General features: G+C 35.4%; 1 protein-coding gene and 1 long non-coding RNA gene across 2 annotated transcripts in view; both read left to right on the top strand.

The window, feature by feature from the left end:
* The window catches only part of LOC128089480 (uncharacterized), a 25,693-nt gene extending 6,732 nt beyond the window's left edge, over positions 1-18,961 (top strand). The window contains exon 3 of the long non-coding RNA XR_008210525.1: positions 18,815-18,961. This is a non-coding gene — a long non-coding RNA (uncharacterized LOC128089480). The remainder of the gene's footprint in view (positions 1-18,814) is intronic.
* An 11,278-nt stretch (positions 18,962-30,239) lies between these two features.
* Positions 30,240-47,328, top strand: LOC128078570 (protein eyes shut homolog). The gene is made up of 5 exons (XM_052679317.1): positions 30,240-30,243; positions 30,522-30,661; positions 39,032-39,198; positions 46,211-46,464; positions 47,294-47,328. The coding sequence occupies exons 1-5, from the start codon at positions 30,240-30,242 to the stop codon at positions 47,326-47,328; spliced, it is 600 nt and encodes a 199-aa protein (XP_052535277.1).
* The last annotated feature ends 24,761 nt before the right edge of the window (positions 47,329-72,089 follow it).

The raw sequence follows: 72,089 nt of genomic DNA, 5'->3' as shown, positions 1-72,089 counted from the left end.
ATGGCCAGGAAACGCCCAAGGATCTGCCCCTCTGTACTGTGGATAGTGGATGCAAAAAGCAAAACACTAAAAGCAGTTCCACTTCCCTGAAATAAGGAGATTCAAGAAAAGAGTATGCTTATTTAAAGGTGTTTGTATCTGACAGTTAACTTATCTATATGATAGGAATATGAGATTCAAAACAAAAAATACAATCTTTAGTTCTTTTCAGATATTTGCATCTTATATCTGCTTTTGTCAAGCAGCAGTAAAAAAATACAGTATAGAAATTAAAATACAAAAGTAATACAATTAGTCATTGATTACAATATGTGCAACTTACACTGTAATCAAAATTCATTTTAATCAAGAACAAAAGGGAAAAAAAAAGTTTTAGGAAAGAAGACAAAACAAACATAAAAAAATATCACTCCGCACCCCTCATATGCCTAAAAAAATGTAAGAAAGAAGTAAAATAGGTGTTTGGAAGTAAATGGTTTCATATTATAAAAATAAAATGCATCCGTGTAAGGATGGGATACTCCCTTAGCAGATACTTGATTAGGTTTTACAATGGAAGCAAATGAGCTGACATAGCAAAGGCTGGATTATTTTGTTTAGACTCTACTGCTTACAGTTCTGAGTGATATGGTATAGAATCAGAGAATCATTCAATTTGGAAAAGATCCATAAAATCTGCAAGTCCAGTTATCATCTAAAATTACCAAATCCATTACTAAATCATGTCCCTAAGTGCCACATCCACATGTATCTTAAATACCCTCAGGGGTGGCAACTCTGTCACATCTGTAAGAGGACTTGACAGAGAACTGACAAAAGAATTTAAAAAAAATCAACCTGTTGAATTGTAATTTCTACAATTTCTAGAAATTTCCTCTAATTTATACATGGATTTTGGATTTGAAATTCTTCTCCAGCTTAGTTTCAATGGTAGCAATCAGAAATGAAACAGTAAAGTTGTATTTTTCAAAATTATGGTTTTATTGGCACAAATCCTTTGTTACAAATTATCATTAATTATGAGTAATTGTAACACAAATAACTATTCTACTTACATTTATTACATTCATTTCATTTATTACGTTCATTGTTTACATAAGTTTTTAAAATTACTTCTAACTCTATTAAGAAATATGTCTGACTAATGCATGTTAACTTTACAATGTATGTTAACTCCTGTAACACTTAGTTACAGGAAGAATTTATTGATGATGCCATGGTGTAAGATAAAAGAACTGTTACTTCTTAGGAAACTGATCTCCCCATAATTCACGTTCTCAAATTCTTATACATTTAATTCTCATATTTCATAATTTGGAGCACTGTTGTAGTAATAAAAAAAAGAAAAAACTAATTATTTCTGTTGTTTTCCATCACCCTGAGAGCCAAAGTAATAAAGTATACATTGATATAGGATTTATCAATAGAAAAATAGTGTGTAAATCCATAATTAATTGTGGTTAACATAGCTTAATGAAAACAGATCACATCAGACATAACTCACTTATTGAGAAAACCACATGGACAGAGATGGAGAAATATTTTTTGCTGCAATTCTCTCATTAAGCAAAATAAATCAGTTAATGGAGCTCAGTTTTAAGGAAAAAAAGAAATCTACCTCTTTATCATGCTTTAATGGATATAGGCAAATAAAAATATTGATGCAGAGAAGACGTCTTGCTTCCAGATAATCAAATGCTTTGCATTTTGTAGCTCTCCTCCCTCCTGAGAAGAAACACGTAATTCTACAGTTTATATTGCTGGATGTACATGTTATGGCCAGCTTCCAAGAGGACTGTAACAGTAGATTTCTTTTATAGATGAATTTTTTTTTTTTTTTCAGAATTAGAAAAAAGATATGCACTGAGATTTTAAATAACCAAATGCTCAGTAAAATCTTGTATTATCATCTTAAAGTCTTGAAAATCTTTGAAGCAGTTGTTGACATTTTAAAATGTTACTTATTATAGAATCACCAAGGTTGGAAAATACTTAGATCATTCAGTCCAACTGTCCGCCTATCACCAGTTGTTCTCACTAAACAATGTCCCTGAAAACAATGTCTGAAGCTTCCTTGAACACGTCCAGGGTCGATGACTCCACCACCTCCGTGGACATTCCAGTGTCTGACTGGAAAAGTAGTATTTCCTACATCCAGCCTGAATCTCTCCTGGCACAACTTGAGGCCATTCCACCTACTCCTATCATTAGTTGCACAAGAGAAGAGGCCAACACCCAGCTCACTATAACATCCCTTCAGGTAGTTAAAGAGAGCAGTAAGTCTCCTCCCCTGAGCCTCCTCTTCTTCAGACTGAACAATCCCAGCTCCCTCTTAAGACCTGACCAGTGCTGAGCATAGATGGACAATTACTTCCCTTCTTCTGCTAGCAACACCATTTCTGATACAAGCCAGGATATCATTGGCCTACTTGGCCACCTAGGAGTAGTACTGCTGGCTTATGTTCAACCAAGCATCGACCAATAACAGCAGTTCTATTTCCTCTCCTTAAATATTTGTAAATCATATTAAATTATCTAAAATGGAATGGATTGCCAAATAGAACAATAATTGTAAATTGGGAATTATTGTCTCCTGCTAATTTTCTAAAGGACTAGTGATTGTAATACCTTGTTCATCTCACTGTATCTTCCTCTTGGAGAGTCAGAACTCAGGTGAGACCATGGGACCAGGAAGTACAGACCCGCAGTGCACTGTGCCTCTATACCCAACAGCTTACCACATGGTGTCATGATATGGAATACTGATAAAGTCATGACCATATAGTAGAAAATACGAATTTCCTTTGAGATATGCAGAGAATGATTGTATCATTAGTATGCAAATCTGATCAGCGTTTCTATGCTACTTAGAAAAAGGAGGTGTTCTAAAAGAGGTAAATACAATGCTGCCTGCTTAGGAAAAACTACCAGTGTCTGTTTCCTGATGCTCAGTGACAAGACAACTTTGAGCTCCTGTTAGATATTTGACATGAGATCTCAATACACTATTGATGGAGAGCAGGACAATCCATGTCATCAAAGACAGAAGCACTTCTGTGTGAACAGTATTCTGCAACTCTCAGTAGAAGGCATATCGTTGGGCAGTTGTACAATGAAAATTGTTTTGATGAAGCTGAAAAATGGAAAACTCCTTAAGAATGAGCTTTGTAGTATACGGGTATTTTAAAATATATTCTTAAAAGTATGTGGAGATTCACAAAATTTAACTAGTCCATGGGCCATCAGTTTTCCTTAGGGAAAAAAAAAAAAACCAACAAAGAAACAGCTATATTTAAAATATTTAATTCTATGTACCAAAAGATGTTGAAGCCATACTAGCATGGAAATGCTAACTGGTTTTGCATTCAATTCTGTGCAGCTGTTTTTTGCATGCACCACTGACTACACCAAAAGCATTTTCAAAAATTGTTGTGTATAAAATACAATGTAATGCAGTTTGTCAGTGATTTTTAGTTAAATCAGGAAGGCCAGGTCACAGCTGTCCTGTCTTAGTAAGTACAGCAAACATCAAATTTCATGAGGATAAATTACTGTGGTATCCAAAACCCAGAATTCCTATGGAAAACTATGGGCTGGAGAACCCACTCTGAATGGCTTCTAATAGGTGGGCAGAAGATTCATTCCACTGATATTAAAATGTTGGAACAAAAATTATATTTGTCAGAACTGCCATGAATAGTATCAACATTAAAAAATCACTTCATTTGGAGACTCCAGGAGATCAAAGATAGCTAGTTTCTAAAACGTGGAAAGGAAGATTTGCATCTTTCTTTGGTTTGAGAAATTTGAATCTCATTTGAACACATCATGTTAGCAGGTCAGAATTAAAACATTTGAAAGTAGAAATTTTCCGCTTTCAGAAAATCTTTCTATGGAAAATTCCACCACTACTTACTACTGATTTGTAGTTACTAAAAGAAATCAGCTACTGAATTTCTTCTGCTTTTGTCATGGTTTTACGATTTTTGGTTATCGGTCACATCATAACATCATGCAGTGGGAATTAAAGAGTTAACGCTGCAGCTCCAGTCTCAGAAGCAGAGAGTGAAATATGGATCTCAGAAGACTTGATTATTCTGTTTTCATTTTCTGGTTGGTGGGAAAGACAAAACTGACTGTGAGTCACAAGATGGTCTCTCTTTTGTCTGCCTTGGCTCTGTGCATTTGCTGGCTGTCTCTCCTACACAATTAGAGTAAGGCCTTCAGTTTACATACACTCCCCCTCTCATTTAGTTGATTTATTAGCTTCAATTCTGATTATATTGTATTATATTGTGTATCTCACATTCTGCTATCATATTTAGTAAATTAGTTTTCTCCCTTAGCTTGCTGATGCTGTTTTGTTTTTAAAACCATATCCATCCCTTTTCTCAATTCCCCTTTTTCCAGGGCATGGGTCCATGGGTCTCTCTGCCTCATTAGTTACAGGACTTGATTGAATCAGGCCATGACAGCTTTTCAGCTGCAGTTTTGAATTCACTTTTTAAAATCTATACAATCTGTGATTACCTGAAGATAACCTAATATAATTTTATTTTTATTATTTTATAGCTATATATATCCTGTGGAGTAGAGGAGGCTCAGGGGAGACCTCGTTGTACTCTACAACTTCCTGAAGGGAGGTTGTGATGAGGAGGGGTTTGGCCTCTTCTCCCAGGCAATAAACAGGACCAGAGGAAACAGCCACAAGTTGCACCAGGGGAGGTTTAGATTAGATAGAAGGAAAAACTCAGAGAGTGATCAGGCACTGGAATGGGCTGCCCTGGAAGGTGGTGGAGTCACCATCCCTGACAGTGTTCAAGAGGCGTTTGGTTGACAAGCTATGAGGTAAGGTTTAGTGGCTTGTGGTAGTAATGGTAGTGGGAGATGATCTTGTAGGTCCTTTCCAACCTTATGATTCTATGATTTTTCTTTGATATCCATTACATAGGTAAAAATTTAATTAATTCTATCCTCTGATTCAGAAGCTCTACCCTAAACACCTCTACCTGCTTTCTCCAAATTAGAGGAGAAAGGCCACTATTTTAAGGGAAAAAAATAAATAAATGTAGGCTTGACTGAAGTCTCACTTTAAAAATGACAGATTCTGAAAGTGTAAACAAATTGTGAACATAGATTTATTCAATGGAACTAATGGAACTATTCTTTTGTTTATTTTGACAGTAACTTTTTTCTTAAAAAAAATCTAAAAAAATTTTGTCAACAGAAATACATTTTAACAGAGATTTCTATACTTGTGGTCAGTTCTATTTTTTATTAAATTTATTTTATGAATGAAAACTCATCAATTTGTAGTTAATGGTATTTTCTCGTTGCTTTTAATCTATGTAATGTAAATCTATGGCAATTTGTAAGGTTCTGTTATCTTTATCTTTTTGTGAGGGTGGAAAAAAGCAGCATTCAAATAAGGTATCACTCAGGGAACATGCAACTTTCATATAAGTACCAAGGTGAAATCCAGCTACCTTCGTAAAGTAACTCAGATCTTTGCTTAAGATCTACTCTTTTGTTTCTTTTTCTCTAATCACTACTACTGAAGTTAAATAAATAAATATTGAAACTAAGGTTAGTAAGGATATCAGAGATTAAGCTAAATTATTCTAAATGATGAGGATAACAGAAGGGTCCATTATCAAATTACACAAACCTGGAAAAACTAGCAGTTTCTAGAACATGATGGTAGAAGGTTGAGGATTTGAAGACTGTAAGCTTGCAAACATGGCAGTGTTTCCTCTCTGCAGAGAGACAAAAGATGGTGTTCTTTGGTTTCAAACAGTGAATCGCATAGCATTTACAGAATCAAATGGGTAATTACAACTTCCTGTAGAAATGAATCTGTGGGAGAGGGTGCAGCCCTACAGCATTTGTAAGCAGGACATTTCAAACAGCAAGATATTTTTTCCTATTTCTTTTTGGTCGCACATGTTATGGAGGGTATAAATGCAGATTAAAAATGCATTCCACTTCTTGCACTGTGTAAAAAGAACTCATTCACAACTTTTTTTTTTCTGAACTGCTACTTACCATGTTAAAAGCAACAATCTATCAACTTACACAATTAATGTAAGCCTACATTGCCAATTTGCCATCATTCTCCCATCATCCTGACAAGCCACTGATTCATGGAAGCTTATTGATTACTGATAACAAAAGGACCCAAAACTGAATCTAAAAGATGAAGTCAAAACAATTCCAGAGCAAGGGTGATTTCCATTTGCATGTACTACATCTGAGTCAAGGACTGAGCTAATCATACATACTGCCTCAATAGCAAGGCTGTGTTGGCAAGCAAATAAATAGTAGAGCAGCATTAAAGGAGACAAGGATCTTCACAATCATTGTGGGGTTTTCAAATGCACCTGATATGGGTGATTCAAAGCAAATATTTACATTATCTTTGAGAAGCTGTACTAATACCAAAATATGAAATTTAATGTGGGGATCATTGCCAATGGATGTCTTGGTGCTTTTCAAAATAGCAATAGTAACTGTTGCTGATTCCTGCCTTCTGTTCATACAGAGCAGTGGAGACAAACTGTGGTGTAAAAGCAGAGCAAAATCAAAAAGGAGTGGTGTTTCTAAATTCTATTTGTATCTTGCAGCAGATATTTTCTGTAAATATCCAGCATACGCCTGGGAAGTACTGACTGATAAAAGCTTGTATGTATTAACCAGATCAAAAGCCACCTAATTATATACCAACATGCATACCATTAAGAGAATCACTCTACAGTCACTTAGTTTTTGCTTTCTTTCGGATATGTATTTAATAGATGGACTATGTCAAATACAATGCTCTATAATCCACTGTAAGAGGACAGAAAAAAACAGCAAAATAGAAAAGGTCAGTATCTAAAATCTTGTCCTGAAGATAGCTCTATGGCTGTTCATATAATACACTTTTGATCCCTTTTCTCACAACTGTCTATCAAAGCTTTAGTTGTTATGCTTGGGGTTTTATGGTGGACTTGAGATATTTCAGTAACAGAATGTGTACCAAGTGGCTATGTGGTTGAAAAAGTGCAAATGAATTGTGAATACAAATGAATAATCGGAAACACCAGAGGTCACATACTGTAGTTTAGATTAAAAAATCAAATGTGTGCTGTCCAAGATTCATCATGTTCACTATTAAAGCAGAAGAGGCTTACATACTAACATAAAGAACTGCCTTTATTGAAGGCAGTTATATAAGTTCTTTTATAGGGATGGGGGAAGACGGAAGGAGTATGGAACCTCTCACTTGTTCCCACCTAGGCCCCTTCCGAATACTGATAAGCTGTATGCTTTCACCAGAACATGAGCAGAAATTACAATCAAGCAGACAAAGCTGTAAGTCTCATTCATAACCAGGCGTGTTTTGCTCTTGTGGGTACAGAATTTGAGCCATCAGCCAGCTGCTAGGCTGGGAGTCAGTAAGCTTGCTTCTTTACAGAAGATTGGCAAGCAGCGCCAAGCCTGCAGGCAATATGTTAAACCTCGAACCAGCCTGAACAAATTTTGCACTCTGCTGCTACAATTTCCTCTTTTCCACTTTGTAAACTATTCTCTAAGGAGTCACTATCAGTCCTAATGCACTTTGACAATAGTTTATAAGTCCAGTAGAATTTGTAACCCAGAATCTTCCAACTTGATGTACATCAGTCAGTCTGCTTAGATTTCGTAGCCCTAAGAAGCCCACAGTCATACTCTTAGAAAATCCATTTGTATTTACTGCTTGAGAGGGAGAGGAAAACAAGTTCTAGACAGCATACTCAAAATGAGAAGGAAGTGTAGCTGATAGAAGCATTCCCTTGTTCAACATAGGTAGTTCTGAAAGAAAGGGGGAGGGGAATGGGGGGGAGGGAAGGGGAAGGTGGGGGAGAAGGGGAAGGTACATGAGGCGGGAGAGGGGTGGGAAGGGAAAGGTAAGAGGTGAGGTGGAGGGGGGGAAGAGGAAGGTGTGGGGGAGGGGAAGGTATGGGGGGGGGAGGAAAACGTGGGGGGGGGGAGCTAGGGGGTAGGGGGAGGAGAAGGTAGGGGGGGAAGGGGAGAAGGGGAGGGAGAGGGGGAGAGGGATGTAGCAGAGAGGGAGAGGGGGAGGGGAAGGAGAATGAGAAAGGGAGAGGAAGGGGGAGGGAGAGGGAAGGAGGATAGCCAATGTCACTCCAGTCTTCCAAAAGGGCAAGAAGGAAGATCCAGGTAATAACAGGCCATTCAGCCTCACCTCTGTCCCTGGAAAGGTGATGGAACAGCTTGTACTGGATGCCATCTCCAGACAACTGGAAGAAAAGGAAGTTATCAGGAGTAGTCAGCATGGATTCACGAAGGGGAGGTCATTCTTGTGGAGTCTCCTTCTCTGGAGGTCTTGCCTTGCCTTGCCTTGCCTTCCCTTCACAAAATCACAGAATTGTAGGGGTTGCAAGGGACCTCCAGAGATCATCGAGTCCAACCTCCCAGCCAAAGCAGGTTCCCTACACCAGGTCGCACAAGTAGGTGTCCTGGCGGGTCTTAAAGTCCTCTTCACTATATCAATCAGCATTTATTTTCTGAGAATAATAAAAAAAAAGCCTTAAGGAAACAAACATTTAATATGTTTGGCATACTATATATTAAAGCAGTTGGTTGGAGTGATAAAATTGTTATGAATATTTATAACAGTTCTGCTAGCTATGTTAGAAGCAATCAAAATTGGCACTGAAAAGCCTACTGCTCTCAGATGTAATTTTTATACTTATGTACAACATATAAAATAGATTACTGTCATTTTCCTTTTAAAAAAAATCTAGTGTCTCTCCTACTGTTTTGTCCCCATGGACTATCTGAGCAATGTAGTTCTGTCTCTGTGAAGCCACTTTGCCACTGTCATTAATTCTACTGATGTCGCTCTTGTATTTGTCCTTCCAGCTGACTGTTCAAAAAGCAGCATTTCAAAGTCAGATATTTCCATTTGGGGCTAGTATTGCACAAGTTAATTAGCCAATTTCCTTCCACACAGTAGTAGTAATTCTACAGAGGAGGTCACATAAATTTTAATGCACCCTGTACAGTTTTTGTGCTTCTTTAGTATTTAATTGGAACTTTATCAAAACAACTTTTTCCTGCTTTTCTATTGAAATAAACAGGATCAAAGAACCCTAAGTGTTTTTCATACACTCTATTAACTATCTCTGAACATTACAGAAGCTAATGAACAGTGGAATTATTCATGTAATGAACTAAATATTCTGCTTTACAAGTGTTAATTTAGAAGAGAAATATTAAAGCTCTGATAATGCAATTTAAACAAAGGTAAAGATACAATGTGTCTTAATTATAATACAGTGCATCTTAATTGATACAATATAATGGCATATAGTTACGTATAAATGTGTAATAAAATATACTGGAGATAACCCATAAGAGTGTTGTGTTTCATTCTTGAACAAACCTTCTACAAGAAATTGGTGGAGACATTTTAACCCAGTGTCAGCAAAGCAAACAAAAGCATAAGACAGAAAACAAAAAGAGGACTAAATTACTCAAAATCAGTAAATATTACAATAGAAGAGATAGTACATGATAACTATGAAATGTTGTTAATAACATTAATAAGAAGTTGACTAAAACCTATACCAGTGTAGAAGGCATTGTGCTACTCTGCAATTATGTTATTTTGTTTGTTTTTTTTTCATTAATGAATTTTGTTTTTTATTTCCTATAGTGGAGCCAGAATTGATGCACATAGAAGTTGAATATGTTGTATACTAAGTAACCACAATGTTAATAGCCAGTGCTCTTTCAAAAAAACATTTATTACATAATCTTTCAATGATTTAAGTCCTATATATTAAAAATACATAAAATTTCATATTAAAAATACACATATATAAAAAATTACATTAAAAGTATTGTACTGCCTAATATAGCAATTGGGCAGTTCAAGCATTAAAGTGAAAAGGTTAATTTTACCAGGTATAAAGAAGTTCTACCGATAAAGGTAAATTTTATTTTCAATAGATAAGATTTTTAGCATCAGTGTGTATCAATACATGAGCTGATATAAATGATGTTTCAACTGGATATAGGAGAAATGCTTACACATTACAGTTAGATAAGAAATGGAGCTGCTTGGTCGGAGATGTTATGCAAACTCCAAACTGGAAGTGTTCGAGAGTCAGCTGAATAATGTTCTGAGCACCTGAGCAACCTGGTCTGATCTTGTAGTTAACCACTCTTTCAGCAGAGACCTCTTGAATTCCCTTCCCACCTGACAGACTAAAAGATTGTGTAGAATATACTAACAACTTAAAAGGTGATCTGTTAAAAATAAATAAATAAAAAGTTACAGATGACATGCAATTGCATGCAATTGTAATTGTTTTCATTGAAATAATGATATTATTAAAGAAATTAATTTGCTTTTCACATAACATAATGTTCATTTGAAAAATATTCGTGTGATTCCTAAGTATTATTTTTCCATTTCCCTTGTCTGTCTATTTATTTCTTAAATCTTCAAAGCCTGAGCCAGGCAATTGTCAGCTCATAAGAGCTGTACTAGGACTGGAATGTATAGCTTACACAAGCTACATAGATTACTCAACAATTCCCAATAGTCCACTAGTGATTGTAAGGAACACATGATGGTATATATAGCAATGTAAATTGTAAAGCATATTGATTGTGTTTCAGTGTCAACTAGTTTAAGCTAATAGTTAAACCTTTAAAAATACGAGGATTTTTTTCTGTAGCTACACTTTCATTGTTAGGAGGCAATCATAAATATGCTATGCTATATGAGATTATGAGAGCATTTGTACTTGCCAATGTAAATAAATTACAATCATAATATTAAACTCTTAACACAGTGATAGGTTGTAACTAGAATTCCCTTTTTTATTTGGATAATTTGGCTGAATATAATTTAAATTACTAGGCAGCTGTGCAAAATTAAAAATTAAGTTTTTAATCTGGAAATTTCTGATTTATGAATTTCCTGTTCCATTACTGAAACTGGTAAGTTCACCAGACTTTTCATAATTTAACAGAATCATTAAAAGCCTCCACAAAACCTTCATTTTAAGGAACAAGTGAATCAACTATCCCCAAAACAGAACTAACAGATAGAATGAAAGCAGATCTACTGTTTTGTTTTTTGTTTTTTTTTTTTAATGTTGGTTTCATGAGTAAACCAAAACAACAGTTAGAATATTTTTCCCAGTGAAAAATAAACATGTTGATTTTCTAAGTAAAAAAAAAAAAAAAAAAAAAAAAAAAAAAGATGAATGAAATATCTTTAGCTAATAGGAATTAAACTGGTATCAAAGAGGAGAAAAGGGTCATAATAGTAGTTGTGGGGGAACTGTTACATCATAGCTTGAACTCATGATTGAGAACCTGATAAGGGGAAGGTGTCTAGCCCAGGAAGCACAGGTACAGAGAATTTACCTGTCTTCCCACATGATTGAAGGGGTGGACCCTAGGTCCACCCACCCTTCACTCATTTACGGGCCATCCTCAGAAGAGAGAATGTCTTTTGGGTAAAGGCTACTTTCTGAGAGGAATGGTCTACAGCTAGAGACCCTCATCACCAGTTTGTTGATTCAGCTTTTGTCCTGTGTATGACTATTGGTATTCATCATGGTACCTTGCCTGGTATTGTAAAGAACTTGCCAGTAGTAGTTCCACTGTTGCAAGGTGAGTATACTGGGTTCACACTGTCTGGAAACTAAATTGATGCAGTAATTATTCCAGCTGTGATTATTTACAAGTAAGCTCAAGTTAAGAACAAAGAAAGAATGTGGCCCATGAACTCATAAGAAATATGGGAAGAAATGAGTCTGCTTTCAAATCGTGGCAGAACCTGGTTGAGTCTTTCATAATCTGTATTTCTTTTGACCTCTTGTGTCTTAACTGATCTGGAATATTAGTACTTTTGGAATAAAAGAAAGATGGGGCCTGGGATTTAATACTTCTTTGAATAACTGGTAACCTAGGAAATAGACTGAATTTTACTACTGTATTATACTTAAATTTACAAATTTACAAGTAAAATTTCAACTTTTGTTAATAACGTAAGCTAAATTTTCACTGTAAGTAAGGTAAGAAGGATCCATATCAGTTGAATATGTATTCACTCTACTATGTATTCATGAGGCACTATCTGAATTACTACTTGGGACCTCCAGCATAGGAAGGATGTGGAGTTGTTGGACCAGGTGCAGAGAAGGGCCAAAAAGGGAAGGTGCTGAAGCACTTCCCTCAACATTTCTTCATAAGAGAGCTGGATTTGTTCTCTCACAGAAGCCTCTGAGGAGACATCATTGTAACCTTAAGAGGAACTTACAAGTAGGATGGGGACTGACTCTTTACATGGTCTGAGAATAGTAGGACAACAGGTAATGGCTTTAAACTAAATAAAAGGCTTATTTACACTAGACACTAGGAAGAATCTCTTTACTCAGAGGCCAGAGAGATGCTGGAACAAGTTTCTCAGAGAAGTTGTGGATGCTCCATCCCTGAAGGCATTCAAGGCCAGTGTGAATGGGACCTTGGGCTGTGAGATCTGGTGGCTGGTAACCCTGCCCATGGCAGGGAGTATGAGCTAGGTTATCTTTAATGACAGTGATTAATAGCAGCAGGAGGGATGAGTTTCCCCTGCCACTTGTAATTTACATTTTTATAACAAAGCAGATTGTTGGACTGTGACACTTTTTCACTACAAATGAAAGCAGTTTGCTCAGCCTTGCATATTGCATGGGAAAGTATACATTTAATAATATGGAACTGACAGCTTTGTGTAACTACTGAAATGTTTTTTTTCCCATATCTCATGAAGTACTTCAGAGAGCAAACTAGCTGAGTTTGGACTTTAATATTTTTCTAATCTGTTAAAAGCAAGCATGTGCTCAACCTTGAACTACTTTTCAGGGATTCAGAAATTCCCCAAACATTTTCTGTGCTGTCTTCTTCATTCCCCATGTAATGAGAAGCTGGCCTCTTGAGATAAAGAGGATGACCTATAGAAAGATTCCTTAAAAATTCACCCACCATCTCACCACTGTGTATTTCTGAGGTGCTTAATTTACAACAAAATTCTTTAACCAGCTTGTTAATGCCAGTTAGATCAGATACCTATTCTCCACAAATCTTAAGGTGCTCTCAACAGCTGTTTCCAAAACTGCACAGTGAGTTTCTAGCATGCACAACTACTTGGATGTTATTTTTCCTCCCTCAGAATCTTTTTTTCTTCCTCTGCTACCTCAGAAGACACTCAAAAATTGCACATTCTTAATTTCCCTTTCTCACATACAATTAAGTATTAATAAAATGTCTTTATTTTATAAATCTGATGATTTTATGGACAATGCAAAAATCAAGTTTCTCCACTTTTTTCTAAACAAGATGTGGATGGAAGAATTTTACTTGATCTGAAGCCAGAGGAATATTTGCTATCATAAGAATAGTATTTTCTGCTGTACTCCTTGTCCACTTGAAAAATTGGAGAAACCTCTAATTCAATTAATTAATTGATGTTATGCCCTTTTGTCTGCTCAGATCTGGAATAACTTCATTTGAATTCAGAGATTCCCATGAATGAGTGTATCATATTAGAAATTATGCATTTCAACCCTTAGTATCACTGGAAAATGAATGAGTAGCAAAAACATTGACTCATTATAGAGGGGATAGATCTCTCCTATAATTTTTATTGTTGTGAAATGCTAAACTTCATTGGAGTAGTTAGCTTTGCTTACTTTTTTTAATCTATTGCTTTGTAGCTGTATGTGCATATTCATTACATGTCATAAGTGGATGCTTATAACAAAAAATCTGGACCTTCCAATGAGATGAATGAGATATTCCCACGGTGAGAAAGGAAGAGGAAAATATTCTTGTGCTAGAGCAAATCTGTTGAAGGGGCTCTGACTCTCCTAGAAGAAGTTAGAATAAATACTATGAAAAGATAGATGAGAACTCACTGAAAACTGACTTCTGCATGAACTGCATTGCCTAAATGTGAAATAAAATGCCTTTTGGACTATGTATGCCAAAACATCTGAGGAGTTATGAGCAGGAATTACAATGAATGCAGCAAGCAGGATGCTGTACTAGCAGAAAGCTGACGCATATTTGTGGGTCTCTTACACAGACCTGGGATCAAACAAGTAATGGAGATGCTTAGCAGCCATCAAGAATTAATACTGCAATAAAGCCTCTTGTCATAGAATCTTAGAATGGCCTGGGTTGAAAAGGACCCCTGTTTCAACCCCTGTGCTATGTTCAGGGTTGCCAACCACTAGACCAGGCTGCCCAAAGCCACCCCTAGCCTGGCCTTGAATGCCTCCAGGAATTGGGGTATCTTATACCATTAAAAGGATGTAGGAAACTTCTATTTATGTATGCTGACAACTTGGATATCTTTCTACTTAGATAAAGAGAAACCAAACAAAATAATCTTCACTGAATCCTTGCTGTCTGTGAATAGGGAGAAGAAATCAGATCTTCTTACCCCAGAACCATTTGAAATAGAATTTGTACCCTTGGAATTCAGGGAGAAAGCTTCCAAAACTCTAATACCAAGGGATTTGTTGAGTGGGATGCCCAAGATGCAACTCATACTGTTTTAAACAGCATGTTAGAGTAAAATTTATAAGAACGTGGAAGCTAACTTTAAAACCTTCCTGGGTTTTTTCCTCTGTTTTTTCTTTTCATCAGAATATTTTGCAAAACAATTCCACTGCCTAAAATGACAGGTATGCTAAGTCGCAATGAGTTCCTTTTCTCTTTTTATCTTAAAAAGTTATTCACGTTTATCGTAGGATAATTAGTGTTATGGAGTTTTTAGTCTTCAGCCAGGTCTTGCCTGGCTGAACTTTTTTACAGCTATAGAAATATTCTCTTTATAACTTCTGTACACAGTTTGAAGGCAAATAAATAATAACCGTCTATTTCATTTAAAAAGAAAGATTGGAAGGAAGTGATTAAGGAGATGTCTATGAATAGCTCCCTCAATCCAGTTCACTAATTAGTGAAGTTTGCTAACTATGCATTATTTTTCCATGTTCCTCGCAGTTATCTTCCCATTTTGAGTGACTGAGGAATTAACTTCACATACTGAAAAGATTGCAAGTAGATATTTTTCCTGATAGTTAGATAAAGATTTCTCTTTTCAGAGTAACAATTGTCACGACTGCATTTACATAGAAAATGAGTATTTCTTTCCTGTCACTTGCCAAAATGGTATGTGCTGAGTTGTTTAAATTTCCTCATAAACAAGTAGCTCCATTTCCTTGTGTTGAGAATAACTGTAGGAAAAAGAAAATAAAGAGCAGTATGAAAATGCATATCATTCATACTGTATTTGTGGCATGAATTTGGAAGGGGGGTTGGGGAAGAGAAAAGAAAAATGAGGATATTGGAAAATGGCATAAGTGTATGTAAAACATACAAAAAAATGAAAATATTCATACCTAGCTTGGTGGCTTGATCTATGTTTTGAGTTGGGTTGGAGTTAAAAGCATTTGCTGAAGAAATAGGGAAAAAAAACCCACCTTCTTTAAACTCATCTTACTAAGCAATTGAAACTGACAAAGGGAGGGAAAAAAAATAAAAATTATTATTATATTATACTGTTATATTATTTATGCTGTTAATATATTATATTATACTATTATACTGTCTTACCACAGAAGTACCCGTCTGTTATCAGGGTGATTTCAGTTCAGCTTAAAAATATGGTTTAACATTGCTGGAAAGTACTGGCTTAAGCATCTGTAAGACAAGTCCTTGAGTTATCCTCAACACAATTCAGGTACAACATGGAAACAGTGATTCAGTTTCTGAATATTAATTTCTCTACAGAGTACCTCCAGCAGCAGGAAAAAATAAAAAGGGTAATGTATGCCCACTGTTGAATGAAGTTCCTTTCAACCGGCCAGGTTGAGTTCAAGGTGGGCTTTTGCCTTCTGATTTTCTCTCTACACATCTTAACAACTTCTCTGTACCCTTTCTGAGTCACCTGTCCCTTCTTCCACAGGAGGTAGATTCTCTTTTTCTCCCAGAGCCTCATGAATAGCTCCTATTCATCCAGCTGGTCTTGTTCCCTGCTGGCTCATTTTGTGGTTCAGGGAGACAGCCAGCTCCTGCACCTTTAAGGCTTTCTTTCTTGAAGAGCGACCAGCTGTCTTGGATCCCTTTACTCTCTAAGACTGAATCCCAGGGGACTCCCCCTGCTAGTCTTCTAAAAAATTCAAAGTCTGCCCTTCGGAAGACCGAAGTAGCAGTTTTGCTGTTCCCTGTCGTGACTCCACCAGGAATCGAGAACTCTACCATTTCATGGTGTCACGGAGTTGACCAGATCAATCTACGTTCGTGACAGGGGCGACAGGCCTCTGCCCTCCCCCTTCACCCCAGTGCCACAAAAATGGTAAGGAAGAAAGGGAGGAAAAGAGCAGCGGCAACAATCTATGGAGGAAAAGTTATTTTACTGTAATAACGGAAAACAAGATATCAAAATATAATACAATTTAATTGCAATTGAGATTAATAAATCAGACAAGATGAGAGAGAGAGTTCCCGGGACCGAGTCAAACCTGAAAAGCTTGGAACGGCTAGGAAAGCACCCTCCAAAAAACCTGATAAATTAGAGCAAGGCCTGCTGAAAGCCATAATCATTGTCAAAGTATCGTAGCACATGATGTACGAGGAAAGGCTGAAGGATTTGTTTAGCCTTGAAAACAAACAGCTGAATGAGAGTTATAATTCTCTTCTTCAGTTGCCTTTTGGGTGATGATAAGCAAGATGAAGGAAAACTTTTGTCAGAAGTGCATAGCAATGGAATTTTCACATGTTGCAATGAGGAAAATTCTGAGTAGGTTTTAAGAGGAAATTGTTCACAGTGAGTATAGTTTAGCACTGTTGCAAGCTACCCAGAAACACTGTGGAATTGCCATCCTCAGAGTTCTTCAGAGCTCTTCTCAACAAGACATGATCCTGAGTAACCAGATTAAACTTTTAAGTTGATCCTGCTTTGAGAAAGAGGTTGGACTAAATGACTTCCAAAATTCTATCTCAACCTAAGTTATTCTGGAATTCTAGGGGTTTAAAACATGTTAACATACAAAATAATGTTTTCATAGGTTTATTTGGGGAAGGTTTGTCTACTTAATGACAGAGGTAGATGTGGCAATCAATACAGTTAACTAAAACATTCCACTTCACTTTCTTATATCTATAATATGACAATAGAGTAGTTCAAATGGAACTAAAAAGGGCATGAAGCCCAAATGTAGCCAATCCAAGCTTAAAAAAAAAAAAAAAAAAAAAAAAAAGTTAAAGCATATTAATGATAGCATTATCCAAATGCCTCTTATTTTCCTTCTTCTGGAAATTGTGAAGAACAATAAAGTTACATATTGGCCTCCAATTCTCTAAACTAGGCAGTGTCCTCATCCTCTCCTTATAGAGATATGCCTTCCAGCCATTCTAGTAGCTAAAGAAATTGTTATTCTTTAACACTTGCGGTTAATTTAGTGAAGATGCCTAGAGTCTGTGTAGGTGGCTAAGTTCCTTGGCCGTTACTGGTTTGAGATCAAGGTTATCAGTTTCAGGAGCGTTTTGAGAGAAATCATTACTGAATCAGGCTGTTCACTTCTTTTTAATCCCTCTTTGCTCTTCAGACTTAATGATTTGTGATACTTTGCTCCTTTATGGTGGAGGAAAGGGAGTGGGAGGGGGTGGGGAAGGAGGCAGAGGAAGGGAAGGAGACTTCTTTTAACGTAATTTGCATTAGGGCTTTTTTGTATTTTGCTTGTTATTCTTCTGTATTCATATTCTTTGCATTTTCAATGCCGTTGTCCTTTGGGAGCATTTTGTTACTTGGATGATGTGCAGCTGCACACACCTCTGCCCCTTTGCTGGTCACACTGTGTACATACTAATGCAAAATATATATCTCTCACAGTATTAAAATATCATTATTCTATTGTTTATACTGCTTTATTCTCCTTATATTTGGATTGAAGGGAAGCAAATATTACTTATATACTAATCAAGGCACTTGAAATTTGAAGGTTGCACAGGACAGTTTTCAGAAGCTAATATAATCTGGTATTCCAATAAAATCTTTTCAGTGCTTTTTTTTTTTAGTTGTTTGTTTTATTTTACAGTACAAGCCACTGTCTTCTGCTGTTTTTTAAATGTTGTGTCTTGGTCCTTGAAGGATATTCAAGAAAAAGACTTTTCCAACAGATAATGTTGTTTTCTCTTTTTAAAGACTTCTCTATACTGCTTGCTGTTAGTCACTCTCAATGATCTCCTAGTATGATTATCATATTGCGACATTGTGTTTCCAAATTATTAGGAGTAACAGAAAATTACAACTAACGGCAATTCTTGGAATATTAATTATCTGTTTGTTCTGATGTTCTAACTCCTTATTTTTGTAAATTAAGTTCTTTATCTATATTTATTTGTAAATTAAACCCTCCTCCCCAGAGCCTGCTTTGACTCTCACCTGTTTACCTTAGAAGACTTTCACATTAAATTCTCTTTCTGTGGTTCTATCATTACTGTAAGTAATTCACCTTTTCCATTTTCTCCTACTCATGTGCCTCCTTTTCCTACACTTTTTCAATATGGTAGATGTTGAAACTCTTTTGACATTCCAAAATAATGGAAAATATTTTAAGCTGTATTTTTACTGTATTTTATTGTACTTTTAATCTGTGGTGACAGAGACGACAAACTTCTACGAACACACTGTATTTCCATTTCGTGTTTCAGGTGGTGGTGGTGTTTTTAACTCTAATACTAATTTCTTAATATCTAGTGTCTCTGTGCACCTGGCTGGACTGGAGAATTTTGCCAAGTTGCTGAAAATGCATGTTTAATTTACCCAAACAATTGTTCTAATGGATCTACTTGCATCAATATGAGCCAACTGGGAGAGCAACCTTTGTTTCAATGCTTGTGTCCTCGTGGTTTCACAGGTAAGTATGTATTAGATTAGTAATACCTAATACTTCACTACCTAAGGTAATAAAATCAAATTGTTTAAATGGTAAGAGTATACAGAGGAAGCAGATTACAAACGTACTGAATGCCACTGAAAAAGAACCATAAGCAGTTGTAACTATCAGCCTGCCTTTTCACTTTGACCTTGTTGGTTTTATGGATTACTTTTATTAGTTCTGTATTAGGTTAGTTTTTATTAGCATTTTAACCAAAACTATAGTTTTGTTAATAGCAATGATATTTCACTAGAACACTTCGAGGCTTTTGAGGTAATACTAAGGCTTATCCTGTACAACATAGTTTCTCAAACAGAAGTATTACAATCTATTAAACATAATAATTTAATCTTGCTAAACACAGAGTTATATCTGGGTTCAAATAGAGGGGATTTCAATATTCAGTTGTTGCTGGAGTCACATCTTACTTTCAGGGCAATATTTTTTCCTTCATGGGATTCCACTGTAAGAAGATCTTTACAATTTAGTGAGTCTTACTTTTTTTCCTTTTTTTTTTTTTTTTTTTTTTTTTTTTCTATTAATAAAAAGCAAATAATCCATTATTTTTCTTTAATATTTCTTATTTGTACATGTTTATATCATTTGTGTCTGAGACTGAAAGAAGGAAGGACAATTCAGTGATAATTTGGCAGGACTATGCAATTCTGAATTACACAGCATCTGCAACCACAAGGGCCATTGCAGTTTCACATCTAATTGTTCTTAATTGTGTTTATAAATTATCAACAGTACAGCTGCAGCCTTTCCATTAACATTTATATCATATTTGGAGAAGACTTATCTTAGTGAAAACAAAGTGGTACAGCATTCTCAGCTGTCAAATGCAGCACATTTATTTAAAAAGCAATAAAAGCACTTAATTTTTGTTTTCATACTCTTTATGGGAGTCTTTACAGAAACTTAGTATATGCACCCATATGTGATTTTTAATTACTCTTTTTATCTGTTCATATGTAAAATACACTTTGGATAACTAGAGGGAAAATACATATTTGATTTAAAGGAAAACATGAGAGAATGAAAGGTTATAAAATGTAGTTATTTTAGTGAATAGATAGCAGACTTATTTGATCTTGTTGTAAAGAAAAATAAAATGAACTACAATTATTTTTCTCTGAAAGGAGAAAAAAACATTTTTTATCTACAACAGTCCATGTAAACAATACAGCTTATGACATTGAAACAATCCTTGTCAGCAGTTTGTCAAGTTTTACACAGTAGACCAATAGTCCTTGAAGAAGCTCCCTGTAATTAATTACTAACTTTCTTTCTGTGTAGAGCAATCATATTGGCAGGAATTGATTGGGCATGTTGGATACTTCATTTAGTTAGTAGAAAAATCCTTTAATTAAAGTAATCTTACTACTGCTGAAATGGACTGCACCCCAAGCAAACTTGTAGACAAGAATTTAAAGTACTCTAATACTATACATTTTACTTCTTCAATTTTTTTTTCAGAAGTCTCGTTTAAGTTTGTCCAGAGATTCATCTGCATTTTTCTTTTCAAATTACTAATAATTTGCACAGATTTATTGGAAATAAATATAAACAGATAAGAATGAAATTTGTACTACTGGGCCATGCAAGTGGTTTGAGACTCTCTTCTGTAGAAATAATCACTGACACCATAACTGCTAATGTCCAAAGGAAGATACTGGATGTCAAAGATCCCTCATTTTTCACAATCTAGTCAAGATGGTGCTCACAACAGTGAATAAATCAATGATATGATTTTAAAAAATGGGTTGTATTTGGTTAAATCCACATCTTAAAATCATTCTTTTCTCCTGAATAGAACAAATATATTGAAAGCTTTCAATTGGTAAGAGTCTTTGCATGGTGCTAACACCCAAATCATGCCTCAGAGTTTTTCAAGACAATACACAAACCTATCCAGGAGAGCTCTGAACACTGTTTTTTCCTGAAGTTGTTTAATTTACTGGTATAGATTAACCTATGGGTCTTGAAGATGCCTCTATAGATGAGCAGTGTTTCCTCAGCACAATGAGCAGTTTAAGAATCCAGGATAACTGATGGCCTTACAGTCATCAAAGTCACAGAAGATGTTGGATGTCAGGATCAAGTCCCTGATCTGAAATATCTGTATTCTTTCATTCATTCAAGGAATTGCCCTTTAAAATATGTGGGTAAGGTCTCTATGTTAATATTAGTAAAAGACTTATAATAGTCTCAAATCTTCAAACAGATAAAAAGAACTATAACACTTCTTCCACAGTTCTACACTAAAGGTGAGATGGTTTGAAAAAAAAAAAAAAAAAAAGATAGTATAATGGAGGATCCAACTTTACAAGAGTGTAACTGGAATTGCACTAAGGGGTATGTCTCAGAAACAAAAGCTGTCATTTCAATCTTTGTTCAATATGCTTCAAGTGTTCTCACTGATGTCACCTTTAAAAGAGAAATTGTTAGCGCACACAGATTCCAAAGACTGATCTTTGGAATTAAGACTGCAAATTGACATAATGAAATAAAAGGAAACACAAGTATAAGAACTCATTTAGAATAACTCTAATTTTCTTAATGAGAAGAAAAGCAAAACAGATCACTGCTTTGAAGAGAGTTCAGTTTTCTGTTTAAGAAAATTTGGTTGTAACTGTTGGGAACAAAAATAATTCAGGTAATGCAATCTCTTTAATGAATGTCTAGAAATGTTTCCTCCCGTTTAAAATTCCTTTTAGAATAGGGTACAGGTAAATAACATTAGTAATGTGAAAGACAAACAGTTTTAAGCTACAGTTTGGATTTTTACGAAGATCTTGTACCTTAGAAGATAGTAAGCTGAATTATGAGAAAACACTGAAACATTAGTGTTACCACTCATCAAAAAGACAAAACAGTCCAAAAATAAGAGGATGATGTTAAACTGGGCTGTCATACTTTGAGGCAGATGAACACTAGAAAACCTGGAGCGGTTAGTCACACAGAATGGCCTGGGTTGGAAGGGACCTCAAGGATCATAAATCTCCAAACCCCCTGCCACAGGCAGGACCACCAACCTCCCCATTTAATACTAGACCAGGCTGCCCAGGGCCCCATCCAATCTGGCCCTGAACACCTACAGGGATGGGGCATCCACAACCTCTCTGGGCAGCCTGTTCCAGCACCTCACCACTCTCTCTGGAAAGAACTTCCTCCTGACATCCAACCTAATTCTCCCCTCCCTCAAATTAAAACCATTTCCCCTTGTCCTGCTGTTATCTACTCTTTCAAAGAGTTGATTTCCTTCCTGTTTATAGGCTCCTTTTAGGTATTGAAAGGCTACAATGAGGTCACCCTGCAGCCTTCTTTTCCCCAGGCTGAACAAGCCCAGCTCCCTCAGCCTGTCTTTGTCCCAGCTGTTCCAGTCCCCTGAACATCTTTGAATTTCTCCTCTGGACCCTCTCCAACAGCTCTCTGTTTTTTTTGTACTGGGGGTTCCAGACCTGGACACAGTACTCCAGATGGGGCCTCACAAAGGCAGAGTAGAGGGGGAAATCACGTCCCTGTCCCTGCTGGTCACCCTCTTCTGATGGAGTCCAGAATACCATTTGCTTTTTGAGCTGCAAGAGCACACTGCTGATTCACGTTAAACTTTTCATCTGTCAAGACCCCCAAATCGTTCTCTGCAGGGCTGCTCTCAAGGATCACTCCTTCCAGTCTATATGGATGCCTAGGATTCCTCCAGCCCAAGTGCAAAACTTTGCACTTTGCATTGTTGAACCTCATCAGGTTCACTCAGGCCCACCTTTCTAGCCTGTTGAGGTCCCTCTGAATGGCATCCTTTCCTTCCACTGTGTCAACCATACCACTCAGCTTGGTGCCATCAGCAAACTTGCTGAGGGTGCACTCCATTGCATCGTTGATGTCGTTGATAAAGATGTACCATACTTGTGAAAACTCCAGGCAGATTGTGACCGAAAGCAGATAAAGTCAACTTCTTCCTCAGATTTTTGATTTCTGAAAGAAATATTGAGCCTACTGAATTATTTTTTTTGATGGAAACACTTTTTCCTCCTCTTGCTTTGTCATGCAGCAATTACATTAAAAAAATTGATAAATGGTCTGATATTTCAACATAAAATGCAGTATCAGTATTTAAGTTCTGGCTGCTTTTTAAGTGGAATAAATCACTCCCAAAGCACGATGATGCTTATGAATATGTTTGTATTTTGTAGTGATACAGTTTCTTTTCATTTCAGTGTACAGTGAATATATTTGGTCGTTATGAACAAGAAATAATTTTGACAGTATTCTTGTTCATTGTTGGTTATATATTACATGCTTAACTTAAAGGTGCTGTAGTTCGTAGAAAAGCACATCAACATCTATGGGTTTTTAATTATACATTAGAATAAAATGTGCTATTGAAAAATCATGCCCTTAAACTTGACATTCAAATTACTCTAGCTGGTACATCTGCTCATGAACTTCATGTATTACTTTTTTCTTAGGTGGTTGCAAAACAAACTACTTCTACCACTACTCTTTCTTTTGGCATCCTATCAACCTGCCCTTTCTCATTTTCTTAAGGCACAAAACTCCTAAATTTATTCTCAGGGAATGCGCAGTGCTCTGACAGATATAAATCCAGAAGAGATTGGCAAGGTAAAGAAACTCAGCAATGTATATTCTTTCCTTGTTTACTCCTTTGGAGTAAGACTTAAAAGTAAATTTAAAAAAAAAAAAAAAAATCTGGATCTCTTCTCCAGGGATAGTTTCATCAGTCTTTCAAGAAGAACAGCAGTGTACTATTCATTCTTATTACGCAGCATAAAAGTCTGCTGTAAGTGACAAGGGAAACTAGGAGATTGCAGCTTATTTTCAACATCCAGGAAGACAGCTGGGAGAGAGACAGTATGCTTTCAAATAGCTATACAACACCCCAAAATCACCAAAAACAGGTGGGAAGTCTGCCATTTTGTGAATTCCATCTAAAACTCTTCAGAACAAATTGTTTGAAGTGCTTTTAAATGCTGTTGCTGTTTAAGAGCCACAGTTTTGTTTTTGTTTTTGTTTTGGCTTTTCAGCTGAGCCTGTGTTGATTAGCTTCTCCAGTATAGCAGTTCAAATCTTACCCAGGTAAAGAATTATTGACAGCTATAAAATCACCTGATGGCCTTAAAACAAGAAAAGATGTATACTGTAGAAGTAAATATAAAACATTTAGAAAATGTACTAGAGAACTGAACAACACTATCACATGGCCTTAGTGACAAGTTTGCTTACACAACTGATCTTTGTAACTCTATTTTATTTATTTAAAAGGTATTGGTCTTATTCATTTTTTCTCCTGAATTCTTTCTATAGAGTGGAAGTACATTAGTTGAGGTTTACAGTTCTTTGAAGAATTTATCATGAAAGTAGTGATATATAGAATTATCAAGTAGAACTCAATCTCCTTTGCTATTCTTACATGAACATGTACATAACACAAACACCACTATTTGACATAATCTGTTGTATGTCCACAGAAGCTAGATTTATGCTGATGTAAGAACTAGTTATTCTAGGCTTTTTTAATTATTTCTCAAGCTTCGTGTTCAGTTTTTTCTTAAAAACAAAACAAAACAAAACTTGAAGTGCTATAATGTTACAAAGTGGCAGACTAAAGTCATGGTTTCACCTGTTCTTGATGTTTTCATTTGATCTAAGAACTTTTCATAGGTATTGCGAGCCTATCTGCTTTTTTAACTTCTTATCCACAAGCAATCCACACTTAACTTGCATTCACATTGTAGGCTTGTATCTAGTAGCAACAGTTTTAATACTTCTGTCTTCACTCTAATATTATTTTCAGGGATTGTCTCTCTGAATAGCTCAGTTTTCCCTTTCCCTTTCCCTTTCCCTTTCCCTTTCCCTTTCCCTTTCCCTTTCCCTTTCCCTTTCCCTTTCCCTTTCCCTTTCCCTTTCCCTTTCTTTTTTCCTTTCCTTTTTCCTTTCCTTTCCTTTATATATTTGCTTCTACTTTTTCTTCCCAAGACATATCTGACTTTTAAAATGTTTAAAATATTTTACTTCCTTAGATCTTTTTCCATTCATATACTTTTCTAAGTATTTGCTAACAATTCAGTGTAAACTGTGTATATGATTGTGTTATTTAATGTAAGTCTAGATCATTTATAACAATATTAAATAACAGAACTAACCAGGTACTATGGCAACCCCAAAACGTGTACTTCCATCCTAGTACACTGACATTCACCATTACTATAGATTTATAACCTATCTCATTTTTAAAAAAATCCATAATTCTTGTGTCTAAATAATTAGTCAATATACTCAGTGATTTTTATAACACTTAGAAAATCCCAGTTTGTAATTCCTCCTGGATAATTACGGAATAGGCATTTTTAGGAGCAGAAACTTTGGCTGTGCAATTGAAGTTGGCATATTTGGTACTCACAATAGCCTAGTCTTGGCCATAATACCACATTTGTAACACTGGATGATAACTGGATTGTATGTTTTCTTTAGGCAGCTCCAAGTAATCTTTCATTAAATCATTTCTTACTGATCAATGTGATCTCTGGTCACTTAAGAGCTATCTCTACAGCTCCACACAAGTACAGCAGAAAAATGTGTTAGAATATCTGGCCCATATTATGAAATCAAGGGCAAATGCTGTCATCCTCTCGCACAGTTAATCTGTAATCTTGTCATTCCTCTGAGAAAGAGAACACCATTATCATTGTTTCACAGATGGGGGGTTTGATATGCAGAGATTAAAATCCAAATTAGCTTTGTCTAATTTTGGGTGGCCTCAGCTGAAAACATCTAACAAACCTAGGAACTACACTTAGGTACAGTAACCTGAAAGAGAAAATAGAGAAAAAGGGAAAAAAAAAAAAAAGCTTTAAGTAACAAGTCTAATTGATATCTTCTTGTGTGACCATCTGCAAATACTATTGTTGAACATGTAATTTTTCCCTAAGAAAAAATTGTCAGCTACAAAACGGTGTTTTTCAACAGTATCACCACCATCAGCTATACATTTTCACTAGCAAGGAACAAGAGTCTGTGTGCTGTGCTCATAAAAATATGCATGTCTGTCCAGAACATGGCTTGTCTTTCATGTCACTATTGGGAAATGCAGCACCCATTGCTTCATTGTGCTCATATCCACTGTTCATTCTCCATAAGCATTCAGCATCAATGAATGTCAATGAGTGTAATTTTTTCTGCATGCAGGAATTCAATTCCACACATTTGCTTCATATGCACTTCCCTGAAATAAATCAAATTAGCATCCAGCCAGAAATATCAGTGCTCTACTAAATGCATTCTCTCCACCTTGCTCAGATAGTTGTAGCATCTTCATGTCTTTTAGACTCTACAGGACAGTTAGGAGGGCTGCAAGATCTGGAGAGAAGAGAGACTGAAAGGATGGAGTTATCTTTATCAGCTAGGTGGGGTGCTCACTAAGGAAGTCTCATTTTCTATAGTTGGCTCTGTGTGTAGTGGTTCTGGATTTCTTCATAGATCTGATCCTAGAATTGTTATATTCAGCTCAAATCAATTAGCATTCCTGAAGAGCTAGCAGAAACCATTCCCATTTGATATTAACTAGAAAAACTATATTAAGAATTATTACTGCTTTATTTTTCTTGGGCTTACTGTCTGTAATTCCTTTATCCCAGAAGAATGACAGCTTTTAAAGTGTGCCCATATTAAATTCAAATTTTAAAAGACAACAAATCTATGCTGTGCTATAAGATTTTGTAATTTCAACATTTAATTATCTATTTAAAAGCACATGAACAGGAAAACGGTTTTTAAAATATTAGCTTCCAAACACAGACTTCAGATATTTTGAATTATTTCTCACTGTCCCTACAGATTTCACAGTCTAGCACTTACTCTTTGTTTAGAATTAATTTAAGGAGATAGAGGTCTTCCTTTATGAAATGTTTTGCAATCTGAGACTGAAAATCTTTGCTTCATTCTCTTTGTAAAAAAAAACACTTAGTCACCCATTACTCAACTAGGGAGACCTCTACTGAGCAAAAAACCCTAAAATATCCATGATACTGACACCAGATGCTTAGTGAAAAAACAAATAAAAATCAAGAGAAGACTTCTCCTCCCATCCCCACTCTCACTCTGGGATTTAATCTCTATAAAGACTGAATGTTTGCTTCATCCTTGTTAATTCTTTATTTTCAAAATATCACTTTCCACTCTTACCACAACTGTTTTTATTGCTCTCTGCATTAACCTATTGGCCTCTATTTTTCCTCTATTTGTTTTATTCTGAAATAAATTAATAAAACAACTTAAAATGGAGGCAGAGATCTTTTTTGCATACAGTGTTTATGATTTCTTGGAGATGGTCAAAACTTTCCATCTAAGTAGCATTCAGTAAACTCTTAGGTAAAAATTCTTAAAAAGCAATTAAGAAATAAATGTTGATTCCATACATGGTACCATCCTTTACAAATATTTGTGAAATCCAAAATTGGAGATGGAGGGTGTTTTGGAAATAAAGTAAGCAGGACTTATATTTAAGAACACATACTTTAATAAAAACAGTATTCACAGATTACTTCTATAATACTACTGTAGAAAAATGTGCATACTAAAATCTTTTGCCATTTAAGAAGGCAATATTGTTCATTACCTTTTGTAACATTTTCTGAAACAATTCCTATGTTCTGAGAAGCATATATGCAGACATTATATCATCCATAGCTCACATGTAGAGGTCAACATTGAATAGTACACATCCTACGTTCAATGCCTGTGACTTACCTAATAAAACTGTTCAAAGGTTTTGTAATTAAATATTAGGATAGATAGTCAGTGCTGTAACTAATTAAATATGATATATCTTTAGCAATTTTAAACTTAATTTAGTCTCAACTAGTCTCAGATTGTTTAGATTCTATGTATAGTCAGTGGAGATTATCTAATTGTAAAATTCTCAACACATAAAACAATTTCACCTATGTTTGACATTTCTCTTTCAAGAACTCATTATTTGCTCCTCTTTTTGATGCTTACCTATATAGGGAGTGTAGACAACAACAATTTTATATCAGAATAAAATTATGTGCTTTGGTCCGAAATAATTCTTAATTTTTATATTTGTGGTAACTACTAGGGACAGATTTTTCACGGAGGCTATAATACAAATCTTGAATTCCAATGAAGTCAACTAATTTAAACTTGCTAGTTCAACTCTGTAACTTACAGACAGGCAGATGCTTTTACCATCTGCACATGTGAATTGTTAAGTCAGTCCTTTTTTTTTTTTTTTTTTTCTCATTCACCAATTCTACTTTATTTGGAAAAGCACAAAGATTAATTGCTATGTCTAGACTGATCTAAAAATACATTTACTATGCAGTTCAACACAGTTCCCAATGCGGATGAGGAAATATTTAGAGCCACTGAACTTCTAGTGAGTCCAATAATGGTTACTGTAAGTGAGTTTAATGTCTGTCAAAATAATTAAGTATAAAGTTGCTGGAAGTAAAAGAAATCATGCCTTATTTTAAGAGCCTACAATATAAATATCTGTATCAAGATTGTCACTCTGTTATCTGCAGATCCTGTAGAAAAAAAAAAAACAAAACATTTTTAAGGACTCCAACCTTCTGATCTGATTTGCATCCAATGTTTAGGATGAGACATCATTTGCTAACAGTTTTTAATTTTTGTGGCCTATAAATACATGGATATAAATGTATGTTTTGTTTAAAGTTCTGGAGGGGAAAGAAGATAGGAAATTGGAATAAATCAATCTGTGGCTTCTAACTTCAACTGTCACCAAAATATTTGCTTTCTTATGTTTCTAGTGTTACCAAATTAGTAAAGTAGTTATAACTGGATGAGATGCATTTGTCACTGAACTTGTTTTGTTCAGGGTTAACTTAAACCTTTAGTACATCAGTAAAATTGAATAAGGATATTTTAAAAATAAACAGTATAGCAGTAAAATCCTTAAGAACATTGTTTACTTCCCTCTTTGTTTCTTGCACCTGCTGAACTTATTCCTGATAGAAGAATAACATTCCTAATTGCACACAAAAACCTTGTTTAAGTTATATGAGTGTTGAAGTTCTCAATTATTCAGCCCTCACTCACTATGAAGTGATAATTAGGCATTAAAAGCTAAGTGGATTACTGTGGAGATCTCTCCTGACATCCATTTAACACTTAATCAGATCTTAATACTATAAATTATGCATTTCTCAGCAGTATTCAGATTCTAATAAATTTTATAGCAGTTTGGAGTTACTAGGTTTTCATGACCTCACTGTGGCAGTGAAAAGTTGCAAAGTTTGCTTAAAAGATTCAGTTTTTTATAAGGATTTCAGTTTTATACCAAAATAACTCTTTAACCTAGTTTGATCTATGCTAATGTTTATTCACAAGGGCTTTTTGAACAATTCAATTTCACCTTCATGAATAAATATGAAAAAATGGATCAAAAATCTTTATTGAATGGGGCCAAAGTTTTCTTCCAGCTTTCTTTTCCCAGTGTTACTTTCCTTACCTTAGTAAAATTAATGGGAAAAAAATAACATTTTCTAGGAGGTAACATAACTTCCTAGATGCATTCAGTTCATTTTTTATTTAAAACATCTATTAACTATTTTAGCCTTTCTTTATGCCAATTGTATTCCATAAAATCATATTTTATCTCTTCTCCTGGCTCCTTTTTTTTTTTTTTTTTAAACTATTAATCACAGTAATATCAGATTTGTTTGAGAGTTTAGTTTTTTTTGAAAGATTTAGTTACCTTTAGTACCAGTACAAAGTGAGTAAATTGAAATTTTGTTAATGTAAGCTCAACTTGTCCATAGCTGTCTATATAATGTTATTTATTGCATTATTGTAAAAAAAAAAAAAAAAAAAAAAAAAAAAATTGAAGCATCTAATTTCCTATTGCCTATATTTTTTAAATTTCAAAGCATGCATATAATTTTTATAAATGTTTAAGTTGTTAAAACCTTATGCAAGGTTTTAAGCAATATTGCAGAAAGATTATTTAAAGTAATGGACATTTTACCAATGTTATTAGTATGGTTTCATTACTTTGTTGCATTTTTGTTTGTTTTTATGTACATTAAATTCATTCTTAACCTTGGTAAGATTTTATTTTTTTTTTCAACCCCAGGAGAATTCTGCAAGGTGCAAATTGATAACTGCAATTCCAGTTCATGTGAAAATGGAGGAACATGTGTTAACTATGAGGACCATTTTAAGTGCATTTGCCCCATGGGTGAGTCAATGCAAATTTATAGTGTTTTCTGAGCAGAACAAGAAAATGCCATTGAAATATCTAAGTTTTATAGAAGAAATATAAAAATTATTTTAAAAGTAGTGATATATCTGAATGTCTGCAAATAATATTTTATGTAAAATCTCTCTTTTTTCTTTGTATAGGAAATGAAACTGCCAAATTACTTTAGTAGAGTGGTATTAACTGCTAACACCATGAACAGACACAATGTCAATATTGTGAATGAACTGTGATTAAACATTCTCTTTGTGGTGTAGGTTTTGAAGGTGAAAGATGTGAACTGGATATTGACGTCTGCCTACTCTACAATATAAGCTGTGCCCCAGGAGCAGTGTGCATGAATAAATCTCATGGATTTAATTACACATGTTTATCACCATGTATTAGAAACACAAAGGTAGGATAAAGTTATATATTCCCTCCAGTGTTTTTGGGAAACCAAACAGGTTATTCTAATTGCAGTGAGCTGACATTACCCACAGCTTATCTAAACAAAATACAAATACTCATTCTCATTATATTCTTATGCTAGCCTTCTTTCCCGTGTAACACATGAAACCAAAAATGCATGACATGACTAGTCTAACCACCACCAAACAAACTTCATGCTGTCTGAGCTCTGCCTGTCTTATTCATTATAGGTTTATTTCTTGGTATCTTCTGCTCCTTACTTTCTGCTATGTAGTGAACCTTCTAAGAACTGCTAAAAATTCCTTGAAATGACTTGATGTGCTTAAAACTTATTAGAGAGAAGGCTGATGATGAAACGATGCATAGAGAGAAGGACAAAAACTGCATTTCCACAGACAAGGTTAAAAACCACGATCAGACAAACAACAAAAATTAAAACAAGACTAACTGTTCTGCAAGGAAAGTTTCTGCTAGGAAAGTTTCTGCAAGGAAAGATGACAAAAGGTTGAGAGATGACTGTCAGTTGATGAAAGACTCAACATGAGCCGGCAGCATGCACTTGCAGCCCAACAAAACCAACAGTATCCTGGGTTGTATCAAGAGTTGCTTGACAGCAGTTCATGGAAGGTGATTCTGCCCTTCTACTCTGCTCTCATGAGACCCCACCTGGAGTACTGTGTCCAGTTTTGTGGCTCCCAACATAAGGACATTGAGCTGTTGGAGAGGGTGCAGAGAAGGGCTACAAAGACAATCAGAGGGCTGGAGCACCTCCCCTCAGGGGAGGTGCTCAGGAGGTCAGGCAAAGAAAGCTGGGGCTTTTCAGCCTAGAAATGAGAAAGCTTATGGGGGGACCTTATAGTGGCCTTTCAGAACCTGAAGGGGGCCTACAGGAAAGCTGGGGAGGAACTTTTTATAAGGACAAGTAGCAACAGGATGAGGGAAAATGGATTTAAACTGAAAGAGGGTAGATTTAGACTAGATATTAGGAAGAAATTCTTTACTGTGAGGGTGGTGAGACAGTAGAACATGTTGCCCAGTGAGGTTGTGAATGCCCCCTCCCTGGGAGCATTCAAGGCGAGGCTGGATGGGGCTTTGTGCAACCTGGTCTATAGGGAGGTGTCTTTGCCTGCAGCAGGGGGTTGGAACTAGATGATCTGAAAGGTCCCTTCCAACACAAACCATTCTATGATTCTATGATATAAAAATGTAATTGGAAAATTGAGTTAGATGCTGATAATATTTAGGTCAAAATTGCATCCAGTATGCATGCAGACGTATTTAAGAACTTTATTTAGTATATCCTCCTCACTTCCCTTTAGTGACCCCTTCAGTTAAGTCATTGGTTTGGATGATATTCCTAATTCCACCATAACAGGGTAGAGTATAGGCCCAGACCCTTGAGTTACAGAGATTTTGGTATATGATAAAGTGAAATATTGCAGCGCCTGTTCATTATGATAGCTATTTTACCAGCTATGTAGAGAATGCCATTTACCCCTTCCAAACAGCTGCTTACACATGATAACCAGTGTTTCAAAAGCTTAATCAATTCTTTTATTGAAATACATTCCACATAACAATATACTATATGGAGCAAACAATGCATTTATGAAGAAGCAGTTAACATTTATGTCACCTTGAAGTCTATGAGTACACACTCACCAATGACTACAAAATGTATTACTGAAATACCCACTAGCTCAAAGGTTTGCATTTAAATTGTTCAGCATCTGGTAAATTTTAACAATTTCATAATTTAAATTGTCATACTGAGTGCAAATTTATTGTACATGGCATAACATTATAATGATATAATAATTATTATGACTAGTTAGGATGGGAAGTGATGGTGTGCCAAGGATGCTGATGAGAGCTACTGAAACATTTTATTGTAATACTCGCTTTAAAACCCTCAGATATTTAATTTGTTTAACAAACATTACATAGACTGTGTGAACTATACATGCACAAGTATCTATCTCTTTATATTCCCATTCCACAGGCCACTTGTTTTAGCCATAATGCCAATAACTAGGAAATTTTCTAACAGGAAAGGGAACTAAAACAAAGGAATTATATGCCTTTTTTTTTACTTGTTTTCTTCACCTGTGGAATATACAATATTATATTTATAGTACTATTCTCTTGCTTGAAAAAGTAAGCCTTTTTTTCAGTTTTTTTTCCATTTCCATTTGTACCTTAGATATGCTGAACTGCTTTGACTCAGTTTGTGCAGTCAGCACAGTAAATCAAAAAGAATGTTAATATTTCTCATGTAAATATAAGTCACTGGGGTTCTTTTATCTTTTTATAAACATAGAATGATACTAACATGAACTTTTTTTTTTTTCCCACTGGCATAACATTTAAAGTGTTTATGTTGTTTTTCTTTGAAATAAATCTACTCAGTATGACATCAAAAGGAAAAATGAAAATATTCCTGTCTCATTAGAATGTAAGATATATGTTATATCCCCCACCATTTTTATTAATAGGAATTCATAGAGAATTGCTAAGAACAGCAGAAATAACAAATAAATTTATTGCAACGTTAGTCCAAGGTGGAGTAGGCAGAAGAGTAAGCTTTACTGTGCCTTACAGCATAGCTATAGGAATAGGCTAATGCCTTAATTAAAATCTTATATATCTCTAAAAGAAAGAGACAGTTCCCTTTAGTATTACATCAGTTTAATTTTTTCTTTTGTTATCAAAACATATGACAACTGAGTAGAGAAACAGGCCAGTGAGTTGTCTGATTAAATTCATCCTTCAAAAACATACAGTAGGGATAAGCTAAATAGACATTTACTATCAAAATCATTGTCAAAGCTGGTAGCCATATCTCAGGTGTTAGTATGACAGCCAGTTAGTGAACTGTGTGCATTTCTGATTTTCCACATGCATTTAGTTGGTTGCTCACTACAGGCTAATAGCTGTCATACCTGAACAATATTCATTTCTTCAGCAGAGGTTAGCATGGTGTCCACAGGACATTCCTGGTATTTATTGTTTGAGGTTCTGCACTCACAAAATCATCTATGTCAAAAACAGGCAATGACAAACTTTGAAAAGATTCAGGCAGACATGCAAGTGTCAGTAGATAAACAATAATACAGAGATTTTGAAAAATACCAAAACATCTACATTGTTAAAAAAATTATCCTGTCTTGCAAGAGAAATGATTGGTGCCATAATTTTAAAGTGATTTCAACATAAACACGTCATCAGCTACTTGAATGTATGTGTTAAGCAATAGGACTAGAGGGTCCACTCTGAAGGAGTGGTCAGGCACTGGAATGGGCTGCCCACGGAGGTGGTTGAGTCACCATCCCTGGAGGTGTTCAAGAAACATTTAGATTTTGTACAAAGGGACGTGGTCTAGTGGAAAATATTGGTGGTAGGTGGATGGTTGGACTCGATGATCCTAGAGGTTGTGTATTAACTGTTGAGTCACGGCCTGATTGAGTACCTGGGGAAAGGACTGGGTTGGCCTTGGAAGCACAGGTGACGACAATTCAACTGTGTGATTGGATGCCTGGCTCTTCTTCTCTTAGACCCCATTTAAGGGCTGACTGCCACGGTGGATGGATCTCTGATTGGAGATCTGTCCTTTGTGATGTTTCCCTGTAAGCCTAGATCTTCAGAGACTGATGAGCAGTCCTTCTTCCTTCCTTCCTTTCCATTACATTTGTTCCTCTGGCATTACACCTCTTATACCACCTTTCCATCATGTTGATCTTTCTGAATGTTACAGAAATCTTTTCCAATCTTAGTGATTTTATGATTCTAAAATTCTATGAAAAGGGGAAAATGTTACTATTTCAGTGTTTTTCAATTTTTGTCTAGAATAGGTTTTTAGTGAGGTAGGATACTGATGTAATAATATAGGCCATTCCCTGTGTTACTCTGCTATTGTACCTTGCACATACAGTTGAACTACTGTATGTAGACGCCAAAAAGAAACTGTTCCTAATGAGAATTTCTTATAAATGTGACCACAATGCCAGAGTGTCATTTGCCAGAAACATAAAACTTCAGTATTTTATGTCAAATTTCAAGCATAGTGTACTTATTTATGTCTGCCTACATTAGTAAGTGGAATGTAAGGACAAATTGACAGAGAGAAACAGTTTTCGCTGAAGATCATGATTCTGCACTGAATACATCTCAGGTTGATTTTTTTAGACTAGATCCAGACTGGTGCCATGGGCTGAATTATTGTCCAGAACATGTTGGGTATGATTGCAAAATGCATTTTTTTCAAAGTATTTTTCTGTGAGCTGAACAATCACAAACTACCCAGCTATATTTGCAGTTAGAGTTGTATTTCCCACCTTCTGAATAAGAATATTTACTTGCTCAATGCATACTTACAGGCACTCCAACTTTCATATTTGTCATGGTCCTCATATTGGCATGCTCTGCAAGTTTATGAAAACTCTGAGGCACATCTGTAAAAGTAAAGCAATCATATTAATTATGGAATTATGATATAAAATATAGATGGTTGTTTCTTTCTTTTACCTTGATATTTTTAGCAAATATTTCTTGAAAATTAAACGTTTACATTTTAGTGTGTTTTTTGTTTATTGATTGGTTTAAGGAAATCATTTTATCTACCTGAAGTATCATTAATCTAGGAAAGAACACAGAGTAGATGAATCAAAATTACACTTTGAGAAAAATATGAGTATCTGTGTGCAGTTGCGTTTGCAGTAACAGTGTCTGAAGATTGTAATAGCTATATGCCTGAAATGTGTCAGATTAAATAATAATAATAAAAATCAGTTTCATTTAAACTGTAGGGAAATCTAAGAAAAGTATTCAGGGAGAACTGTTAGGAAGTAATTACTGCACTGGGATGAGATTCCTCAAACACATGGTGTTGTCTCTAACGGTGGACAATACGTCACGTGGAGAATACACAGCCATGTATGTGGAGTTACTTGCCTTACTGTAAAGCTAAAATAAAAAGAAGAATAAAATGTAATCATGTAACAATTAATTATCTTTCCTTTCTGTAGTAACATTTCCTGTTTGAAGGAACTGATTCTGCTTACTTTTTTAATCAAGGCAACATGCTAAGCTATGTTTATTGACAGTATAAGCAGTATCATCACAGAAGTGTGATGAGACAGAGCACCACAGTCCTTTTTTATCATCGCTTAAACAGTAAGATTTGTGTTTAATTCTAGCTATGAAGAAGGTTGACTTTGGGGAAAAAAAAGATATTGGTGGGAGTATACAATTCTTTCCAGAAGTTTTTTTGTTTGTCTGTTTGTTTTTAATTTAGAAGTATTTACTCTATAAAAATGTGACAAGCAAATTTTCTGAGAGAAATTAGAAAAACACAATGTGCAGGCTTTTACTTTGATTTTACTATCAGATTAATTTAGCATTAATTTCTCTTAAAATCCTTTATCATCTTAGCAGAAAGTATTCAAGATTTAAACTGATAGAAAATTAACTTTTCAGATAGAGAAAACTTATAATTAGATTACATGCAAAAAATATATTTCATTGATTTAATTCAAATGTAAAGCTGTTGCAGTTGCACTAAAATCTTAAAGAACAGCAGCTTCACAGTATAAACTATTGAACAACATTAAATTAAAGAGGATATTGAAATATAACTTTAGTCTTAATTTTCTAAGGTTTTTCTAAATTACATTATAGATTCATAGAATGGCTTGGGTTCAAAAGGACCACAATGATCATCTATTTTCCCCCTATGTGTAGGGTTGCCAACCACTAGACCAGGCTGCCCAGAGCCACTTCCAGCCTGGCCTTGAATGCCTCCAGGGACAGGGCATCCACAGCCTCCTTGGGCAATGTGTTTCAATGTGTCACCATCCTCTGAGTGAAAAACTTCCTCCTAATACCTAGCCTAATCCTCCCCTGTCTTAGTTTAAAACCATTCCCTCTTGTCCTATCACCACGCAACCTTGAATACAGCTGTTCGCTGTCCTGTTTATATGCTCCTTTCAAGTATTGGAAGGTCACAATTAGGTTTCCCCAGAGCCTTCTCTTCTCCAAGCTAAACAAGCCCAGTTCCCTCAACCTGTCGTCATAGGAAAGGTGCTCCAGCCCTCTGATCATCTTAGTGGTCCTCCTCTGGACCTGTTCCAAGAGCTCTGAGTCTTTCTTGTACTGGGAGCCCCAGGCCTGCACACAGTACTCAATATATTAAAATATGTTAATACAAGGCCTGGGTACACTTTATGAAGAAGACATTTAGGATTTAAAAACACTGTTAGCGTTAACAACATTTGTGCTAACAATTTTGTGATTTTGTTCTACTTTTTACCTTCTTATAAGTCTTAGTACTGCAATGGATTCATTTAACTGAGTTCCCAGTTACTTACAGTTTATAGCCCATAATTTACATGATCACATTTTTGGTTTTTTTTAATGGAGGAAATCTTAGAGCTTACCTAATCTACAAGTAAGTAGAAAGATATAAAAATTAAATCAATGGGAGTTGAATGTACTTAACTCCACAGTCACTTTTTCACAGGTAGTCAAATTAAATATCGTTATCCTAAAGCAAAGATTAATGCTATACTTGACCAAGTATGTGCAAACATCAATGAGTGGAACAGGTTTTTAGAATAAAATTAGGTGTTGAAAACTGTTACTTTTTCTTGAGTATAAGGTTTTTTGTTTCTTTTTTTAAAAAAAAAAAAGTTGATGAAATAGTAAGGCTCAGCATTTTTATTTAAGCAGAAGTGCTTAATTAAAAAATTAAGAGACATTGATCAAAAAAGTGAATACTTCTAAGACTGTACACATACAACATTTCTTTGTGTTGATGTAGAGCTGTGCTCCTCTTCAAGTAGTCGTCCATTTGAAAAAGAATTCCAAGTTATGTCTAAAATTCAGGACTGAGAGCACAGCAAAAATCTCTCAATTTTCAGGTCAATTTAAAACTTAATCAAAGACAAATGAATTTTACAGGATTTCTGGCAAGAACTGTTATTATTACAAATCTTAATGGCATTTTAAAGAGATTCAGACTCAATCAAACTGAAGTGTTAGTGCATTAGCTCATCTTCAAGACACCATTTTCTTTAGAAACCAATTGATTAGAAAAAGAGGTCTTAATTGCTTTGAAAAGAAAATGCAATTATCCATTTTTACTCCTGCAAATTTTTCATGGAAATGAAGGTACACCTCAAATGAAAATAAAGAAAAGAGTGTTTATTTTTTACTTAGAAGTTTCTGTAATGTTTGGAAAATACAGTGGACGCTGTTTTACTAAGCGATGTTAGGAGGGAAAAAAAAAAAAAAAAAAGCTAAGAGAAGTGTTTTTCTGGCTTAGTGTTATTACTTTTGCATTATACGCACACTGAAGGAGAACATAAAGAGATATTTATACTGTGATGTATTACACGGATGTGTTCAAAGGAGGGTTATGTGTAGGTTCAAAGTAGGGTTATGGATGGATTCAAAGGAGGGGTGAGGGTATGCAAGGCATATGGGGAGCGGCTGAGGTCCCTCGGTGTGCTCAGCACAGAGCACAAAAGCTGAGGGGAGGCCTGATGGCGGCTGCAGCTCCTTACAGGGAGCCGAGGGGCAGCGCTGAGCTCCGCTCTGTGTGACAGCGACAGGGCCCGAGGGAACGGCATGGAGCTGCGTCAGGGGAGGGCAGCGGGGGGTTAGGGACAGGGCTGCACCAGTGGGTAGTGGGCACGGTCCTGTGCTGATGGAGTTCAAGAAGCATCTGTGCAGCACTCTTCTTATTTTTATTTTATTTTATTTTATTTTATTTGGTTCCTCTTATGTGAAGCCAAGAGCTGGAATCAGCAATACTTGCGGGAGTCTCCCTTCTAACACAGAATATTCTGTGATTTCATGATATATCAGTATCTATAAATCTATTGAAATAAACAGGTTCAAGGTTGTGAATCAGAATCATTATGAAAATTGTGGATCAAAATCATTATGAAAAGCTTTATTTGTTTTTCTTGATGACCACAAATTAAATTAAATTACATCTCTGTTTTAAATGCAGGAATGGCTGCAGATGATGTCACTAACACCTCTCCTAAAATGTTTATATTCTAAAGTGAATTAGGATAAATGTCACTGTTAAATTGAATCATGAGTGGGTTTTACCAATTAATTAATTGATACATTGATTTAGTAGCATTCAGTATTTTACATTCTCAGGATGTAAAATGTCTTGTGATACTATGATTTTTAACAAATAATAAAATATTAAATAGCAGTCTTTGTAATCATTGATTATTCAGTTAAGCTCTTTTGAGAAACAAAGAAACTAAACCAGCATCAAATCAACAGTCAACATCTAGAGAAAAGCCTCTTCATATTTTCTTGTAATTCTTATGTTCAGGTGTGTGCAAATGGAGGTAGCTGTTACTATGATGAAGACAACCAAAGATCTCACTGTGTTTGTGCTCTTGGGTGGACAGGACAAACATGCCTGGAGAATATTAATGACTGTGAGATAAACCAGTGCCAACATGGAGCCACATGTGAAGATGAAGTGAATAAATACAGGTATTGATGTGATGTTAGAAGTTTATTAAGCACTCTTGGATAAGATAGACTGTTTTGTCTGAACAAAGGAAAGTGTCACAAATATTTATATTTCTGGACAAGGAAAATATACCAGCAAAATCTCAAAAAAATAAACCATCCACTTTAGCAAATGGTAAACACTTCCAGGAGCCTGAGTGTGACATGGAATAATTTTTCTTATAAAATCTGAATGATAATTTTGAAGAAAATGGTTGAAATTTTGTGATTTTTTTTTTTTTTTTTTTAATATAGGCAAAACTGTCAAATACATGCTTTCCTTTGTGATCTGTAATATAGATATTTGAATATAAGACTGCAGTATAAACTAGAAGGAAGCATAATTTTTAAATTTTTAAGTAATTGTCATATTCTTTCAGTGGTGGCTTGTTATCGCATTGTGAAGACAAGAAAAACATGTAGGGTATCCAGCTTTGTTTCAACATCACTCTTCTCCCACTTTTAAACTGTTGCTTTCTACAAAGTGAGCTGTTACAGTTTTACAGATTGAAAAAGTGCATTTAACTGAAATTTTTCTAACTTTCTATTGACTCTGTTTGTCCTCTCAGTTTTAAAACTCTTGAAATTTTAAAACGGTAGTGGCATATAGTTGCACATACATTCAACATAAAGGGAATTTGAGTTCACCATGGGGAGCTGCTCTGGATGAAGGAGAGGCACTAGGTTTCAAGCCTTACAGCTGTGATACAGATAGAAATCCAAGCAATAGTAGATAACAAGAACAACATAATAGGAATAACATCTTGGAATAAAATCTTTTTTTTTAGTGAGCCTCCTCTTAGAACTAAAGTGGCCACAGTCCGATTTCCACAAAGCCTCTTATTAATCCAAATGAATTACTGCACTTCCAGCTGAGTCTGTGCTGTTTGAGATATTGTAACTAGATCTGAATGCATTTGAAGTGATATATTCCTCCAAAAAGCACACTTTTGTATTGATTTAGCTGCAGATATGATGAATGTGGCAGATTCCATGCAATAGGCCAACTTCATCCACATGCCAGAAGATGATCTTGACCACCACTAGTACCTGGAATCAAAACAGCAGTCAATAGAGAAATGACATGTGAATTCACCATTGAAGAAAAAGTTCAAGACACAGTCTTCAGTGGGTAAAGTGATGTGCACCATCTTTCAGAATAGGAAAAAGGTGATAAAGGTGATCCTTCCGGGTTTCCTAGAATCTGGACAAGGCAGCAATTCTGACTGATACAGGCTCAAATTTACAGTCAGGCTAGAGGAGAAAACAACCTTTTTCTTGTAATATGATAATGCCATGTCTCATACCAGTGTGAAGGCTGTGGAACACATTGCCAGTCTTGGTTGGACAGTCCTACCACACCCAGCAAATAGTCTGGACTTGACATCTTCTGACTTCCATCTCTTAGGGCCCATGAAAGATGCAGAAACACTAAATAAATGCAGTTAATCTGCTGGGCTCATCTTAAGAGTGCTTTCAATGGCAACATAGAAAATAGCTGGGTCATCTAGCAAAGATCAGTATAGATATATCTCCAGTCTGGTCCTTGGCTTTTCTCACTTGTTTTAAAGATGCATTAGTTGGCCACAGTTTACTCAGTGGCCAAAGTTCTACATCACTTCTGTGCAAGCAGTCTGAAAGTGCGCTGTGACAGCTGCTGTGCCTGGCTCATTAATGTGAACTTGCCTACCGACATAGCTGTTGCTATAGGTTTTAGGAGATAAAAAGTTATGTCTTACTGGTATTGTTAAGAAAACATTACAGCTACACTGTAACTGTCCATACTCCAGTGACATGTTACTCATTAGACTAAATTCCATGCCTGAATTATCTGAGTCTGTCCTTTACATTTATTTCATGGACATACTGAATTACTGTGCATTGTTAATAAGGTTTAGGCAATACAGTATCAGTATCCAGCAAAAACACAGTATATGCAGGAGTAAAGCAATCCACTACAGGGTAATTGTGTCTTTGGTTTGATTTCTATATTTATAGAAAAACAAACAAACAAACAAACAACAACACACTGAGATGTAGGTTTTCTTTCCTATGATATTTTACACTCAGATTTTCTTATGGACAAAAGAAGCACATACAAAGCTAAGAAATTACTGTCATTTCCAGTGATGTTTTAAGAGTGTGATGAATCTCGTTTTTAGTCTGGTGACCATAATCCATAATCCAAATTAACCCAGAAGGGCTCAAAAATAGTAGTTAAAATTGTTACACAAAATTTCATATTTACATTTTCTTTGGTGCCGTTCTCATCCTTTGTGTTAATCCAGTTTCTAAGGCTCACAGTCTTCCTTTAGAAATTAGATGGTGGGTGTTATTAGCTTCTGCAGATCTTTGCTGGATGTCCCCCCTCCCAGCAGAGCCATAGAGACCCATCGGAGAACTACAGCAGGGCAGCAGCTTAATCAGGTGAAACCCATCCCAAGCCAAGGCCAGGCTGACTCCTGCACTGCTGGTCCAGCTCACAGCTGAGGGGCTCCTACTGGTAAGGACAAAAACATGTTTAGTGAGCTAGAGATTCACTTACAAATACAAACATTGGTGCTGTTTGTACACCTGTGGTTACTGTAACGTACTGGGATATCCGTAACCACCCTTACACTAAGGGTGAACAATGACGTGAATAATACAAAAATATGAAAAAATTTGAAATACTAATATTTTAGTGATTGTAGTGATTCTTAATTTATTGGAGAGAAGCATTCTAGCTTTACAGCAAATGAAAACTGAAATCAGTTTATCATTGAAAGCTTTCGATATCGTGCTCAGTATTTTATTCATGTTGAAGTAATAACACAAGGTCATATTCATTAAAGCAAATGCTGACAGCCTTTTCCTACTACAAGTGTAAAAGTACCAATTGCTTAGAGATTACTGGTCTTCATATTACTTTTAGGACAGACAGGAAAATATATTTGAAGTTCAGCAATATGAGTGTTATACCAGCATGGTGTTTAACAGAAATGTGTTCAACACTCATTTTACAGACTGATGTAGAGGTGAAATGATAGCATAATTCAAACATCCTTCATAATTTAAAATATTATAAAAATGCTAGAGCTACAGATAAATGCAGTCAGATGCTGATAATCCATGATCCCATAGAATTTCAATTTTGTAATTATATGTTAAGTTTAAGAAACATTTAGAAATTAGATGGTGGGTGTTATTAGCTTCCACAGGTCTTTGCTGGGTGTCCCCCCTCCCAGCAGAGCCATAGAGGCCCATCAGGGAACTACAGCAGGGCAGTAGCTTAATCTGCTAGGCTGCTAATAGGACTTAATCTGGTGAAACCCATCCCAGACCAAGGCCAGGCTGACTCCTGCACTGCTTTACTGCATATCTGCTTAGTATAACTTACTGTTAGATGTTCAAAACATTAATGTCAGAAATAACTATTATTTTTCAATTCACAAAAAAATTAACAAAAAATACATTGACAATGTGACTAGTTTAGATTTTTACTTCACAAAAATAGTCTCCTTTTTTTTTCAAAAAAAAAAAAAAAGATAATCTATGAAGTACAGATTTAAATCAATGATTATTATTAATGTACTCATAACTGTCTTGGTCTTCATTGACTGTCCATTTGTGATGTTATGTATTAATGTTATTTGTAAAATTACAATTAGAATTTGAGGTCAAATATTCTGTTGTTTCTAAAGTATTTACTGAATTTCTATACCGTTATTGCTAAAACTCAACCTGCATTAGGATAGTAGATAAATGATTCTCAAAAATTCTCATTCTCAAATCATACCTGAATACTCAGTAGTAATTTAGATTATGAAGAGAACTTTAATACTCCTGTTTGTATTAACGAATATGTTGAACAAACAATAACAGAACAAAACCTCTTTCTGCAATACTAGTCTTATAGTCCACTGTTTTGAGCCACTGCCTCAGTTCTTGTCATGATTAACCATATACATCAGTCACTGAGCTTCATATGACAGGAAGATTCATATTTAAATTGGTTTTCTAACCTAGTATTACACTTAAAAAAAAAAAGAAAAAAAAAAAAGCCAGCTACTCTGTGTGCAAGAAAATAGCGATAGCCAAACTATGCAAAATTTTCTCACTAAATTCACAAGAGAATTTTAAGATTTTTGTTTTTCTTCAGCAATAACGTAGAATAAATGTCTAAACATATGAGAGCTTGATTTATCTGCTGCAAGAGATGACATATTAAATCCATAGGTATCTAGTTATAATTTCAGCTGGGAAACCAGGAAATTTCAGTCTCAGTTATTTTAGATACATTCAGCCACTGAAGTATTAAAGAAATTTGATATCATCACTGATAGCATGGAGTTGGAAACGTGAAACTGAAATTAGAACATTCTTCATTAATTCCGTTTCTGTATAACTCTTTTGTGATCTTGAAGATGAGCTACACTAGTAGTAAGAACAAGGACATTAAAGAAAATTCCTTCTTGCTATCCTTTCCAGAAAATCTTTAAGTTAAATGTTCTATTCATTATTATGGTGAGCTACATTTTCCAAGTATGATTGCACCCAAAAATAATTACTTAAAATGGTTTTTGTGTCTATAGTTAACTAAAAAAATAGAGTGATTAACTACATACAACTTCCTGAAGAGAGGTTGTGATGAGGAGGGGTTTGGCCTCTTCTCCCAGACAACAGAACCCAAGGAAATGGCCTCAAGTTGTACCAGAGGAGGTTTAGGTTAAACATAAGGAAAAACTTTTTCTCTCAGACAGTGGTCAGGCGCTGGAATGGCTGCCCAGGGAGGTGGTGGAGTTGCCGTCCCTGGCAGTGTTCAAGAGGTGTCTGGTTGAGGAGCTATGAGATATGGTTTAGAGGCTTGTGTTAGCAATGGTAATGGGAGAACAGTTGAACTGGATGAACTTATAGTTCCTTTCCAACTTTGTAATTCTATGATTTTATAATTCCATGATACTTTCCATACCAAAGTTTTACTGTTGGTCAGTATAGCTAGAGACCTAAAGATAACTAAAGTTGCACTTGCTTTGCATCTTCATGCTCAATGAGGATAACGATCTATGCAAATCAACATTTTTATTTAGCTATAATGCAACTCTGTGAGATAATCTGAGAGCTGTATTCCTTCCAAAAGGAACAGAATCACTTGGAGCCCTCAAGAAGGAAGAAAGCTTCATTCTTTGCGAAGGATTGGCTAAGGCCAGAATGAAAAATATGGTAGCTGCTCCTACTTGAGTAGGTACTGTAGTGCAGATGCAAGGGATCCATAAAGCAAAAGTGGTTGTGCTGAACAATTCTTAATCTCACTGAATTTACTACAAGCAATCTCCAGTTTGGCCCATCAGAAGTACATCTTCTGATTTAGTATCATCTGAAATAAATAAAATAAGTGCTCTGCCATGTGAAGTAGAACACTACAGTTTGGAACAGTCGGAACGCATGATAAAATTTTCTCCTCTTCTGACCTAAAATAGTTATATCAATGCACCTTCTGACAATGAAAAGCAGAAAACCAGGCTTGTTCTTATGAAATTTTTTCCGAGGGACCAGGAAGACACCTGAATTTTTCTGCAAGGATCCAGCTGAAAGAAAAGGAGATGTTATTCTTGTCAGGCATACACTTGAGAATATATATTTTTTTCTCGAGCTCCTCATTTTTTTAGATACTCTGAAGCTACTCTTGAATTTTCAGTACTAGCAGTACATATTATCTTGGAAGTAAAAAATAAAAATAAAAATAAATAATTGGTTTAAAGCTTAGGAGCTATTCATTTTACACATAACAGTTTCTTTACTCCTCTTTTTTTTTTTTTTTTCTTCAGAGGTATTTCCTCTGTATCGTGACAGATGGAGATCCCATGGTATCTATAGTTTGTACATAGATTAAGTTTTTTTGCTCTTCAAATTCTCTCTTGCCAAGAAGAGTTGCAGATAAAATTAAGAGCTTAACTGAACAGAGAAAAATATGTACCACTGGTGGTTTATAACTTCCTTAGTCCAAAAGTTATATTGCCGAAAACTTCTGAAAAAAGACATTCAAATCAGTTCCCATCATTCTGTCTTTCTGTATTCAGTCTTACATGGAGTCTTTTCCCTACTGAATTAAAATTGTCCTCTTGAAAATGTGATGGGAACATACAAATACTGAAATGGAAATTTCAAGAAGTCTAATATAAAAATGGAAGAATAGCAAGCAAAGAATGAAGGTAAAAGCCTCATAAACATTCACTTCTGAAAAAAAGTAGACTTTCTGCCAGATGGATTGGTACAGAAAATTGCTATAATCAAGGCTTCCTTAAAGTGTTTCCAGCTTCTAAATAATATCTCTGTGGATTGTGAATATCTAAGCTTATCAGCTGTTTCTTCCATTAAATAACACCTATAAACAGGATAAGGAAAGGAACAAGCAGGGAAAATATTGCTGAATATAAGAGTTTGGAATTTTGAATGTTACAGAATTTGGAATTCTGTAAGATGTTAATCATCTATGAAATAATAAAAGAATCCAATTTTGTTTACATTTATAAAAAAAAAAAAAAAAAAGAAGGAAGCATAGAAAGTCATCTCTAATTTTACATGTCATACCAAATTGTGGAAATAATAATCAGTTCAATTTCTTTGAAGTTATATTGAGTTTTTCTCCAGTTACAGACAGAAATTACAACCTTTGCATCTAATGGTAAAGCACATTTATATTGGTTTTATGTCTAAAGAAAGCAGGATGTTTCAAATTGTATTTATTTCTTTAAATAGAGATAAACTTGGTAAATCTCTATAATACAGTTTTTTTTTTCTCCTCACAGTGTTGTAGCAAGCAACTAACTCTTGTTACTACAAAAATCCTTAAAACCCATAATACTGGTAGCATATACTAGATTTTATTTGAATATTGTGATAGGAAATTTAATTTTAAATGCTGCTATTTTGCCCCATCTTAACTGTAATGATTGTGTTATTATCATGCAGTTCCATTAATATCAGAGATCATCTTTTTTAATCTTTTCAACAGGTGCATATGTCCCCTTGGTTACACTGGCACTTTCTGTGAAATTGATATAGACAACTGCATTGGAAACCAGTGCTCTGAGTATGGCTTCTGCCAGGACCACTTGCATAATTACAGCTGTATCTGCATGGTTGGATATGGAGGACCCTTCTGTGAAGTTGAAATTAATGAATGTTCAAGTTTACCTTGCAAAAATGGGGCTATCTGTATGAATCTAATTGGCAACTTTTCCTGCCGTTGTGCTGAAGGATTCAAAGGTAAGTTTTACTGGAAAGCCTTGTACTGCAAATGTGATTTTCCAACTATATTTCAACGATGTTTATAAGACCTTTTTATAAGAAATACGTGTATATATGCATGAGTATACATTTACATGTTTTTTACTTGTAAGAGTTTTAACTGAATTAGCATGGATATTCTTAGATTGAGTCTCTTAAGTACTTCAGTGAATCCTTCCTATACTAAATGTAAATTTCTGATCAGGAAATGTGATGCTGTTGTCAATAAAGTGTTGGTCATGTTCCAGTACACAATTTTAATTGTGTTAGTTTAGTTTCCCTATTAGGCAGCTTAAGGTGTTGTAGATTTAGTCACAAACACAAATTCAGAGTATCCTGATGGGAATTAATGTTTTCATACAGAACAGGAAAATCCAATCATGAGGAGGGATGAGATCAACAGTATCATTACTCTGTTTCAATACACAGCTACATATAAATGAGCTGTTTAAACAATCTCAGAAAAGACAAACAAGTATTTTAGAGCATCTGCCAATCTTACACATCTGTTCTAAGATAAGATATTTCAACACTGGATTAGATGAGTTCCATAATGCTAATAATGGTTTTTTGTTTTTTTAATAATAATTTTCTGTTTTGCGTAAATGCTTGACACTCTGATTTCTGAAAAAAACTGAATATCTTGGATACAGGTTTCTTACCAATACAAATATACATATTTACTGTGAGGTATGCTATCACTACCAATGATTAACATAAATAGTATAATAGGCAGACTGTTATCTGTACTAGTTGATAATTAATGGGTTTTTTAATCTTTAATTTACAATTTATTCTTATAAATTAGTGAGGGTACTTGCTCCAGTTCAGAGAGACATTTAAAGCATGTGTAACACTACGAAGCTGCTGAACATCTGTAGAGACCAAACAGTGGATGAAGGCACAGTGAGGTGCTGGGTGGAGCATTTCAGCAATAAAAACAACATGAAAACAAATCATGCTCCAGGCAGCCATGCACAGCTGTCACACCACAAAATGAAGAGTGTCTCAACCAGCTCATCTGCATGAATCAACAGATTGTGGCCACAGAATTGTGTACTGAGCTGAATATCAGTTTCAATGCATTGGAAATGATGCTGGCAACATTGGAATATTGTAAAGTCTGTGCTCAGATGTGTCTCATGTAAGCTCAAGCAGGAAAAGAGTGAACACCACATTGAAGTTTGTCAAGCCCTGTTGAGCTGAAGGTGAGAATTTCCTGCATGGCACCATTACTGGTGGCAAGATGTGACATAATCTCAAACTGTGGGTAATCTCAACTCAACTCAATTCAGTGATTCTGTGAGCATGAGCTAGTATAGAGGACATCCCACTAGAAAGCATTTTTGTCTTATTTTGTAACTCAATTAGGGATTGTATGATAGCATTCCAAGAGAAAGAATTTCAAATTAAAGGAACTTTTCACAATATGATTCATATTGTTTAGCTCATTATCACATGTACTGAAAATATTGATTTTTTTTTTCCCTTGAGTGTAAAAAAAACAAACAAAAATTAATTTAAACTTGAAATTTATAGAAGTGTTATTACAACTCAAATATTTCCATTTGTATATCCATATCATATCTTAGGTTTTGTGATCCTAGGATATTTTCCAATTCCATCATAACAACATTATATTATCAATCAGTGAAGAGTATCTCAGTATAATGCTAGAAAGATATATTTTAGTTTTGTTCATGCAATTCAAGCTCTTTACATATCCATTTGCTCCAGTTTTCTTTAAGAGTCCAAATTCAATTTCAGAGGAAATATCAAATGCAATAGCAGAGAAATGAAAGTGTAAAACCCAAGTTGTTCTTGTTCATGAGTCTATAAGAGTTTGGGAACTACCAATTGATATATTTTAGGATTCATAGATTTGGAAACAAACCATGAGTTCCTTACCACCAACTTTTTTATTATAAAAAATTAACCCCCAGTAGAATCAGTTTTTATTTCAGAGACAAAATTTGACATTGCTCATAACTGTCTCCTGTCTAGATGGCCGATTTAGTCTGATATCAGCATTTGTCAAATGTTTTACATTCTTATAGCGAGGGTCCCTTTAATCATTGCAGAGGGATTTGCCATTATGAATAGCTTGGATGATCTCTTTGATAAAAACAAACTAATAAAAAATTGTCTTGAGTGTCTGCTTATTAAAATTATGTATTTTGTAGCATTATCAAGAGTCTTCCCTCTTGAACTGTGAATTGTACTTGTAATGGAGACTTTAGTATGGAGACATTGCATAAATGTGCGGAGTATTACACTATTAAACTCCCTGTAAGAATGACAAACATATGACATAGAAACTTGCAGTATGAACTCTAGAATTTGAGAAGATTTTTGAAAAAATCTATATCCCATCATTATGATCATGTGACAACCCTCTATACTGCCTCAGAGTTCTTCTAATATCACACAGTTCTCTTCACCTGAGAAGTTATTGTCATTGTCTCTCTGTCTCTGTATCTTCATTTTATCCGTGCTTAGCATCACATGGTTCCATCTTTCACAATTAATGTATTTCTAAGCAAACATTGATGTGATTCATTTCTGGCTTAAATAAGTTCTTCTTGGAAGTATTTGATAAAACGTTGCCTTTATTCAAATACATCCTTCATTAAAAGTCATCTTGTTTGCACAGGATGACAGCTGCTGAGAACTCTTAAGTAGATAAGCAATATCACCTCATTGTTTTCTCTTGAGGGCTTTTGTCTATATGACATTGATTGCTCTGTAATTAAGATTTGGATTTTTTTTTCTGTGTTTATACTGTGTCACACTGATCCTTTATTGCTTTACACATGTATTAGAAATGAATAACAGTATTAAGGCTTATCACAAATGTAGGCCTTCCAGTAGCTTTTTTAAAAAGTTTTATATTAATATGAAACTTTTATTGTATATGCTGCTTTCCGGTTTTCTCTTCTTTTTGTCCAGAAGGGGAAAATAACATATGGGCTTTTAAAATATCATTGTGTTACTTTAAACTTCTGTACTTTGGTGTGGACTTTTTTACTTCCTTTTTTTATGCTGAAAATACACATAACATTTAGAGTCTATCTGAGGAAGCTTTTCACTGTTTCTACTTTTAAGAAGTTATTCATTATTCTTAAATTGTTGGATGTTGTTCAAATCTTTCTTAAATTGTTGGATGTTGTTCAAATCTTTCTGTGGTATATGGTAACGGTATGTCTTTTATGTTATTATTAAACACAAGTCTTGAAGGGGAAACATGAAGTGGTGTGAAAATCTATCCTTATTATAGAAGTTGTTTTAACTACTAATACAAATAATGTGCAGAAAAGCTAATTAACACTGGATACAACAGAGATTGACTATGTTATTATGTCGTTGCAAGAGCAAGGCATCCGCATGTCATGTTTTTCATTTGTGTTAGTATATATGATACTGTGATAGCTGTTAATAAAACTCATTGTAATATTATGTTTATTCAAAAGCCTTTTTTTAACATAAAAAATGGGCACAGAGAATGTCTTTAAAAAGATCTTTATATATTGAAAGGTTGCATCTCCTTACTTCCTTCTTTTCAAGTTTAGACCAGTCAGTTCCTTCATTCTGCCCTTAAAGAGATTTCCTAAATTTCTAATTCTATGCATCCTCAGTTACCTTAAAATTCTATCTGTAGAAAAAGAAAAAATGAATCAGATTCAAGAATTCAGTGGTGGTGTATGAAAAATAGAATGACATAGACACTTAAGTTCTCAGATTTGTATCAATTGTCAAAAATTCAGAAGAAATATGAAGTTTTATTCTGTTTTATTCTGTTTTATTCTAATGTCTGAATGTTTAACTTGAGAACAATATCAAGTTAAATTTATTCTTAGATTGAGACAAAATATTAGTTTTGCAAATATTCTAAAATATGTAAGAATAGTCCAGTTAGTTCAGATGAAGAGAGAGGTTTGGACCTTCTGTCAGCAGAAATAAAACATCCATAGCTTAAACTAATGAAGGGTGCAGACTTCCAATGCCATAATCAATGAGGTTTCATTCTTTACTTTTTGAATAAAAATAGTTTCCTTATTTTATTGTAGATCTCCAGTTACACTTACCTGAAAATTTCAGCAAGTATTAATTTGCTAAAGCAGCACGATTACTTTAAACAAAGTATGTTATGGTATTATTGCTAATGCAGTGCTTCATGTACCTGCCGGATTTCAGCATCTGTAGGAGCTCCTAAGTTATATCTCTTCACAAGGATTTTCAAAGTTCCCACAGAATGATCTGTTTCCCCAGTGTCATCAGTGCTCCTCCAGAAAACGTGGCATCAGGCTGTATTTACAAGAGTGAGCATCTCTAATAATTTGTTAGGTATTTTAAGAACACTGCAATTTTATATATGGCAAGGAACACTGTAGAGTCAAGGAAAGTAGACTTAGCTCATTATGAGATTTAATATTCTGCCTGTACTTCATAATTTGATGACATAAACACTGTAAATTGTAAATAGGAATTCAGACCTGAAGCTATGATTTATTAAATAACCAATTGAATATTATGTTCTACTACTAATTATTTTTAGAAATGTTCTATTAATGTTAAACTTAAAAGCGTGAACCCAGAAAATATTTATATGAACATACGTTGATGATGAAAGTAATTTGTAGCTAATTAGTTCTTCTATCAGATATTCAAAGAAGTTTTTCATCATCAATTTCAAATGTGTAGCTAAATTAGCTGCACACTGAAAAAGATAATGGCTGCACAGTATGTGTCCAGCTTTTCCAGCTGTTTTCCTCTTTAGCATGTTCATAACACGTAATCTCACATTAGCCTTATAGATTCTTTTCTTTTCTCTGAATCATTTTAAAAAATACTGTTCAGATATTGCCTTCCTGCATGGAAGTCTTGAATTCTTAAATTTCCCAAGCAACTGTCAACAAGAAGTTTGAAGACAGGCGTTCTGCCAGGTGCAGTGGTCAGTTTAGTGCCGTTATTAGGGCACGTAACCACAAGAACTAGTTACTGTCAATAGATCACAGAATGTCCATAGGTTGCTCTGAAGGTAATGATTCTTATTTATTTCCATGGATAATACCACAGATACAACGAGCAAAATAGCACTCTTTGATAGAACCAATTCTCAGCAACAAAATTCTATTTTTCTTTATTGCCACCACCATTAGCTATAGATTTTTGCCACTGAGGAAAAAGAGCCTTTAAGTTGCACTTCTAAAAAACTGCACCAGCAGAGGTAACCCACTTTTTCAGAAGAGAATGATTGTCTTCTTCACTAGTCTGACTCTGTAACATAGTCAGCATTGCAATTTGTCAGAGTTGCTCCTTTGACCGGGTTCCAGAAAATCCAGAAGGATCACCCATTTTCTATCCCAAAAGACAGTGCACATCACTTTACCCACTGAGGGCTGTGTCTTGAACCTTTTCTTCAAGAGGAATTCACATGTTGTCACTCCATGAGATACCATTTTGACTCTGGCTCATAGTTAAGACGCCACCAGTAATGGTGCCATGCAGGAAATTCTCACCTTCAGCTCAACAGGGCTTGACAAACTTCAATGTGGTGTTCTCTCTTTTCCTGCTTGAGCTTACATGAGACACATCTGAGCACAGACTTTACAATATTCCAATGTTGCCAGCATCATTTCCAATGCATTGAAACTGATATTCAGCTCAGTACACAATTCTGTGGCCACAATCTGTTGATTCATGCAGATGAGCTGGTTGAGACACTCTTCATTTTGTGGTGTGACAGCTGTGTATGGCTGCCTGGAGCATGATTTGTTTTCATGTTGTTTTTATTGCTGAAATGCTCCACCCAGCACCTCACTGTGCTCTCATCCACTCTTTGGTCTCTGCAAATGTTCAGCAAGCATAGGTGAATGTCAGTGAGTGCAATTTCTTCTGCATGAAGGAATTCAATTACATATCTTTGCTTCATATGCATTTTGGTGTCATTTTGTCCTACTGTCTCTCTGCTGCCATCTGTAACACAGCAAGAAGATATAACCAGATATAACCAAAGGTTTAACCACTGCTGCCATGCCATCAACATCTGCCTCTGACATCATGGGCCAAAATAATAGGAGGAATTACTTTTGGTGCTGTCCTTTCACAAGATGTACCTTTACATTCACTACATATTCTTTTGATGTGAAGAATGTGTACTAAAACAGGAGGGTTTTTCTAACTCAAGAGAAGAAAAAAAAGTAGTTGTTTCCCTAGCCTTTTCTGAGGTGTACAGAATTTTTAAAACTGCACTTTTAACGTTTAGTTGGTAAATCACATCTGTTAACAGTGTACTTTTCAGTGGCTAGATAGCAAAAGTAGGAGGAAAACGAAACTGATGTGGAGAGGATAGTAATAGAAATCTATGGAAGCTAATGTCTTGAATGTGGATGTAAAAAGCACTGCTAATTTGAAGCGAACAAACAAAAACAAAAATACGGAAACCAGTGAACTGTTTAATGTGTTAAGGGTATGTTCAGCTGGAATGTTTCAAAAATTTCTAAAGTATTCTGCAAGTATGAATAGCTAGAGGAAAGTTGTACATCAGTCAGTGATTTTTCAAATGTTTTCGTCAGTTATACAAAAAGTATTCTCCATGCTTGATAACTCAGTTAAGGCTGAGTGGCATGTAATTGCTTCTTTGTCAACTGAAGTAATACAGCTGTAATTACAGCTTCCAGTCCTAAAAATCAACACTACTGTTATCAGAATAGGGATTTATTTATTTTTTTCCGAATTCCTTTTTAAGTGAGAAATGTAATTCACACATATTGAGCATAGTCACAAATAAATAAAACAAAATACCAGATTGTTTTGCACTATAGTGTAGAACATATATAACATGCATAGCATTGTACCTTTATTCTGTAGGACTGGTCTAGACATTTATATTTGGGATTAATTATCTAAACTCGAACTAAATATTTTAATATATGGAATGTTGCATTACAGATTAATACATTAGGAAAAAATTGTATTAATAAAGTCCTAAAATAATGGCAATAAATGTTGTGATATTAGAAATGAAATTCAGTTTCCAATATCACTAATAGGAAAATCCAAGGTATAGATTGAGAGATATTTTTTTCACATAAATTCACAAAAAATAAATTCTCTTTCTCTGCATCCTATCTTATATTGACTGAATCACTCCTTCCTGTTAGACTTCAGTGGGAGAATGGCTTTGACTCTTTTCCTAGATTTTCTGCACACAATTAGATTTTGTCACTGCTCCTCAGCACAGCTAAAACTCCAGTGTTCATCTCAAGCTTCAAATTTCTTCAGCCTTCATTATTTCATCGTCCTCTCAGGACTCCCCAGGCATTGTATTTCAGTCAAAACACGGCCACAGAATTAACCTTTTGGTTTGTTCATCAGTTTGTCATTTTGCTTTTAAATTCCTCAAAGGATTAACTTGACAAGTGCACACTATTTTTTGTTATTTTTTGGAAATACTGCACAGTTCACAGCTGCCCACTCTGTCTTTATTCCATTCTCTTATTTCCTACTATCCCATCAGGACTGCCAGCCTAATGGTACCAATTTATGGTACTGTTATAAAACTGTTATGTCTATCTCTACTTAGAGTTCATTTCATCCCCTAAGGACTATTTTCTTGAGGCTGAATACAGAATATTCTATATGGCATCTGATGTCAACATTTAGGGAACTGGATTTCACTGTAAGTGCTCAGCTGAAAGGTATAGAGCTCATTATCAGAAGTTGAGATGCAATTGACTGGTACCCCAAATCAATTTTTCCATCTCTCCTGCTCCCTCTCTCCACTTCTATAAAATGCAATGCAATACAATATATAAAAAAAGAAATGGTTAAAAATTGTCCACATTTGTGAATGGGTTGATACATAAATCTTCAAATTATGGTACTTTACAGTTCACAAAGAGACCTTTGATGCTGAAGAATCAAGAAAAAATTCCCTTAGACTTACTTTAAAAACAAATAATTAAACATGTATCCATTAGTATGCTACAGCTTAAGAGAAGTGATAGAATCTGTTTCAGGTGTTTTTTTCTTGCACATATTACAGTTTACCAATGGTTTGTGGCCAGATTATTAACTCCTACAGGAAATTGTTCTACTCTCCACTTGTCTGTGGAGAAGAGAGTCTGTGTGTCTCCAGTATATCTCTTAAAGAAAATTACTTTATTCTGTGACAGTGGGAAAAGGCTTGAACTAGAATATATAAGAAAAGAAAATGTTGGAATTAGGTCCAAAAGGTTGAATATAGTACTGTTTCTTTTTCAGAACCTCAGATAAACTCTACAAATATAAAAAGAACTTTAAAAATGTCTTATTTTGACCAGTTCCAAATGTCTGCACTCCTGATGTCACAGAATCACAGAATGGGCAGGGTTGGAAGGGACCTTAAAGATCACGAATCTCCAACTCCCCTGCCACATGCAGGGCCACCAGCCTCCACATTTAATACTAGATCTGGCTGCCCAGGGCCCCATCCAACCTGGCCTTGAACACCTCCAGAGACAGGGCATCCACAACCTCTCTGGGCAGCCTGTTCCAGCACCTCACCACTCTCTGTAAAGAATTTCCCCCTGACATCCAACCTAAATCTCCCCTCCCTCAATTTAAAACCATTTCCCCTTGTCCTGCAGTTATCAACCCTTTCAAAGAGTTGATTCCTCTCCTGTTTGTAGGCTCCCTTTAGGTATTGAAAGGCTGCAATGAGGTCACCCCACAGCCTTCTATTCTCCAGGCTGAACAAGCCCAGCTCCTTCAGCCTGTTTTTTGTAGGGGAGATGCTCCAGTCCCCCCATCATCTTCGTGGCTCTCCTCTGGACCCTTTCCAACAGCTCTCTGTCTTTCTTGTACTGAGGGTTCCAGACCTGGACACAGTACTCCAGATGGGGCCTCACAAGAGCAGAGTAGAGGGGGACTCCTTGTCCCTGCTGGCCACCCCTCTTCTGATGGAGCCCAGGATACCACTTGCTTTTTGAGCTGCAAGAGCACACAGCTGGCTCATGTTAAGCTTTTCATCCATCAAGACCTCCAGGTTGTTCTCTGCAGGGCCACTCTCAAGGACAACTCCTTCCAATGTGTATGGATGCCTGGGATTCCTCCAGCTCAAGTGCAAAACCTTGCACTTAGCATTGTTGAACCTCATCAGGTTCACCCAGGCCCACCTTTCTAGCCTGTTGAGGTCCCTCTGAATGGCATCCCTTCCTTCCGCTGTGTCAACTGCATCTCTCAGCTTGGTGTCATCAACAAACTTGCTGAGGGTGCATTTGATTCTGTCATTGATGTAATTAATAAAGATGTTAAGGAGCACCAGTCCCAAGACAGACCCCTGGGGGACACTGCTCGTTACCAGCCTCCACCTGGACACAGAACCATTGATGACCACCCTCAGTCTGCGGCCTTTCAACCATTTCTTATCCATTGAGTGGTCCACCCATCAAATCCACCTCCCTCCAATTTGGAGATGAGGATGTGGTGGGGGACCATGTCAAAGGCCTTGCTCAAGTCCAGCTAAACGACATCGGTCGCCTTTCCCTTGTCTACTAATGCTGTCACTCCATCATAGAAGGCCACCAGATTGGTTAAGCATGACTTCCCGTGGTGAAGCCATGCTGGCTGTCTCGGATCACACATTCATTCCTCATGTGATCAAGCATGTCATCCAGGATGATCTGTTCCATGATCTTTCCAGGCACAAAGGTGAGACTCGCTGGCCTGTAGTTCCTGGGGTTCTCCTCACTCCCTTTCATGTAAATGGGAGTGATGTCACCCTTTCTCCAGTCATTCAGGACCTCACTGACAGCCATGACTTTTCAAATATGATGGAGAGCATCACAGCATGCTGGGCAACATTCAGCAGCTGCTGCTATCAAGCAGATTGTCCTCGGTTTACTGAGTTACATACTTCTCTTTGTCTTTATATATGTGTCCCTTTTTTTTCTTGAGATTTCTCAAAATATTAAGGCCAAAGCAGAGCATTGTTAGATGCAGGAAAAAACTAATAGAAGCCATTCTGACAAGCAGTTTAAGTGGGGAAGGGAATCTCAATGCTACTATGGACTTCTTCAGTGCAAGTTCTTTATTTCTAGTTGATATGGAAGATAGCTTGAGTGGCAAAATGCAGGTTTTGAGAGCTGATTCTCTTTGATAGGTATGACTGTATGAGAGGGCCTATATTTGTCTTCAGGATAAGAGATCACATATTTTTCTCAGTGTAAAGAACACAGGGCAATTTCAGAATTCTTTTTGTTTTTTTAATATTCTTCCATGAGGTTTACAGAAAGATCCAGTTGATTTATACACTGATGACCTATGATAGGCACTGAGCATATATTCTTACTTGTTTTGTTGTTTGTTTGTTTGTTTTTCCCCACATTCTTGTGGCTGGAAATACCTTTTCCTGTTACAAATCAAGGCAACACCTGTGTAGATTACCAATCTGCATTTAATTATGCTTCTCACCACAGCTCTTAATTATTACATTAACTAACATCTGCATTTTGTTTCATTAAATATTCTTCAGTGACTTATTACCCTCTATCTCTATGGTATATGGAGAAAGGAATATCTAGTATTATAGTACTGATGATTTTCTGCAGAACCTAGTTTGAAGTCTACTGTTGCACTTAACTGTAAATTGATGTTGGTCTGCTATTCATATGCAGTGACACTTTACCATTCTTTTTCAAAGGAGACAATGAGTGAAATGAAAGAAAACATTTGGCATAACTGAACAAAGATTGCCTGGATACAGTAATTTTATATAATGGAAAAACCTCCAGGACTGTGCATATCCTTACCAGGAAAGCTTTCTTTTTTCACAATTGACATGTTTTCAGTGGACTTTCTTGAAAATAGCAGAAAAATTAGTGACGTAAAGTATGCCTATCAGTGTCTGTGTATACTCAAGTACACTTTGACTTGTGAGGTCAGCGTTCAGACTATGGCAATCAGGTAGTCCTTTTCCATTATAAATATATCCTTATAATTTGAACAGGTCATAGTGTTTATTTGTTTATTCATTTATTTATTTTAATACGAAATTACAGGAAAAACATGTACTGCTCATGTGAACGAGTGTCCAGACAGACCCTGTTGGAATGGAGGAACCTGTGAAGAGGACATAAATGGCTTCAAATGCAATTGCCCTCTAGGTAGGTGCCCATATATATTTTTAGCACAGTTGTTAATTTGACATTGGGTGTAAGTTCCACTTTATAATTTACATGCTATGAAATCTCATATGGTTAAAGCACCTTGCTTGCATTTTGGAAGGTACAAATCTAGTTATTTAAACTAATGAAAGTTAAAATTGTATCAGTGAGTGCCGTGATGCTTAAATATATAAATACAACAAAACTGGAGATTTCTAATTCTAATTTAGTGTCTATTTATATATTGACCTTATTGCAACACATTTATTGATGAAATTGTACATTTAAGACAGTAAAATATTTTGAAATTTACAAATATCCAAATTCCTGGTCTTTGGAATCCAATTACGTTTGCTGCACTATTCACACCTAAAAGAATTGCGCTCTGATATAAGGTATGCATGAGATCAGTCAGGCTGCCTGAGTATGTGCATTTTGTTCCATCTGAGGTGCCCTTAAGTATCCACAATATTGCGTGAGAGTGGCAGATGTGGTGCTGGATACAAAAGATGTGCCAGACAAATCAGGCAGCAACTGCATTGAGCATACAGTGTAAATAAATAAATAAATAAAAGGTAAAATATATATAAACATAATGCAACAAAATAAAAGAAGAAAGAAATGTGATGCTGAATATTTTGTTAATGATATACAATGATAATGTTGTGATAATGGTGTATATTATGATGAAAATATTTTGCTAATGATATATACGCTAAATAATTTGTGATTTTGCAAGTTATGGTATGCATGTTAAGAAAACATAGAAAACAATGTGGTAGAAATTCCTGAGATTAGAAACCCTGAAGCTAAGATCAGTAGGCTTCCTCAAATTTTTATGAGCATAAAGGCCAAAGGAGGCTGAAATAAAGACTGATAAGTTCACCTATAAATACAGATAATAAATTACTGATAAATTTTATAGAAAGGTTTTTGATTTTTACATGTATATTCAGGCATTATTACTGTGGAAAACAAGTTTAGAAAATCTGTTTATATATATATATGTATTCTCAGAGGGCTTACTGAAGTACTGAGGTGTTTAGAAATGAAACTGATAGAAATCTGTAAAACTTCAAAATGTCAGAAGGATGAAACATGTCTTCAGCCATCCCTCTTAAGCTAAATAATTGTTTTAAAAGCACTTTAGACTTGGTATCAAAAGATCTTTAAATGTTTCACGAGTAGTATTCAGTTGAATTTGGAACTGTAGACAATATTGAATTGACAATATTCAAATGCAAGGCACTGTTTTTGTGCTTGTTCTTGTGCTTCATATACATGTGTATTCAACTGTTACTGAATTAGGACTGTAGCTAATACTTATCATAAACAATATTTCCTGTGTTCTTTTGATATGAGGATTTTCATATTCAATATACTGCTCTGCTATCTTCTGTTTAGTTCCCATTTGCTAACACTCTTACATGGGGATGGAACTTTAGACAGAAGTATCCATCTTGTACTTTGCACAGATCTGAAAGGAAAATGCTTTTCACACAGTAGAACGTGTCATTGATAGGAGAGCAAATTATTGTGACATTGTCTCAGTAACTCATTTGCACGTCCTTCCTTAGAGATATGAAACACTGTAAACTGGGCTCATCCAATGAAGTTTTATTATTTTTGGTGTGTATATATGTGATTTGGATAATACATTGATTTGTTAGGAACAGTGAGGTTTATGTAGTAGACAAAAGAAAAAAACTAGAGTTTCATTCTACTGACTCCAAAAATACTATAAATAGCATTTGTCATTATCAAAGGATTGAGTAACTGTCAGTGAAACAGAGGTGCTAAGTTATTCTTGAAGATAATCAGGATTTTCTGTACTTGCATTTGCGGTGACATTAATAATGTTATGAGAAGCTGAGTTAGAGATGGCAAAAACTGTGTAGTGGTGTATATGCCTAACAGTGAACTGAAAAGATGAGAGTTTTAAGCTAAATATTATATGAATTCATTTTTTGCCTGTGGGTAAATTAATTAATATCCACAGTTCATATTCTTGTGATGAAACTGTAGATAAGCAGATGTATCTCTCAAAGATATTGCAATTATTAAATAGAAAATAAAAATCACTGTATTACTGGATATTTTTGCTGCTGTCTTGGTCCCAATAAAAGCATCAGTTTGTAAGATAGGGCAGCTTACTCTAATTAATCCTTAAGTGAGAAATAACAATTTATTCTTTAGTACTTTCATGTGAAAAGTGCCATATTGTTTTCTGAGACAACAGATCCACTCAGAATATGGTCTTTAATAGCAGACTTTTAGCAAGCAGCTAAACAAATAATTTTAAAAAGTCTCCACATTAATATTACATGAATTATAAAGATGTAAGGGACAACAGAGAGTTTGAATATGCCCTAGTTATCAGATTCTGATAAATGAACACATTCGGATCTGCAACTGTCTTTCTGACAGCAATTAACCTCTTTTTTACTGCCCATTTATGTTTGGAATACTTCGGTATCCATTAGACACCTTTTCTCTGTTCACTTTTCGGCTTTGGTCCCTGTTGTCTGAAACAGTCTCATACTGTATCTTACTTTTAGGTTCCTGATGTCTTTCTACAAGAGACCTCTCAACATTATCAAATATGCTAAAAAAAAGGAACAGAGCTTTACACTGAGAGTGGTGGAGGTTCTATTTCTGTTTGTACTAAAATTATTTTAGCCTGAATCATAACGCCATTTTCCTAAATAAAGATTAGAATAACAGTGTTGGACAGTAAATATGTCAGTAGCATGTCACGTAAAAAGCAATATCATTTCTTTGACTAAAATCTTCAAATTTGGGTTATCATTAGGAGTTACATACTTGTAATGAATTTAACATAATGAGCTTAAAAATATTTTTTTTCCTTCAAATTATGCCATAACAGTAATGCCATTTATTTGAGGCTATTAGAGCATAAGTTATTTTGATGTACATTTTAGAAGTAAAGCAATGAATTATCTTTTAGCTTAGGCTTAATAGTGGAGGAATGCTGCAGAAACCGCATTTCCTGAATCACAGAGTTGGAAGGGAAATCTGGAGACCATTTGGTCAAGCCATGCTCAAGTGGGACACTCAGAGCAGGCTGCCCTGAGGCAGCTTCTGAAGATCTCCAAGGAGGAGACTGCACAACCTATGGGCAACCTGTGCCAGTACTCTGACACCTACAGAATATAGAACTGTTTCCTGGTGTTTAGACAGAGCCTCTGGTGTGCTAGTTGTCTCTGGCTGTCCCTGAAAAAGTCCTGGTTCCATGTTCTTTGCCTCCACCCTTCAGGTATTGGTATACATTCATGATATCCTCCCTGAGCCCCTTCTTCATCAGGCTGAACAGTCTCAAATCTCTTAGGCTCTTTTCACAGGATAGGTGCTCCAGATCCTTGATCTTCTTGGTGGCCTTGTGTTGGTGCTCAGTCGAGTTAGAGTGCTCTCACAGTTTCTTGTAGCATCAGAATAGTTCTCAGAATAGTTCTCCGAATAGTTCTACTTTATTGTGTTCAACATACATCTTATATACCATTCATTTACAAGCAGGAAAATCTTGTCCCTCTAATCAGTTAATTGGCCTAGCTTCTCCCAAACAGCAGTGGTAAAGGGTGAAAAGTTTCTTAAGTGTGATAAGGTTAACAATGCATACAAAAAGACCAATGTTGCATAGAGGGGAAGGATCACCTCTCTTCACCAGCTGGCAATACTTTGCCTAATGCAGCAAAGAATACCATTAGCCTTGTTAAAAGCAAGGGCTAATTGTTTTTAATGGTCAACTTGGTATCTACCAGGACCTCCCAGATGCTATTTTGCAGAACTGCTTCTCAGGTAGCAATTCTCAGCATATCATAGAATCATAGAATTGCTCAGGTTGGAAAAGGCCTTAAAGATCATCAAATCCAACCTAACCGTACTACTCTAACTAGCAACCCTCTGCTAAATCATGTCCCTGAGCACCACATGCAAACGGTGCTCACTTGAGGCCATTTCCCCTCGTCCTGTCACCTGCCATCAGTGAGAAGAGACTAACCCCACTCTCGTCCTGGTGCTTGGGATGGTTTCTCCATGAGTGCAGGACTTTGATGAATTTCACAAGATTTTGGTCAGCTCCACTCTCCAACCTGCCAAGGTCCTTCTGGATGGCTATATGGCTCTATGGTGAATCAGCCATAAACCTGAATATTTTGGAAAAAATAATAATAATAAAAAAAACCCTTCTTTTTATCTTATACGTCCTTTTAAAGCGAAGTTGATGTAATGGTATGAATTTTTTTATTATTATTATTAAGATATATATATAAATACATATACACTTTCTGATGTGGTTACACATGATATATAGTGCTGGGTCTGGAAATGCATAACTGCCCTCATGAGAATAAATGAGGAGGTGAACATGATGGATGAAAGACTTGAAGGGCTAGATTCTTCACTGTACTGTATGATTTAGATGTTTGGCTGAATTTCAAGAAAACAAGATAATTAGTATAACTAAAAAGCTAGTTCATTAACCCAACGGGAAAACCATGCTAATAGTTATGTTGCTTCTGATATTGAAGCAAGCTCCTTCAGTTATTGTGTCTTTGTAAAGGACTATATTAAAGAAGAATGGAGTTGCGGAACACTTTGCAGTCGGCTGGATTTAAGATAATTCTACTGTCAGAGTGGAGTCATAGACTGATCAAGCTAGTGTGCAAGAAATGAGAAAGGAGAGCTCTACTTTACTAGGGAAATCCTCTACATGTTCAAGTCTGTCATATTAATGTTCATATAAACTTTTCAGGATAGATCATATTTTTGGAAATGTTCATAGATTAAGTGTGAAGAACTTATTATTTTCTCCACCTAAAATTCAAAATTTGGTGTCTTTTTTAATAATAAAAGTACCATGATAAATAAAGAAATAAATAAATTAAAAATTTCCAATGAAACTGAGGTAAACTAGCATTTCATACTTCTGCAATTAGAGAATGCAGCCAAAATATATATTTTTTAATTATACTGATGCTTTGCAGTTTATTAAATATATTTATGTTATGTCTCAAAAGAAATATTTGAATTTAGTGGTGCATCCATGACAAAGTGACCCGCTTAGTGGATAAAGGTAAAGCTGTCAATGTGGTCTACTTGGACTTCAGTAAAGCCTTTGATACTGTCCCGCACAACATTCCCCCACAACATGGAGAAGCTGGCTGCCCATGGCTCTGCTGGGTGAAACACCAGCTGGATGGCCAGGCCCAAAGAGTTGTGGCCCGTGGAGTTAAATCCAGTTGGCGGCTGGTCACGAGCGGTGTCCACCAGGGCTCAGTACTGGGGCCACTTCTATTGAACATCTTTATTAATGATCTTGATGAGAGATTTGAGTGCACCCTCAGTAAGTTTGCAGCTGACACCAAGTTGGGAGGGAGTGTTGATCTGCTGAGGGGAGAAAGGCACTACAGAGGGACCTGGATAGATTGGATTGATAAGCCAAGGTTAATTGTATGAGTTTCAGTAGGGCCAAGTGTCGGGTCTTGAATTTTGGTCACAACAACCCCAGGCAACCCTACAGGCTTGGGAAGGAGTGGCTGGAAAGCTGCCTGATGGAAAGGGACTTTGTTGTACTGAAGGGCAGTCAGCTGAATATGAGCCAGCAGTGTGCCCAGGTGGCCAAGAAGACCAATGGCATCATGGCTTGTATCAGAAATTATGTGGTGAGCAGGTAAGTAATCCTGCCCTTGTGCTTGGCATTGGTGAGGCCTCACTTTGAGTACTGTTCAGTTTTTGGTACCTCAATACAGAAAAGACATTGAGGTGTTGGAGCAGGTCCAAAGAAGCACAACAAAGCTTGTAAAGGGCTTGGAGAATATGCCCTATGAGGAGAGACTGAAGGAAATGGGGCTGTTTAGTCTGGGAGAAAGGATGCTGGATGTGGTGCTCAGGGACATAATTTAGCAGAGGGTTGATAGTTAGAGTAGTATGGTTAGGACTTGATGATCTTTATGGTCTTTTCCAACCTGATCAGTTCTATGATTCTATGCAATATGTCTTCTGTGAAATCTGTTTTCACTCTGATAGAAAGGTACAGAATCATAATTCCCTCCACTCATCCAATAAATAAATACAACTTAGAGGACACTAACAATTTGTTGTTTGTTGTTGTTCTTTTTAATAAAAAGGGACATACATTCCCTTCAGCTGTACAAATTTAACTTTCAAAAGAAATAATAAATAAGAGAAATAAGAAAAGTTAGCGCACTTCATATCTGTTGTCTTTCTGCTGAAATCAGGTAAATAAAATCTGAGCATGTAAACAGAAATCCATATTTTAGTTCCTTATGATGATAAAACAAGATTAATAATATCATTTTTTTAAGAAAAGAATATTTAGTATATGAAATCCATTCATATGAGCATCCTATAAAGCGGTTCAATATAGCTTTAGAAGAATTAGCTTCCAGAGCTGGTGGGATTCTCATTATTTCTTAAGAATTACTGGTTACTGCTGGTATGGCTGTTGGTATATTCTTATGAGTCTTAGACCTTATACAGGAGATGTTATAAGATCTTTTTACAGTTAAACTTTGTCATTTTAGATAATAGTATTTCTATTTAACTGATGAACAGTATCGATTAAATGTGGTGCATGATTACCTACCATGAATTTCTTCAGAGTTTTTGTCTTTTAATATAACATAAAGACTACATCCTCTGATAAGGGCATCCTTTTCTGGGGGATAGAATATACCAATTGAATTTCAGGTCTCTATATTAATTCCTTTCTAAAAGAATAGCTTCTGGAAAAACAGGTAAGCCTAACAATGGTCTCTACCTCTTACTCATTATATGGACTATTATGGGCACTGCACTGTGTGACAGGTACATACATTCCTTGTGCAAAGGCAAGTTTTCAGTTCTTGAATCTGGAATGCAAAAACTAGATATATACTTGAGAAAGCTGGAAATTCAGTGACAAGAAACTGAGGAGCATCATATTCATTACTCATGTTTTATATATCTAGGCCAGAGAGACTAGGACTGGATTGTGCAAAGTGTATTGTGTGTAAACTGGCAGATGTTGGCTGTGGAGGGTCTGCACGGGAGGGACAAGGGCTGCCCTGTGCTGGCTCCAGAGTCCCAGAGCAAGGCACGTTTGAACCCAATGGACTAATTTCTGTTAGGGAGAAATATCTGCATGTTTCATTAATGATGAGAAAACATCCAGCCACTACTACATGTACTAAGGAAAACATGATACACAATACAACTATGCCTCTGTGCCATCTTTTACATCTTTTACTAACAGAAAAATTGATCCGTATTCCAAAGTTACTGTACTAAAAGCATAAAATAATTCTGTCCTCATCAATGAAAGGAGTGACAATGATTTCAGTGATGATAGGTACACACACAGTTTAGCATGTGATACTGAATCTAATATTATCCTGGCTCAGCACAGAAAGATTTCAGTTCTTCACCAGAGCTGTCAAGAAATCCAAAGAGCATATGACTGAACAAACTCAGTGTAGCATTTGAAACCATGATGTGCTCCAGGATTTCTTGAAGTTGTTGTATCCGCAGAACTTTTTAGCTAGCAGTAAATCAGGATTTTTAGAAAGAAAATATTTTCAGTGGAGAGTGTTAGACCTGTTCTTGTTTTGAATAATAACATACACATTTGCAGAAGTTAGGCATTTATTGCTCATGTGTTTTACTGCTTTGTTAATTCATTGTGCATTATACTTCATTTGTGTATCTCAAACTTCTGTTCATTTTTAAATTCTCTCTTCTTTTTTTTTTTTTTTTTTTTTTGTCTTTTTGATAATTCTATTGCTCATTAAATTACTATTACTTTCTTTGCCTTTGTGTTTGTTCTTTTCTGAAGATTTGTAAAAGTTGGCCTTTCTATTCTCTCAATGCTACTTAGTACTTATTTTGCTTGATATAATTAATATTTAGAAACGCTTATTTGTGGAAGGTACACTCATACAGACTAATTAAACTTCAATTTCTTGCAGGCAGGCCAGTTAGTAAGCATTTTTTTCTTTTATTTTGTCATCTGAATATTAGTATTCTATCCTTTTCTAATTAACTTGGTAGTTACTTGTTTACTTTAGAACTCCTTTCCTTTTACTTTCATAGATGAATCATCTTAACTGACTTTTTAACTTCACATGTTACATTTATGGTAAAATAAAGTAATTTCAGCAGTTCCAAATTTTGGGGACTGTTTATCCATGTTTTGTTTTTCTGGATGTTGTGTTGAGGGACATGGTTTAGTAGGAGCTATTGGGAATAGGTGAACGGTTGGACTGGGTGATCTTTTAGGTCTTTTCCAACCTTGGTGATTCTATGATTCTATGATTCTATGATTCATTTCACTCCAGGCAAAATACTGTCTAGAATGCTTTTTATGGAGAGAGTGACTAATGCATCTTTCTCTTATAAAATCTTTCAGCTGAGTGTGTGCAGGAGTAAAATAGGAGTTTTCATTTTTATGTATTTCAATATAGATGAATATGCCATTAGTTATTGACTACAATCCAAAAAGTTCTTAACATAGCATTTTGTTCTGAGAAATATAAAATCAAGAATGACTTGAGGAAGATCAATTTATTAAAAGAACATAAATATTAATCAGCAGCTAAATAAAATTGTCGTAACAAAAAGATTAAAAAGCAGTTGTTTCTATGACAACCTCCTTTCCTAGAGTTTCAAAAAGCATTTCTGCATGATTCCCGTGCCACTAATCACCTTCATTATATGTTATTTCAATGACTAGATATTTCTTTTTCATCCTTATAAAAAAATCAGATTAAATACATGATAGAAGATATTTATTTACTTTTTTTTATAGTAGTGCAAGTGAGACCTGATTTACATTAAAGACTTCCATACTACGTACTTTACGTATGCTTGTATTTTTGCTATAGGCATTAACCTGATCCAGAAAGTTCAATAGATCTTGTTTTGTTTTCTTTTGCTTTACTTTGATTGGTTTAAAGTGTAGTTGTCATTGTTGTGAAGAAACTAATCTGAAAATAAGTATTGCCTTTCCTATTTTTTAATTCCTAAGGCAAGAGGAACAGAGGTGGGATGAACATTTTATTAGAGGTATCAGTCTCTTGTACCAGAGCTTAGGCTGAGAGAGCTTGGATTTAGAAAACTACATTTTAGACAGTGAAATTTGGAAGTAGATGAAATGAGATGAATCCCAGCTGAGAAGGTTGGGTTGAATCCCAGCTGAATTTATTTATTTATTTATTTTTCTATCAACAGAGATACTGGAGTAAAAGTGAATGGTCCACAGTCTTAGACTGATACCTTTTTACTACCTTTATAATTCAATTTTGGGGATGGTATTTTTGATTTACACACTTTTCTACTATGTTTTTCTCATTGTACCTTAAAATTTTCAAACAGGGTTCATTGAATTTAATAAAGCATAATTATTTTTAGATCCTGACTAGATCTTAAAAGGAGAAGTGGCAATATGTGTATGTACTAGAACTGAATGTGAATCCTTACAGAAATAAAATTAAGAAGTTATGTGCAATCGGATATAGGAGCAGAATTTCAGTCTATATGTAACAATGAAAACACGTTACAATAAGGCACCATTAAAAAATTCAGTAAAATGAAACCTCACAAAACCTGTCACTCAGGTGCATCAAGTTCAACATAATTCGCAGTCCTTTCTAAAGAGTAACTCAGGTTTCAAACAGTTAAGCTACTGTGTGGTAAGGTTCATTGATAACATTCCAAGCAAGTTGCACACTATCTGTACACACTATACCATACGTACAGTATCATAAAAAAAGAAAACTAATTGACAGCATTATTTCTTGCAAATAAATTCTTAATTTTCAAGGTAGTCAGCAAAGGCAGATACCCAAAAGAAGTGCAACGCAAAAATGCCTTAGAAGCGATTCACACAGTTGACTGTAATAACAGTAAAATCACAGAATCCCAGAATTGTAGGAATTGGAAGGGACCTCTAGGAATCATCTAGTCCAACCTCCCTTCCTCTCTACAGAAAGGCATTCCACAACCTCTGGATAGCCCACTCCAGTGCTCTGTCACTCTCATCGTATGAAGGTTTTTCCTATGTTTGTATGGAAATAATTTTCTGTGTTCCAGTTTGTGACATTTGTTCAGTTTTTGGTCACCATTGAAAAGGGCCAGTCTTCATCTGCTTGATATTTAGATATTTATAAGCATTGATAAGATTCCCTCTTAATTATCTCTTCTCCAGGCTTAACAGTCTGAGGTATCTCAGCCATTCCTAATATGGGAGATGCTTCATGGCTCTAATCATCTTTGTGGCTCTTCACTGGACTCTCTCCAGTAGTTCCCTGTCTTTCTTCACTCTGGGAGTAAAGAACTGAACACAGTACTCCTCAGTGGCCTCATGTGGCCTCATCAGGACAGAGTAGAGGGGGAGGTTCACCTCCCTTGGTCTGCTGGCCATGTTCTTTTCAATGGATCTCAGGATATTGTTGCCCTCCTTGGCCACAATGGCACACTGCTGGCTTATGGCTGACCTGTTGTCCACCAGAACACCCAGGTCCTTCTCTGCAGAGCCCCTTTCCAGCAAACATTACTGAAGTCACACAGGAACTGAAGGTATCTGTCTGAAAGTTAGATTTTGTTCTAGTAATCTTTAATAGGTTAGTGCATTCATATTAAGTGCTGAAATTTATTTATCTTGGCAAAATATGGAAGTCAAAACTACAGTTGCTAAGATTTGCCAAATGATTTGGGGAAGATATAATTTATATAATATTTAGTGTTTGTCCTTTAAGTATCCTCTGCTCCTGGAGGCTTAAATCTTCAAAATACATACTTTTTTAAATTCATTGTACGTTTAAAATACGTACAATTCTGTATGTTTAAAATACGTTGTACTTTATTTAGTTCCAAGAGATTTTAAATTCCTTACTCACAAACATCCTAATCATTTGCCATTCTATACCCAGTTATCTTAATCTTCTGTGTGGAAAAAAATTCATTATTAGATTTCTTTAAAAAATTCACTATACTCATATATAGTAAATTCAAAAAATAAATCTCAAACATCTTGCTTATTTCATCCTACCTCTTTTCCACTCTGGTTCAAGGTTTTTATGATGCAATATATAGAAGTTTAATTACTGTACTGAAAAGATATGACTTAACCAGGATTGGGCTAAAGTTTAATTCTTTATTTTATAACATACCCAAATGTTTTGTCATCCAGCTCTTTTGAGCTTGTGCCTCAAAGTCTAGTTCTACAACAAGCATGATAAGATTGACACAAGCCAGCAACTGGTTGGAGTTAGTTTTACTTAGGATGGACAGAAATTCATTAGTCCAATTTAAATATTCACAATTAGCACACAGCTCAGAATTTTATGTTGATAAAGGAGAGAAACAATAACTCTTAGGACTCGTTTTGTTTAATGTTTCAAGTGTCTACCAAGTGCTAAATCATGATCCAGAAATGCTTCTGTTTTTTTATCACTGTTGTAGAAGTCATTAGGAAGATAAGATGTGCACTGGATAACTTAAATCTGTGCTGCAAATATTTAAGATTAGTAACACATATCCTGTTCTCGCTTGTTAGCTAAGCAACTCTTGCTCTTCTCTCTCAGATCTTGTAGTTAGCTGCCCTTTTCTTTCAAGAACACATGTTAAGATTTGTTTATGTAATGGATTTGTCCCCACCATTTTCATCTTGCTTACATTCAACAGCATATTTAAGATAGACAAACATGGTACTGAAAATATTCTGTATCACTGAGAATTGAAATACTTACAGCAGTGGTTGCATATTTGGGCGTTAAGATATCCTTACCATAGGTCATTTTTTTTTTTTTTAACGTTTAGGGTAATAAATCTATAAGAGCAGCTCCAAAAGCAGTGCCTGTTATTTTATACTGGACCATGATGTCAGAAGTGGGTGTTGGTGTTGGTAGCTGGGAAAGCTCTATCAAGTAGTGTTATTGTGTATTTTATATCTGTTGTAGTTTACATTTAAAAAAAAAAAAAAAAAAGGCATAAATATACATATCTGTCTGGACCCAATGATACTGCTCCCTCACATAGCTCCTTTACAAGTCAATGAAAAGAAAGAGTGGAGCAGTGTTGTATCTTAACCGAAAGAAGCAGGAGAGCTTTTTTTGCTTATTTTTGATCTACTAGAACAGTGTCTTTTGAACACTGGTAATAATGGGCCATCCACCACCTTGCTAGGAAGTCTGTTTCAGTGTTTGACCACCCTCACAGTAAAGAAGCTTTTCCTAATGCTCCGTATGAACCTCCCCTGATACAGCTGTACTAGCATCCTGTCATAGGGAGAAGAGACCAGCACTTCCCACTTCTTTTCACCTCCTCATGAAGTTGTATGGAGCAGTAAGACGATAGACATCTCTTCAGACTAGACAACCCAGGTGCTATCAGCCTCTTGGCCCTTTTTCCGGGTTTGTTGACCTCCTCTGGATCCTTCCAAGTACCTTAACATTCTTTTATTGTAAAGTCCATAACAGAACACAGTATTCAAGGGGAGGCCACACCAATGCTAAATATAGTGGATGAATTACGCCTTTTGATCTGCTGGCTATTGTGTGCTTAAAGTATCCCAAAGTGTGGTTTGCCATCTTGGACAATGGAGCACACTGCTCTCTCATGCTGAGCCTACTGAACCTAGTATCCCCAGATCCCTTTTGCTGAGTTTCTCCCCAGTCACTCATCTATCCATTGGGAATGCAGTAAAGTGAGACATATCATTTCATCTGCTGAACCCAGTGTTTTCCTTTGTTGAACTTCATGCCATTAATTGTCCAATGCATTGATGTATTTAATATCCCTATTCAAAGCCTCTAATTCCTCCAAAGACACAATTGAACCTCCAAGTTTAGTATCATCAGTGAACTCACAAAGGATGCCTTCCAATCCTGCATCAAGATAATTGATAAAAATGTTGAAAAGGTCTAGCCCTAGAATTGAGATCTGGGGAAAACTGCTAGTGACTGTCCACCAGCCAAATGCACATTCACTGCAGCCCTTAGAGCTCTAACACTGATTACTTCATCACCCAGATTATCATGAACCTGTTCATTTCACAGTTGAATGATTGTCCAAAAGGATGCCATAAGGGACTAAAATCAAGAAAGGTTATGTGTACTGCCTAATGAATTCTTAGTTTTTAGATGTTTATCTCTCAAGGGATGAAATCCCTTTTGAATTCTATGCTGAATTGGAAGAAAATAAACTAATAGTAAAGATTTTTAGTCATTGGAGCACAAAAACTCAACTTTCAGTTTCCTGAAATAAATAGAAGTGCCACTTTCATATTTATGTGGGTTTTTTTGAACTTCAAATTGATCAGTTTGTTTAGTATTGGGTTGTCTTTTTTTCTTGCATATATATACATAGTCATTGAATAGAGTTTTCTTATAAAAAAATACTTCATATGAAGTTTAACTTAGAAGAAAATCAAGCTAAACATACTGTATTCTTTAAGTGCTTAAGCATATCTTACAATTTTCAAATTTTAATTTCTAACCAAGTTATAACAAATATCAGAAACAAACTTTTTAACAAGTTAGAAAGAAAAGTTCTGTATATGTTCTAGCATATGAACTAACGTGCTGATTTGAAATTAGAAATTAAATGAGATGAGATTTTAATAAAATAATGAGACTTGATTTCATAAAGAGCTTTATTGTAATTTAGAGAAAAAAAATAGAACTATCTTACATTTCAAGCAAATTTATACCTAATAGAAAAGTTAGGCCATCAGGATATGTATGAAGTTGATCACACTTGATATTTTGTTGTCTTTTATAAAGGCTTCTGGTTTTCTGAACATCTGAAAGAATATCAGCAAAAATTGCTAATGTCTACAATTTTGCTGATGTTTATGCAATAGTATCAATCACATAAACACAATTGCTAGCTATGTATGATGAATCAAATCATTATTTATTCTACACAATGAAATCCTTAGAAATCATTAATTATACTAAATGTCTTCAAATTATTCATTTTCTATGGGAGAAATATATATATTAATATATTTCAAATCATCAAAAGACCAATCATTATCAATGAGGCTTGATTACAGAGTAAAATGCACACAAAATGGCTCCAACCGAAGAATCCTAAAAGCAGTGAGAGAAATATTACTAGTAAATTAATTAGGTTTCTTGAAGAATTGCCTACTTGAAGAATTGTCATGTTGAAACTGGTATTTCACTTTTTATTCTTTCTATCTAAAATGCCATGTGGCTTAGCTGATTTTCAAATTAATATGACAGTAGTTAGAAAGATCTCACCAGCTTTTCATTCTGTGCTATAAGACACTTTGAATCTATTTAAAATGCTGCTTTACTTGAAGCATTTCTTCAAGAAATTAGTCAATATGTATTAACCTAGATGATCACTGTTCTGAAATATACACTTCCCTCCTCCATTCCTGTCACTAAAAAAGCTACCAACCCCAGTAAT

This window comes from Tympanuchus pallidicinctus, unplaced genomic scaffold (assembly GCF_026119805.1).
Source record: "Tympanuchus pallidicinctus isolate F22 unplaced genomic scaffold, pur_lepc_1.0 scaffold1, whole genome shotgun sequence".
NCBI lineage: Eukaryota > Metazoa > Chordata > Aves > Galliformes > Phasianidae > Tympanuchus > Tympanuchus pallidicinctus.
The sequence above is the reverse complement of the archived record's forward strand: the minus strand, read 5'-3'. Positions and strand labels throughout refer to the sequence as shown.

Excerpts from the sequence above, each read along its gene's own strand:
- LOC128078570 (XM_052679317.1), top strand. Across the intron at positions 30,662-39,031 it reads CATGTATTAGAAACACAAAG|GTGTGTGCAAATGGAGGTAG; the intron begins GTAGGATAAAGT and ends TCTTATGTTCAG. Across the intron at positions 46,465-47,293 it reads TTGTGCTGAAGGATTCAAAG|TGAGGGTACTTGCTCCAGTT; the intron begins GTAAGTTTTACT and ends CTTATAAATTAG.